Source organism: Trachurus trachurus (assembly GCF_905171665.1).
Source record: "Trachurus trachurus genome assembly, chromosome: 6".
In the NCBI taxonomy this organism is placed as follows: Eukaryota; Metazoa; Chordata; class Actinopteri; order Carangiformes; family Carangidae; genus Trachurus; species Trachurus trachurus.
This window is the reverse complement of record NC_139897.1, coordinates 35896850-35955806: the sequence shown is the minus strand read 5'-3', so window position 1 is coordinate 35955806 and position 58957 is coordinate 35896850. Positions and strand designations below refer to the sequence as shown.

The 58957-nt window shown below is 43.9% G+C and overlaps 1 protein-coding gene across 1 annotated transcript; it reads left to right on the top strand.

The window, feature by feature from the left end:
- Positions 1–28067: 28067 nt before the first annotated feature.
- dgkzb (diacylglycerol kinase, zeta b) lies at positions 28068–56208 on the top strand (the record flags this gene model as incomplete). Its single annotated transcript, XM_083974448.1, has 31 exons — positions 28068–29047; positions 31040–31133; positions 31295–31390; positions 32215–32292; positions 33146–33202; positions 34259–34327; positions 34430–34501; positions 34659–34775; positions 35177–35251; positions 35359–35460; positions 37750–37832; positions 38439–38499; positions 38747–38857; positions 41027–41164; positions 42565–42643; positions 42787–42842; positions 43580–43642; positions 44902–44975; positions 45109–45217; positions 45833–46032; positions 47749–47849; positions 48548–48639; positions 49137–49206; positions 49674–49714; positions 50403–50572; positions 50656–50742; positions 51599–51677; positions 51862–51982; positions 52131–52167; positions 53235–53334; positions 56092–56208. The coding sequence occupies 31 exons, from the start codon at positions 28068–28070 to the stop codon at positions 56206–56208; spliced, it is 3729 nt and encodes a 1242-aa protein (XP_083830574.1).
- Between the last annotated feature and the right edge of the window lie 2749 nt (positions 56209–58957).

Below are 58957 nucleotides of genomic sequence, written 5' to 3'. Positions count from 1 at the left end.
CAACAATGACTGAATTACATTTTTCGGTGAACTATTCCTTTAACCTGCTGCTCCATGTTTACTGGTTGCTTTGGTCAAAATGTCTCATTTCTAGTCAAAACTAATCTCTTTCCACTTAAAATAAGACTCATCACCTAAAAATGAACTTGTTTTTAGATCATTTTCACTTGTTTCAAACTAATTTTCACTTGAAATAAGTAGAAAAATCTGCCAGTGAAAGCAAGTTTTTTGTGTTTGTAATAAGAAAGAAAAACTTGCTCCACTATCAGATTTTTCTACTTATTTCAAGTGAAAATCTGCTTGAAAGAAGTAAAAAGTGTCTAAAAACAAGCTGCTTTTTAATGTGATTTTACGTTTAGTTTTGACTAGAAATAAGACAAATATTCTTGGAAAGATTTTGAGTTTTTGCAGTGTTGCGTTCACTGACCTGTGGTGAGTTTGTGTTAGCATGTAGCTTAGCATGTAGCAGCGGCTGTGGGTCAGCTGATCCCTGATCGCAGGTCTGATGCCAGCAGCAGCCGGGACCTGAAGAGTCCTACAGCTCCGCCCACAGAACCCTTCAGCGCTCTCTCTCGGCCCGATGACATAACCCAGCTCCTCTCTCAGCGCCGCTGACTCACGGCCAATCACAGCGCAGCGTTTCATAACACTACAGCTTTATGTAAGGGACGACGTACCTGCACGCCGCCCCCACGCTGCTGCTGCTGCTACTGCTGATCCTGATGCTGCTGCAGCATCCTAGACCTGGACCTGGTCTTCCTTCAGGTTACATTCAAGTCTTGTATGTCATGTATGAAAAGTGCCATATAAATAAAGTTGATTTGATTTGATTTAAATCTTTTTAAGACCTTTTATATAAAAATGTATATAAAAACACCTATTCCACTGCCCTACCAGCAAAGAAAAGTGAAATCCTCGAATTTCAGAGCGTTTACTGTAAATGAACTGTATCATCCCACTATTGTTCTGCTCTTTGTGCTCTATAGGGATGTAACAATATCACAATCTCACAATATTACAACACCTCAATAACAAGCCCATGATATTTATTTATTGCAGTATCATAAGGCGTCATGATATCAAAATCTCACTGTATGATAGATAATACCACAGTAGGGTCATTCTATAGAAATGGTCGCTTTCCTGTCCCTACATTATTCACCAGGAAAAGCACTCAAAAGTGTTCAACAATGACACAAAATATACATGTTTTTTTGTAATTAAAGTGTTTTCTTGTTATTAAACCATGCATAAGACAGTTATAATGCACATTTATTTTAAAATATATCTTGAAAATCTGGTTAGTGACATGAATTTGGCTTGTCCCTCGGGTAAGGAGTCATGGTTCAGTGACATATTTTGAATTTAAATAAATGTTTTTCTCCTGTTTTAAAGATTATAATACAAAGGAAAGTGTTATAGCTATTTAGTATAATACTTTAAAAAATGAAAATATCAATAAATAATTTAAATAATTTACAAAAAATAGCTGTCCCTTGATTTCATGTCACTGGTGTTACTATTTGTAAAACCCTTTATTTTGAAAAACTACTTCATCTCTGCAAACATCTTCTGGGGTCAAGAGTTAATTGGAGGCGTGTCCATTTTGAAGAGCACATGGTTAGTCAGCACCTTCTCTTCATATGTTGACAATGTTAAGATTTAACGAGTAATTTCATGTGAGGACTTAAGATGCGTCACTGGTGTTATAGAGTTTATAGTAAGGGGAAAGGAAATTTTATTAAAATAATTGATAAAATTGTATGATAAGCTGATATATTTACAAGTTAAGAAGTGTGGTTTTGCCTGCAATGTCCACCATCTTGAATAGGCCATCTTGAGTGTCCATTTGTCACTGGTGTTACTGTCACTGGTGTTACTGTTCTAGTTAGTAACACCAGTTTTCGTTAGTAACACCAGTGACCAGTGGGTAACACCAGTGACGATCATTAACACCAACCACCATTAGCATTTTTTTAAATATAATATAATAGAAATATTAAAATACATTAAGCTGTAATTTATGTTGATTTATAATGGCAAGTGGTTAACTGTTATGTGACCATGTTTAAGTTGTTAAAAAAATAATACAAATGAAACATGAAATTGCTGTTCAAAAAGATACCATTTTCATAGAATGACCCAGTAGCTCCACAGTACAATATTTATTTACTGTCCATAAGTCAACAAGAAGAACATCAATCAAAAATAATCGTGGTTGACAAATGAAACTTTTGACGAAAAATGCAACATGGAGAAGTTAAATACAGCACAACTTTTAAGACCTAGAAATCAAAATTCAAGACTTTTTCAAGTCTTTTTCAGGTTATTATTTCCAAATTCATAAATTCAATGCTTGTAAGACTTGTTAAGACCCTGCAGGACCCCTGCCAGGACCAGGACCAGGTCCAGGACCAGGACCAGGACCAGGACCAGGACCAGGACCAGGACCAGAACCAGGACCAGGACCTGGACCAGGACCAGGACCGGGACCGGGACCAGGACCAGGACCAGGACCAGAACCAGGACCAGGACCAGGACCAGGACCAGGACCAGGACCAGGACCAGGACCAGGACCACAGGCCTCCCTCAGGTCGACCTGTAACGAGTCACAGACACAAAACACAACTTCAAAGAGACCAAAGTGTGTGAAGCAGCAGCATCAGGCTGATGTGATTATGTGTGTGTGTGTGTGTGTGTGTGTGTGTGTGTGTGTGTGTGTGTGTGTGTGTGTCTGTGTGTGTGTGTGTGTGTGTGTGTGTGTGAGGGTGTGTTTTCTGTCATCTCTACAGACGATGCTCGGGGTTGTAGTATATTATCCACCTGATCGTTTTTTTTCTCATGTTCTTCGTGGTGTTTTCTCAGCCTAAAGGTTCATTAAGGTGGAAGGTCAGAGGTCAGAGGTCATTCACCATTTAGATAGGAACTTTATTTGTGATGAGTAACAGTTTATATTCAAATGGAATAAATATAAATAAATGCAGATCATACAAGAGAGAAAGACACACACATACATTTACAGCATAAAGATGGTTGGATGAGGTGTTGTGGAATGTACCCTGAGAAATGAGTTCCTTGTCCTTCACTTTTTTCTGGGGGTCATGGTTTTTGGGGGATACTTGATACCTTATCTATGTTTATATATATATATATATTTTTTTTTAGATTTAATTTATTTGCACAGTTTAACAAGCAAGAAAAAACAGCATAAAAACAGCAAACCAGATGTGCAGGTGAGATTAAAGAAACCCAGAGGGGTTTATAAGAGAAATCTCACCTCATAAAAACAAGAAATAAAAGACCACAACAATAGACAAAAAGTTAGTTAAGTTAGTCTGGTCAAGAGGTTAAATGTCAGAAGGTTAGATTCTGTTTTTAGATCCTGGTCCAGACTACAGTTCATCCTTCTGATGGAGAAGGTGGAGTTTTAGAATTAGAAGCGTAGGCTATATCAAGGTTGTCTTTGTTGATTAGTTGCATTCCTTAGTCTAGAGAAGGTGGAGTGTTTTGAGTTAGAAACAGATCTAAGGTCAGAGCTTTGGGCCGGTAGAGAGAGATCTCACATTGGCACCAGAGATGCTCCAGGATTCGGCATTCTTCGACACTGTTCTTTGTCTTGTAATAAACTCTTTTTGAATACAAGTGAAGCCGTGTCGGCGCTGGTGATCCCTTCTTTTCATCAACACATCAATATACCACAAGTTTACTTTTTTTTTCAAAATGTATTTTATTTTTAAAGGGACAGCGCACAATTAAAAGTAATTGTACCAGAGTTAGCTGACAGCTAATTTACATCTGTTGTCCCTGGACAGGCAGACAGAAGAAACAACGACCGTCAGAACACTAAATACAATACATAAAAAATGAAACAATACATAAAAATCCATCAGTGTGATCAGAGTACATGCCTGTTACACTTTTGTGTTTCTTTTAGCCAAAGCTTTAGGCTGGACTTAAATTCTACTAGGCTTCCTGAGTCTCTTATGTGTGTTGGTACAGAGTTCCACCTCCCTATGCACTGCAAAAACTCTACATCTTTCCAAGAATATTTGTCTTATTTCTTGTTAAAATGTCTCATTTCTAGTCCAAACTAATCTCTTTCCATTTAAAATAAGACTCATCACCTAAAAATGAACTTGTTTTTAGATCATTTTCACTTGTTTCAAACTAATTTTCACTTGAAATAAGTAGAAAAATCTGCCAGTGAAAGTAAGTTTTTTGTGTTTGTAATAAGAAAGAAAAACTTGCTCCACTATCAGATTTTTCTACTTATTTCAAATGAAAATCTGCTTGAAAGAAGTAAAAAGTGTCTAAAAACAAGCTGCTTTTAATGTGATGAGTCTTATTTTAAGTAGAATGAGATTTGTTTGGACTAGAAATGAGACAAATATTCTTGGTAAGATATTGAGTTTTTGCAGTGTGACTTTAATAGCAGATTGTCCAAAAGCTTCTTCTGAACTGACCAGACGGTTTCTGTCTGTGGTGCGTTCACTGACCTGATGCTCTGCAGCCGTGTGTGTGTGTGTGTGTTCAGAGTGTGTGTTCAGAGTGTGTGTGTGTGTGTGTGTTCAGAGTGTGTGTGTGTCAGAGTGTGTGTGTGTGTGTGTGTCCTCCTGCTCCTGTCTTCTAATTGGCTGTCTAAAATAACCGTCTCACCCTTCAGCTGGTCCTCAGGGGGCGGGGCCTCCTCGTCCTCGTGCACGTGGTGAACGAGTGTGAGTGTGCGTGGGTCTCAGAGCGGCCGAGCAGCCCGTCTCCCCCCCCCCCCCCCCCTCAGTGTGGGCTGCTCTGTCTTTATGTAAACGTCTGTGGGCGGCGGCCAACAGCTCATCCAGCTCCTCTTCCTCTTCCTCCTCTTCCTGCTCTCCTTCTTCTCTCTCTCTCTCCATCACAGTGAAGGTGAGAGCAGGTGAGTGTGTGAAGGGGGCGGAGCTTAGACCTCACACACACTCATCTTTACACAGTGACATCACAGCGACATCACATACTTGTCTGAACGCAGGAAGTGGAAACTAACTAAATAAAAACTTGCCGTGCCGATTCTGTGATGTCATAACGTCACGTTACTACACAGAGTTGTTTTAGAGGGAAATACAGAGACTGTTGATGAAAAACTGTCCCTGAAGGCAACGTGCACCAGAGGTTTTACATGAATTTCCCTCTAAAACAACTCTGTGTGGTAACGTTGTGTTATTATCTCATAGCGTGGTGAATGTGCAGCTCACAACTTGTCCACCAGAGCGTTGTGGAGTTGTTGGATTGTGTATTTGATGAGTTTGATGATGAGGGAAACCAAGAAATCCCATAATGAGCCTCCGTAGCGTAGCTCTGAGCAGCTCACGGCTCTGCTCCGCCGTTCTAAAAACAGCTTGCACTGACAATTAGTTAAAGGTAACGAACCTACTGCTATGACTATAGGGGTTATGGCAATGGGCCAGTTTGACAAAATGTTGAACTGTCCCTTTAAGAAGCTGAAGTTCGGTGGTGTTCCAACAAGGCCACGATCTCATGATTCGATTGGATTTCGATTATGGGAGCTTCGATTCTTCAATAATAACGATTGTTGATTTGATTCAATTATTGCTATTTTTAGCGCTTTTTTCCAAACAAGATTGATTTTGTTTTCATCTGTGGCAACGTTTGGAAATAAACTCAGCTCCTCTTAAACTACACTCATTAAGTAATAACAAGGTTAGTTTAGCTTAGCCACTGCTGTTAGTTTAGCTACTGCCGTTAGTTTAGCTACTACTGCCGTTAGTTTGGCTACTACTGCCGTTAGCTTAGCCACTGCCGTTAGTTTAGCTACTACTGTCGTTAGTTTAGCTTAGCCACTGCCGTTAGCTTAGCTACTACTGCTGTTAGTTTAGTTTAGCCACTGCCGTTAGTTTGGCTACTACTGCCGTTAGCTTAGCCACTGCCGTTAGTTTAGCTACTACTGTCGTTAGTTTAGCTTAGCCACTGCCGTTAGCTTAGCTACTACTGCTGTTAGTTTAGTTTAGCCACTGCCGTTAGTTTGGCTACTACTGCCGTTAGCTTAGCCACTGCCGTTAGTTTGGCTACTACTGCCGTTAGCTTAGCCACTGCCGTTTGTTTAGCTACTACTGCTGTTAGTTTAGTTTAGCCACTGCCGTTTGTTTAGCTACTACTGCCGTTAGTTTAGCTACTACTGCTGTTAGTTTAGTTTAGCCACTGCCGTTAACTGTCCCTGTAGCTGCAGCCACTGATGCTTTCTCCGGCGTAAACTTTGTCTAGGTGTGTTATGTAAGTTAGCGGTGCTAACCGCTACCTGTTTAACTCATACACTGTATAAACTCTAATAGCTCCGTGACCGCTCAGCTACGTTTGTTATGGTCCCACAACACGCTAACGTTCCGGTTACGTGTTTTTTGTTCCGGTCTTGCGGCAAAGCATCGATGTTAATTAATCGACGCTAAATCATCACGTGACGCATCGCAATGCGTCGCCACATGGATGAACTGCACCCAGCTCTAAGTGAAACTCTTTATTTCTTCATCTCCTCCTTCAGACATTTAAATCTTGTCGCTGCAATGAATTATGGGACATCCCATCAGTAGGCTACCTGCCTTAGCAACGATGGTCCAGAAGCTCCGCCCCCTCGTCCCTTAGTAACGACGGTCCAGAAGCTCCGCCTCCTCGTCTGCCTCTCACCTGGAACATCTGGTGGGACATCTGTCCAGATCTCTGGTCTCATGTCTCTAAACAGTGATTAAATATAAATATGTGCACACACACACACACACACACACACACACACACACACACACACACACACACACACACACACTGTACAGTGTGTGTGTGTGTGTGTGTGTGTGTGTGTCCTCGGCTGCTGCAGCTCTGGAGGAGAAATGAGTTCATTTCCTCCTCTTTTTTTAGCAGCTGCAGCAGCTCTGAGGCTCCAGCAGGCGGCAGCGCGCTCACCTCGGCTCTCAGCCAATCAGAGCGCGAGGGTCCGGGGGAGGGGGCGGGGCTCCCCTCGGCTCTCGGCCAATCAGAGCGCGAGGGTCCCGGGGGGGGCGGGGCTCAGGGAGAAAGAGAGGGAGTCACAGAGCTGAAGAGATAAAAGTAAAAGAGTGAGCGGAGCGGAGAGAGTCGAGTCTGAGGACGGAGGAGAGGAAGAAGAAGAGAAGAGGAAGGAAGAAGAGGAGAGAGGAGGAGAAGCAACAGGTAGAGGAGGAACAGAGAGGAGCAGGAGGAGCAGAGAGGAAGAGGAGGAACAGGAGGAGCAGAGAGGAGCAGGAGGAACAGAGAGGAGGAGAGAGGAACAGAGAGGAGAAGGAGGAGCAGAGAGGAACAAAGAGGAACAGGAGGAGCAGAGAGGAGCAGGAGGAGCAGAGAGGAAGAGGAGGAGCATAGAGGAAGAGGAGGAGCAGAGAGGAGAAGAGAGGAGCAGAGAGGAACAGGAGGAGCAGAGAAGAGCAGGGAGGAGCAGAGAGGAGGAGCAGAGAGGAAGAGGAGGAACAGAGAGGAGAAGGAGGAACAGAGAGGAGCAGAGAGGAAGAGGAGGAGCAGAGAGGAACAGGAGGAACAGAGAGGAGCAGGAGGAAAAGAGAGGAGCAAGGGCACAGAGGAGCAGAAGCAGAGAGGAACAGAGAGGAGCAGAGAAGAGGAGGAGCAGAGAGGAACAGAGAGGAGCAGAGAAGAGAGGAGCAGGAGGAGCAGAGAGGAACAGAGAGGAGTAGAAGGAGCAGGAGCAGAGAGGAAGAGGAGGAGCAGGAGGAGAAGAGAGGAGCAGAGAGGAACATAGAGGAGCAGCGAGGAGTAGAGAGGAGGAGCAGGAGGAGAAGAGAGGAGCAGGAGGAGCAGAGAGGAACAGGAGGAGCAGAAGGAGCAGAGAGGAACAGAAAGGAAGAGCAGGAGTAGGAGGAGCAGAGAGGGACAGAGAGGAACAGAGAGGAACAGGAGGAGCAGAAACAGCAGAGAGGAGCAGAGAGGAACAGAGAGGAGCAGAGAAGAGAAGAGAGGAGGTCTCACTCTGTCACCACTTCAAACTTCTGGACTGAGGAGCAGAGGCTTAGGGAGGAAGTGAGGAGGTCTCACTCCTCCTCCTCCTCCTCCTCCTCCTCCTCCTCCTCCTCCTCGGCTCTGTCAGAGGAGTTTTGTTGTTGTAGACACACACACACACACACACACACACTGCGCTGCACCTCCTGTGAGAGGATGAGAGCGTGAGGAGCTGATGGATTCGTCTGAGGAGCAGCACAGCACCTCCTCCCCTCCGGAGGGAGAGGGGGGAGTGGAGCCCCTCCCCTCCTCCTCCTCCTCTTCCTCCTCCTCTTCCTCCTCCAACCCCGAGCTGCCCCCGGCCGCTCCCCCCGCCCCCCGCTGCCCCCGCGCCTCCCGGACCTTCACCGGCCTCAGGATCTTCTGCAGGAGGTCAGTGTCTCCTCCTCCTCCTCTTCTTCCTCTTCTTTCTCCTCCTCCTCCTTCTCTCTTCTTCTTCCTCTACTTCCTCTACTTTCTCCTCCTCTACTTCCTCTACTTTCTGCTCCTCCTTCTCTCTTCTTCCTCCTCTCCTTCCTCTCCTTTCTGCTCCTTCACCTCCTCCTTCTTTCTTCCTCCTCTTCTTCCTCTACTTTCTGCTCCTTCTCCTCCTCCTTATCTCTTCTTCCTCCTCTACTTCTTCCTCTACTTTCTGCTCCTTCTCCTCCTCCTCTCTTCTTCCTTCTCCTTCTCTTTTCTTCCTCCTCTACTTCCTCCTTCTCTCTTCCTCCTCTTCCTCTCCTCCTCTTCTTCCTCTACTTTCGCCTCCTTCTCTCTTCTTCCACCTTCTTCCTCCTCCTCCTCCTCTTCCTCCTCCTTCTCTCTTCTTCCTCCTCTACTTCTTCTACTTTCTGCTCCTTCTCCTTCTCTCTTCTTCCTCCTCCTCTTCCTCTACTTTCTCCTCCTCTTCCTTCTCTCTTCTTCCTCCTCTACTTCGTCCACCTTCTTCCTCCTCCTCCTCCTCTTCTTCCTTCTCCTTCTCTCTTCTTCCTCCTCCTCCTCCTCTTCCTCCTCCTCCTCCTCCTCCTCTTCTCCTCTAGTTAAACTTCCTCTGTAACTCTGAGCAGCATCAGGTCGTTGAGCGCTGCTGTTGCTGCTGCTCCGTGTGGCTCCGCCTCCTCTGCTGCACAGGAAGTGATGTCACATAAATGAATGAATGAATGATAACGAGGTTAGTTCCACTCGGTGACATCGATCATGTTATTGATTAGTTAGTAGTCCGCCCGGTTGGTGCGTATGGATTTGTTGTTTTGTCGCCGACCACACTGACGACTCTGAACGTCTCGTTCTGAAACGTATCAATATGTCATTGATCATTGATCCGTGATTATTCATCAGCTGTCTTTGTTGAAAGCCGGTGCATATTCTCATTTGCCCAGGTCATAGTATTTCAAAGGAGGTTAAATCGAAAGCAACTGGAGTGTGTCATGGTTTCCTGACTGACAGTGCACATTGATCAGCCTATTGATCAATTTATCAATCCCAGTGTTTTATTTTATAGGATCAATAACTTTATAGATAAAGAAATAAACTTTTCTGCTGCTGAGACGTTTGATCAGTTTGAAGTTATTGATGAGACGACGCAGCTCTAGTTCCCATCTCTGCTGCTTCTGCCTCCACACATCCAGATAATTAGACTGATATTGATTATTAGTAATAACAGAGACTGATATTGACACTGATACACACACACACACTGACTGTCACAAACAGAGCTTCCCCGGAGCCAGGTGTTCCTATTAAAGTGATCCCTCTGTGAATTCAGTCGTATAGAGGCTGCAGAGGTTGAGTGAATATAGATATTATGTATTTAATATAGTGCTGTAAATATATTACATTTTAAATATCTAGTTACTGTAACATGAGTCAGTTGTTCACATGTTCCTGCTCTGATTTGGTTCCACCGTGTTAAAGTACATTAAATATTTAATCTCCATATAATATGAGAAACAGTGGAATCTGATTTTTAATCATAAAGTAAAGTAAAAAATAATTGAAGCCAGGAATAAAAAATAAAAAGATCAGATGTGATCAGAAGGTTTTCTGTTATCTATGCTGATTTGACTTCACTGAACTGGACTTCAGTGAACTTGACCAGACTGAGGGATCAGAGAGGACCGCCCCTTTATGCCGTTCTCTCTCCTCATTGGATAAAGGTTGTAGGATACAAGGAAAGTTTTCTCCTGGGCTCAGAGCAGAGCAGAGTGACTGACAGACCCGTGTTTCAGACCAAACACTCTATAGAAGTGATTGCTGTCGGAAGATACAACTATTTAAGACTTATATTAACACAAAAATATCACTCACTTCTGCTTTAAAGGAGAATTCCGGACATTTTTGACCCCTAAATCATTGTCCTGATGGTCACCCAGTGTTGGTTGGAGCAAAAAACACGACTTACACCATGGCTACCCGGTGCTAGGGATAGCAACAACACTAACCCATGGGGGCAATTCTTTCAACCACAACAAACAGTCAGAAAACAATCAGATATCTCTGGTACATGACTGGAATCCTTAGAGACACCACTGAACTCATGTAGTGTAGAGTAGAAACAGTAGAAACTTTGTGTTTTTAACTCTGAAACATCCCAGAAAGACATTACTATCCCATCACAGAGAGAAACTAACACTTGGTCCTTGTTGTGATGATTTCTTTACTAAAATAAACGGTCAGATATTTTGGACATTACCACTGCACTGCTCCACCGGTTATTTTAGTAAAGAAATCATCACAACAAGGACCAAGTGTTAGTTTCTCTCTGTGATGGGATAGTAATGTCTTTCTGGGATGTTTCAGAGTTAAAAACACAAAGTTTCTACTGTTTCTACTCTACACTATATGAGTTCAGTGGTGTCTCTAAGGATTCCAGTCATGTACCAGAGATATCTGATTGTTTTCTGACTGTTTGTTGTGGTTATAAAGAATTGCCCCCATGGGTTAGCGTTGTGGCTATCCCTAGCTCCGGGTAGCCATGGTAACTCCGGTTTGCCTGCAGCAATTTTAGTCGCGTTTTTTTGCGTGAGGATGTTCCTGAACCCTTCTACATCTGAGTAACACATTAGTGTGTGTGTGTGTGTGTGTGTGTGTGTTGTGTCCTCCACTAAGGTAACCAGTGCAGACCGTAGTTGCGTCAGTCAGGTGGTGGTTTAATCTCCCATGGACTCTAATTATAGCTGCTGTTAATGGATCGGAGCAGCAATTAATTAAAGGCCGTCATTTTTAGTGTCTGGAGGGAACGATTCACTCAGAGGAGAAGATTCAATCTGAGACCTCAGAGGACGGACATGAGGAGGAGGATGAGGAGGAGGAGGAGGAGCAGTCCGTCCTCCTCCTCCATGTTGTTGTTCTGTCACCAGTGAACCAGGTGAAGCTCTGACAGGAAGTCACAGTGTTTCAGACAAGAAGGTCGATCAGACCACGTGTCTACAGACGTAACTCACAGGCGGCCATCTTGTGTCAGTTTCCTCCCTCTGACGTTCATAACAAACCAAACCGCTTGAAAATCGGTCACAAACTGATCGAGTTCTGGTTGTTTTAGTAGGACAAGTTCCAAAGCTCGTCACTATATCACCGTTTAGACTAATCTGGTGTTTGTAAAGTTTATAAAACCAATGATTGGACAAACATTAGTATTTATGTGTGCACGTTTTTGTAATTAGTCATGGTTATCGTAAATTGGCAGGGCTAACGGTTAGCTACCTGTTTAACTTTAATAACTCAGAGACTGAATATAAAATAAAAAAAGTTTTCCAGCGGATATCCTAGTTCCAACATGACTGAGCTAACTGGAGTAGTTTCATATCGTGTCCCACAACGGGAGGGTTTTAACAGCTGACGTCCTGATGTTAGCTTAGCTACCGTTAGCTTAGCTACCGCCGTTAGCTTAGCTGCTGCCCTTAGCTGTCCTACTGCCGTTAGCTTTGCTACTGCCAGTCCTCCCATTAAAGCAGATATCAGTGGAATGTTTTTGTTAATATAAGTCCTAAATAGTCCTATTTTCCGTCAGCAATCACTTACATGAAGTATTTCAGCCTAAACACGAGTCTCTCCGTCACTCTGCTCTGCTGTAACCCGAGGAGAAAATTTTCCTTGTGGGATACAAGTGTTATCCAATGAGGAGAGAGAACGGCATGAAGGGCTGTGTGTGCAGCCAAGGGATGCGCGTGAATGTGGTGACGTAGCACGAGGACCAATTGATGCCTGACAAGGGCGGGGGCTGCTAACTCATGGTGCGTTCAAAGTAACTCGTACTTTGTGTTTTTCCTTCCTGTGAAGTCATACCAGTTCGATCTGGTACGAGTTCACGGGTCGGAAGTTACGAGTGGCCGTTATAGGGAACTTTCACAGACAACAGGATGGTAAAAACACGAGCTACGGGTTACCTGGAACGCTACCAAGTCGTAGTTGTGACTTGAAGCTGTAACTTACGGTTTCAAAAGCCTGCCTTGAACGCAGCATTAGCCGAAACGGCCGTGAAGCTGATATCTGCTTTAAGCTGGCCAGCCTCCCCCCTGGTTTTCCCTGTTAAAAGGGTTTTCCATGGAGTTTTTCCTCAGTGTGAGGGTCTAAGGACAGAGAATGTTGTTATGATGGGATGTAAAGCCCTTTGAGACAAATTGTTGGTACAAACGGGTTATACAAATAAAATTGCCTTGCCTTGCTGTTAGCTTTGCTACTGCTGTTAGCTTTGCTGCTGCCGTTAGCTGTCCTACTGCCGTTAGCCTTGCTACTGCCGTTAGCTTTGCTGCTGCCGTTAGCTGTCCTACTGCCGTTAGCCTTGCTACTGCCGTTAGCTTAGCTGCTGCCGTTAGCTGTTCTACTGGTGTTAGCTGTCCTACCGCTGTTAGCTTTGCTGCTGCCATTAGCTTTGCTGCTGCCGTTAGCTTCTACTGCCGTTAGCTGTTCTACTGCTGTTAGCTTTGCTACTGCCTTTAGCTTTACTACTGCCGTTAGCTGTTCTACCGCTGTTAGCTTTGCTGCTGCCATTAGCTTTGCTACTGCTGTTAGCTTAGCTGCTGCCGTTAGCTGTCCTACTGCTGTTAGCTTTGCTGCTGCCGTTAGCTTTGCTACTGCAGTTAGCGTAGCTGCTGCCGTAGGCTTTGCTACTGCTGTTAGCTTAGCTGCTGCGGTTAGCTGTCCTACTGCTGTTAGCTTAGCTGCTGCCGTTAGCTGTCCTACTGCTGTTAGCTTTGCTGCTGCCATTAGCTTTGCTACTGCAGTTAGCGTAGCTGCTGCCTTTAGCTTTGCTACTGCAGTTAGCTTAGCTGCTGCCGTTAGCTGTCCTACTGCTGTTAGCTTTGCTGCTGCCGTTAGCTTTGCTACTGCAGTTAGCGTAGCTGCTGCCGTTAGCTTTGCTACTGCAGTTAGCTTTGCTATTGCAGTTAGCGTAGCTGCTGCCATTAGCTTTGCTACTGCAGTTAGCGTAGCTGCTGCCGTTAGCTTTGCTACTGCAGTTAGCTTTGCTATTGCAGTTAGCTTAGCTGCTGCCGTTAGCTTTGCTACTGTCAGCTGCAGCCACTGATGCTTTCTAGACACTGAAACTGAACAACTAGGTCAATCAATCAATCAATCAATCAATCAATCAATCAATCAATCAATCAATCAATCAATCAATCAATCAATCAATCAATCAATCATGTCCAGAGTTCAGTCCCTGGTTGAACCATCACAACTGTTGTTTTTGTCAGTGTGAACTTCACCGTCACCATAGCAACTGCACCACATCCCAGCTGAACAACGTGAACGTTGAGCTCTAAGTGTTGTTGCTAGGAGACGGGGTCTTTGCAGTTTCCTCAGAGGATGAACCTGTTTTATTCAAACCTCCTCCTCTTCTCCTCCTCTTCTCCTCTTCCTCCTTCTCCTTCTCCTCCTCCTCCTCCTCTTCCTCCTCCTCCTTCTCCTCCTACTCCTCCTCCTCTTCCTCCTCCTTCTCCTCCTACTCCTCCTCCTCTTCCCCCCCTCCTCTTCTCCTCCTACTCCTCCTCCTCTTCTTCCTCCTCTCCTCTTCCTCCCCCTCCTCTTCTCCTCTTCCTCCTCCTCCTCTTCTCCTCCTCCTCATGTTTTCTCTGCTCCTCAGATGTTTCCTGCCTCTGAGCTGCCTGTGTCTCTGAGTGAAGGATGAAGTGTGTGTGTGTTAATGGGAAAATGAGGAATTTCATTTCTTGGTGAACTACTCCTTTAACTTGCTGCTCCATGTGTACTGGTTGTTTCTATGGGTCAGGAGGGGGGAACAACAACAACATTTATCTCTCACTGACTTGTTTGACCAGTTGATCTGAGTTTTACACCAGAACACGAAAATAACTCTTTTTTGAACAATTTTTTTGAACTATTAAAGTCCAGTGTGTGTGTGTGTGTGTGTGTGTGTGTGTGTGTGTGTGTGTGTGTGTGTGTGTGTGTGTAAACTGATCTGATCGATCGGTCTGATCGGTGATTGATGATGATGATGGAGCTGAAGCTTCCTCCTCTAATGAGATCAGAGTCTCTGGAGTCTGTCAGTCACATCTGGACTAACACATCTGGACCTGTCGACACCAACACATCTGGACCGACACTAACACATCTGGACTAACACATCTGGACCAACACTAACACATCTGGACTAACACATCTGGACCAACACTAACACATCTGGACCAACGCTAACACATCTGGACTAACACATCTGGACCAACACTAACACATCTGGACTACCACATCTGGACCAACACTAACACATCTGGACCAACGCTAACACATCTGGACTAACACATCTGGACCAACACTAACACATCTGGACTAACACATCTGGACCAACACTAACACATCTGGACCAACGCTAACACATCTGGACTAACACATCTGGACCAACGCTAACACATCTGGACCAACGCTAACACATCTGGACTAACACATCTGGACCAACACTAACACATCTGGACCAACGCTAACACATCTGGACTAACACATCTGGACCAACGCTAACACATCTGAACCGACACTAACACATTTGGACCAACGCATCTGGACCAACGCTAACACATCTGGACCAGCGCTAACACATCTGGACTAACACATCAGGAAAGCCAATTACACATCTGGACTAACACATCTGGACTAACACATCTGGACCGGCACTAACACATCTGGACTAACACATCTGGACCGACACTAACACATCTGGACTAACACATCTGGACCTGTCGACACTAACACATCTGGACCTGTCGACACTAACACATCTGGACTAACACATCAGGAAAGCCAATTACACATCTGGACTAACACATCTGGACTAACACATCTGGACCGGCACTAACACATCTGGACTAACACATCAGGAAAGCCAATTACACATCTGGACTAACACATCTGGACTAACACATCTGGACCGGCACTAACACATCTGGACTAACACATCTGGACCGACACTAACACATCTGGACTAACACATCTGGACCGACACTAACACATCTGGACTAACACATCTGGACCTGTCGACACTAACACATCTGGACCTGTCGACACTAACACATCTGGACCGACACTAACACATCTGGACCTGTCGACTCTAACACACCTGGCAGACACTAACACATCTGTCAGACACTAACACATCTGGACTGACACTTAAACTTCTGGACAGACACTAACACATCTGGACTGACACTTAAACATCTGGACAGACACTAACACATCTGGACAGACACTTAAACATCTGGACAGACACTAACACATCTGGACCGACACTTAAAGGAGCATTATCGCAAATCCAAATTCTTAATTCGGCCACTAGATGGAGCCAGGCGGAGCTTATCAGATATAAACAAGTGGGCAGCTGTCAGAGAGAGAGAGCAGCCTCGTTTAGTCCCCCCCCCCTCCTCCTCCTCTCCCCTCCTCCTCCCCCCTCCCCCCTCCTCCCTCCTCCCTCCTCCTCCCTCACCAGGCTGAATGAACGTGCAATCGCAGGAAAGGAAAAAGAAAACTCGCCAGTGGAAGCAGCCAGTGGCGCAAAAAGTGGGTATGCACTATATGCGGCGCATAGGGGCGCGGCGCTAGAGGGGGCGCCAAAGCGATGGGGGGGAAATGATTTTGAGTCGGCATTTTCTGTATTTAACAGCTGTTTGTGCGTGTGTAAATGATATGATCAATAACAGAGAGGCATGTCACTAGTTAGTAGGCGCCCCTCCGCTCCCTCACCCCCCCTCCTCTCAGGGCCGGTTTTAGCTATGGGCAATATGGGCCCAGGGCGCAATGTTTGTGAGGGCGCACGAGCGCTCTCCAAAAAAAAAAAAAAAAAAAAAAAAAACCCAAAAACTCGCCAGTTTTCTTAACTACCGCTCATTTCCACGTCAAGTTAGTGGAGTGGGCGCCCTATGTCACCTTGCTGCTGAGAGTCATGTTGTGTGTGTGTGTGTGTGTGTGTGTGAGAAGAGGCAAGGGGTTGGGGGGGGTGGCGGGGGATCAACTTGCGACTGCTGAGGTTGTATCAGAGTCTCACGTCGGATGCTCCGCCGGCCCAGAGCGCTCTCATGTGGGGAAAGAAAGGAGGGTTAAGCGCTAAACTCCTCGCCCGTCTCCGCTGAAGTTGGCTTCATTTTGGTAATGTTGCTATGGGATGCCCAGCAGCAATATTCCTCTTCTTCCTCTTCAGTGTCCGGTCTCTGGTAAACAACATGAATAAACTGCAACAGGATCACGTTGTTAAATGGATCCTGGACTGTCGTGATGTTTATAATGAGCGTAGTTTAACCGCAACGTCACGCTGTTTCCAAAACCACACCGACTTCAGCAGAGAAGTGAGTTTAGGTAGGTTTTTAGAGTTAGCCTACAGGTTTAACAGTGGCTCCTGTCATTGCTTTATTTTCAAAATACCATGTTGCTGGCCCTACACTCACAAACAAAACCTATTTTAAATTGTGTATTTTTTTGAGGGTATTCTTGTATTAGAGGTTCAGAGGCTGTAGTCTGGACTGTGAGCAGAGAAAGCTGCCCAGCTTTAATATAACCTAAGCCTGATTGGCTATTTTAAAAATCATTTAAATATTATTTAATTTAAAGGAGCCACTGTAGCCTATAAGATCATGTGTAAGATTAAATTCAGTGTTAAAGGCGCCCAGCAGGGCCGGCTCTACGCAGGGGCAAGAGGGGGCAGCGCCCCCTCAAATAAATGTTTTGCCCACTCAAATCAAAATTTTAGAAGTTGAGAAAGCACATTTTTATATAGGCCTACTCAAAAAATGTGTACATTACAAGTTGACAAAATTATCTGCAGTAGCACAAAAATCCGCCGAAAAAGGGACACTGTCCTGTTCTAAAATGTTCTGTTCTTTTTTTTTTTTTTAGTATTCGTAAGACTAGCTTTCCGTTTTGTAAATCTTGACCATAGTAGAACCCCCCCCATCTCAGAGTACACCAGAATGCTTCACTCACATGTTAAAATCACAAAAATTTTCGGGGGGGGGGGATGCCCCCAGACCCCCCCCAGGCAGGCGATTTTGAAGTAAGAAGTAATCCAATAAGTAGCCTATTCAGAATACATTACTTTGAGTCATCCAAATATTACCGATAACAGATTTTGTAATCAGTAATCTGTAGGGGAATACATTTTACAAGTAATCCTCCCAACACTGATTGTAGGCTATATAATAAAATAACACAAATAATATAATATATTCTTGTGTTTGTTTGTTGGTGGGGCGCCAAGAGATTGTTCGCCCACAGGGGGGGGGCGCCTGTGATATGTCTGCATAGTTACCCCCCAGAAAGTAGGTAGTTGCGCCCCTGGAAGCAGCAGCTCTACGTCGCGCACAACCACAACAACGGCAACAACGGCAACTGCAACTTCCTCCTACAAATGTATGATAGTTGGTGTGACGTGCAGACCGCAGTGGGACGATTCAGTGACTGTGAGCACCCTAACACTGCTACATTACTATTTACTGTTGCTTTTTTCCGGTTCGGAGGTCGGATTTGCGAGTTCCGAGTGCAATTGAACGCAGCAAGCGCCGGGCCGGCTTGGATCATAACAAAGACAAATGCTGCATTTGCCCCACGGACACTACACTGTTGGCGATTTTTTTTGTAAATTTAGTTATGGCTCCCCCCGACCCATCTTTTGCATATTTCAGCTTGTTTTATGCTATTACTGCTGTATTTGCGATAATGCTCCTTTAAACATCTGGACAGACACTTAAACACATCTGGACTGACACTAACACATCTGGACCTGTCGACACAAGGAGCTCAGCCACTGCACAGGATGCTAACAGAGTGGTCAGGAGTCAGAGTCCAGATGTTGATCTGTAGTCCAGATGTTGATCTGTAGTCCAGATGTTGATCTCTTCAGTTGTTTCAGCTCCGTCATCAAACACCTGAGTGTAGAAAACACAGTGATCATGTTTCCACGGTGATGAAGGCGACGGCTCCCATGATGCTTCAGGGGAGAAACCCCCGGTTCTCTCAGTGTGTGTGTGTGAGTGTGTGTCTGTGCGTGCGTGTGTGTGTGTGTGTGTGTGTGTGTGTGCGTGCGTGCGTGTGTGTGTGGATGTAGGTTGGAGCCTCAGAGAGTCGACCGTGTGAACGGGTCACAGCAGGTGAAACAGATCCTGGTCTGTCAGACCCTGTGATCCTGATCAGGTGTGTGTGTGTGTGTGTGTGTGTGTGTGTGTGTGTGTGTGTGTGTGTGTGTGTGTGTGTGTGTGTGTGTGTGTGTGAGATGCAGTCAGGACCCAGAGATTACTCAGACCCATTTCCATGGCTATCTTTGTCACTCGCTTGCCCTGTTTCTATAAATAGTCTGGTCCAGGAGGAGGGACACTGACACCGAGGAGGAGGAGGAGGAGGAGGAGGAGGAGGAGGAGGAGGAGGAGGAGGAGGAGGAGGAGGAGGAGTGATGTGGATTTGGTTATTAAGACTATGAGGAGGACAAGGAAGAAAAAGAGAGGAGGAGAAAGAGGAGGTAGAGAAGGAAGAAGATGAAGACACAAGGATTGTCAATGAGTGAGGTACAGAAGGATGTTGACCAGGAGGTGGAGACAGAGGACAAGAAGAGAGGAGGAGGAGGAGGAGGAGGAGGACGGACAGATGAGACAGAGGAGATGTGACGATGAAGCCGCTAGGTGGCAGCACAGTGATGTGACCATGGCAACAAGAGCAGGATGCCAAGGAGTGTGATGATGGTTTCAACCCTGTAACAACCACTGGCTGAAAGTAGCTGTTAGTCCATAATGAGCCACCACGTGACTTTAGGAAATCATGAAATTATATTATTTTTCTTCACTATTGTTAGTTTTTTCCTAAACAGTTATTAACTATCATTTATTTAAATAATGGAGTTGAAAAGTTGAGCTTGATGACATGAATCGCACAATAAAAACAATAAAATATATATGTAAGAAAAGATGCTAACTAGTGCTGGGCACAGATTCATTTTTTTAATCTAGATTCACTGCATTCCTGTGGTTAATCTAGATGAATATAGATTAAAATGCTAGATTTGAATTTTGCCGAAGACATTAAAAAAATAATGAAAATGCATCACAAACTGTTTGAGAAAGCTGTTCTACTATAATATTTGGTAATGAAAAATAACGACCAATAAGATTTACTTTGGTGTTTCATTTTTTATTTTGTTAAACACGAATAAAGTTAGGTAATCTTACACAGTTTGCATGTGGAAAGCTCTTTCCTAAACTACCTTGGCGACTTTTTTTTGTCAAAAGCGACTAGCGACAAATCTAGCGACTTTTTCCGGTGTCGTTACAAACGTTTCTGGTCTGGAGATTCGGACCTGAAAGCGCGTTATCACAGCTGTTTACAACGTGTCACGGAGCCGTCTCCGCTGCGTTCAGAGGATAGACCGAATCTCCTTGTTGTTTACATTCTACTTCCGGGTAGAAAACCAGCTGTAATTTGAATGAGATCAATAGTAACGAAGGAGAGTTTAGCTATATATCATATTTTTCACGCCCTATCACCGTTTAGACAAATCTGAAATGATTGAAGAAACATTACTATTTCTGTGTGTGTGTTTTGTGTTGCTATGTGTTGTATTTATTCAGTTTGGGGGAATCACGGTGTCTAGAAAGCATCAGTGGCTCAGCTGACAGGGACAGCTAACGGTAGCTAAGCTAACGGTAGCTAAGCTAACAGCAGCTAAGCTAACGGTAGCTAAGCTAACGGCGGTAGCTAAGCTAACAGCAGCAGCTAAGCTAACGGCGGTAGCTAAGCTAACGGTAGCTAAGCTAATGGCGGTAGCTAAGCTAACAGCGGTAGCTAAGCTAACAGCAGGACGTCGAAAATATTTTTTCATGGAGCGTTTATTGAGTCACTGAGTTATTAAAGTTAAACAGTTAGCTAACCGTTAAGGCCCTTTCACACCGGAGACGTATTTTTCGTGCGAATAATTAGCGCATCAATATTTTTTTTCGAAGCCCGGTTTTCATCACGGATCCTTTCACACCGACCGCGAATGTGTCGCGGCGAAAATGCGACATATTTTTTTTTCGTCGTGAGGTCGATTTTTCCGAGCTTTCGCCCGGCGAATAAACGCATCAACCAATCATGTGGCGTGAAAAGGAGGTACGTCACATCCCCCACGTCAGAACACAGCTGTTTCCCATAACAAACGAGAGTCTCTCACAGGAAAAAAGTTTCACCGTCTTTGCTCTCATCTCTGCCAGTCAGCCCCTCCACCTGCCGTCTCTCTGGGCGCAGTCTATGGCACGGACTCACACACAGACGCGCACACACGCACACACACCCACACACACACACACACGCACGCACGCGCACGGGCGCATGGACACGTGCTTGGCCGCTAATGTAAACAATGTAAATAACCTGTGTCTCGGAGGAGAGGAGAGGAGGAGAAGAGAGGAGGAGAAGAGAGGAGGAGGGGGGGGGGGGGTAAGTGGAAAGAGGAGAGGAGGAGGAGAAACAGCAATAGAGTGTGTTCATACTGTCAGGGCAGTGATCAGATATTAATCAGTGATCAGATATTGATCAGTGAGCTGCTGTGTTGAGTAAAGTTGGTAACAACAGTGGCATAACGTAGTGAATACATGAGGGATAATTAACAGATTAAAGACATGACGTGGAGACGAGGAACCAGCCGTCGCAAAGCCAAACTTTGGAATCTAATTGTCGCATCTGTCGCATATTCGCGTCGCCGCCGGTGTGAATGGTTTTGATGCGAAATATTTGGCCGCGAATATTTCGCAATTTCGTGTCGTTTATTCGTTACGTCCGTGGTGTGAAAGGGCCGTTAGCCCGGCTAATCTATGATAACCATGACTAAAAAATGTGCACACGTAAATAGTAATGTTTGTCCAATCATTGGTTTTATAGACTTTACAAACATCAGATTAGTCTAAACGGTGATATAGTGACGTGAAAAATTAGATAAATATAGAGAAACTCTCGTCCGTCACTATTGTTCTCATGCTGGTTTTCTACCAGGAAGTAGTTGTAAACAACAAGGAGATTCGTCCTATAGACTGTAGTCAGAATGGACGTAGCACCGTGACGTCACCCATTGGTTTGGGGGAGTCTGTTTTGTGCTCCTACTACGGCATTTGAACTGCGCCATCTTGGATTTTAGGTGGAGTCTACTTTCCATATTTGGAGAGGTGCGGCGGTTTGCCGGCCGAGAACCCGCCCACTGAACTCGAAGCAACCAATTAACGGCCGGTAAACTGTCTGCGAACCTGTCACTCAACGTAACCACACCCCCATTTATGAAGCCTAAACACTAAAACGGTTGTGGTAAATTCACACACCCCCCCTCCCCCCACAGTGTTGACAGAGGTGGAAACTATCGGTTGAGACCAAAATAATAAAAGGCACCAGGCTGTAAATATGTTTTTTTAAGCTGTAAAGTCTAAAGTCTATTTAAACATGGCAGTCAATGGAGAGTTGCTCACTTCCGGTCCCAGCCCCCAGAGGCCGACAGCCAATAGCGACTTTCCTTACTGAGGAGTTGGCAACATTGTCATGTACAGTCTCTGATAACATGATGTTGTTGAATATATTGGAATATATTCTGATACCCAATGGCAAAAAGAAATTATTAGCACTATAGCAAGAGTACAAAGGAGTATTAGGGCCAGTCAAAAAAAAAAAAGTCAGGCGAAGGAAAAAAAGAAAAATCCGGCAAAGAAAAAAAAAAAGAAAATCCGGCAAAAAAAGAAAAAAGGGCCAGCTATCCACCACTTTCCGGGGAACAACGCTGGGTGTCGCCATGACACTCCATTCATTACATTTTAGATTGACTGTTAGCTGTTAGCCGTTAGCAGTGTCTTAAATAACTCAATAAACGGCCCATGAAAAAAATATTTCTTCCAGTGGATATCCTAGTTACAACATGACTGAGCTTAATGGAGTAGTTTAGTTAAACATAAATAAATTGAAAAAGTACTATAGCCATGGCTGCCTCTACAGCCTTGATTAAGCTGCAGGCTACTTCAGAATCGGCCTCAGTAATAAGGAGTTTCTCTCTCGGGCTCATAAACACGGTGTGGTCATAAGTAACAGGACGTTGAAGAGACTGTGTCGGAAACGTGGTTTGTTCAGGAGGAGAAACCACCTAAAACTTGGAGGAGGCTGCAATCGTACAAAATGAAAGCTTTTATTTTACCTGACTTTTCTTTTTTGCCTGACTTCTTTTTTTTTGCCCAACCTTTTTTTTAATTTTTTTTTGCCTAACCTTCTTTTTTTTTACCTGACTTTTCTTTTTTACCTGACTTATTTTTTTGCCCAACCATTTTTTTTTATTGCCCAACCTTTTTTTTTTTTTTGCCTAACCTTCTTTTCTTTTTTTTAATTTATTGCCTAACCTTTTTTAACAGTGTTAGTGTGTTAGCAGCCGTGTTAGTGAGGTAGCAGCAGTGTTAGTGTGTTAGCAGCCGTGTGTGTGTTAGCAGCAGTGCTAGTGTGTTAGCCACAGCCGTTAGCAGAGAGCTAAACCTCAGGGTCCGTGGTGCCGTGTGGCCCCCGAGGGCCCCTCACGAACTCATCTCATTGTTTAATATTTAGCTCCAGGAACAACATTGTCCCCTGAACTGAACCACAGGTGACATAACACACCTGTAGGCTGGTGTGTGTGTGTGTGTGGGGTGGGGGTTGGGGGGGTGATCCTTTAAGCCTCTAAAGGTGTAATCTGTCCTGTGTGGGCGGAGCTTAACCTCTCACTGTCAGGAGCTGAAGGAGACAGAGAGCAGAGCAAGACGCCGTCCTGGTGCATCATGGGAAGTGTAGTATAGGCCCTGGTGTTTCTTTACTTTACTTTACTTTACTTAACTTTATTAGTTTATTTGGGTGGGACAGTGAACATTAATGAACATATTAAAACATGTAGCTACCTAAATGCGCCGGATTAGAGCAGCAGTGCTAATTTCCATCTGTCAGACTCAGTGTGTTAGAGACCGACACACACACACACACACACACACACACACACACACACACACACACACACACATCTATAAAACTATTGCTGTCATTGATCAGAATAATCAGACGACCAATCAGGTAATTGTTGATCAGTGACACCTGTAAACAGTTGTTTGTTGTTGATGGGACGAAGCTTTGACACAGATCAATAAGACACAGCTGGGATGGCGTCTGTCTGTCGTCCGTCCGTCTCCATGGCAACGACCAGAGCAACCGGAGAATCTGATGCTCCTCAACACAACTCTAATTAGTCTCATTATGACACACGTTTATTTAGTGTGTGACGGGAGGAACAATGACACACACACACACACACACACCCTGTGTTTCTACTTGTGTTTGATGCTGCAGCAGCCTTGAAGTGTTAATGAGGAGTATTCTGGGATGTCGAGCGGCTCCATTCATCTGATTGAAGTGAGCTGGTCCTGGGTCAGAACCCGGAGCAGACGGAGTTAATGTAAACAGCAGCTTAGTGTCTTAGTCTCTTGCCCGCTCTCTCTCTCTCTCTCTCTCTCTCTCTCTCTCTCCCTCTCTCTCTCTCCCCCCCACCCCCTCTCTCTCGCTCTCTCTCTCTCTCCCTCTCTCTCTCTCTCTCCCCCCCCCCCCCCCCCCTCCCTCTCTCTCGCCCGGCCTCAGTCAGTGTCTCCTCTCTCTCTCTGACGGACGGTCGAGCTCCTCTCAGGTTGTATCAGCTCCTCTCTCTCTGTGTGTGTGTGTGTGTGTGTGTGTGTGTGTGTGTCGGTGCTGTTGGTTTATCTGCTGGACCTGGACCGCCTCAGTCTAATTCTGGTTCTGGACCACCTGAGTCTAGTTCACCATGCTGCCAACCACTTGTTGGACTGTTCACATGTTAAACTGTTGATAAGTAGGGTTTATTAGGGTTAAGTTTCCTTTGACTGAAGCAGAAGGAGAAACTGACCCGAAGCATCTTTTTATCCCGTTGCTAATAACAGGGTTCCTACATAAGTATGGAAAGTATGGAGTTTGATTTTATACATTTCCAGGTCTGGAAAAGTATGGACAACGGAAATTATTGTATGGAAATATATTTATCTTAATACTTATCTGGTTTGGTCTTATCTGAACTGAAGTTATCTGGGTTAATTATTTTTGTATGTGCTATTGTACCTATATGCAGTGTAAAGGCTATAGCTACAATCTCCTGGAAATTATTTGGTTAGATAATGGCATACACATTCAGAATAATGAAAACAAATGATTAATTGCATGATCTTTTTATATAATGCACAACTATTTACTCAAATATCACAAATTATTTGATTTTCTTTTACCAAGAAGTCTGGAAATTAGGGTCTGGAAAAAGTATGGAATTTGGAAATTTCTAATGTGTAGGAACCCTGTAATAATAATAATAATAATAATAATAATAATTCATTTAATTTATATAGCGCTTTTCAGTAACCCAAAGACGCTTACAAAGAAACAAAAGAAACAGGGTAGAGACATACAGGGGGAGACGAGGGAGAGACAGTAACACAGTAATGAGCGAGGTGATGGAGAGACCGGTTATGGGTAGCTAGGGGAGGTCGTAGGCTTGGGAGAAGAGGTACTATGTTTTTAAACGGGACTTGAACAACTTGCTACAAACTGTAAACTGTTTTCTTGTCTGTAACAACATCTCTGTCCTGGGTGAGGGATCCCTCCTCTGTTGCTCACCCTGAGCTTTCTCCTGGTTTTCCCTGTCAAAAGGGTTTCCATGGAGTTTTTCCTCAGTGGATGTGAGGGTCTAAGGACAGAGGATGTTGTTATGATGGGATGTAAAGCCCTTTGAGACAAACTGGTGGTAAAAACGGGCTATACAGATAAAATTGCCTTGCCTACGGGCAACAGAACCAGGAAGTGAAGCCACAGAAACTGTTATGTCAGGACTTCCTGGTGAAGGGGAGGGGGCGGGAACCTTAGACCGGGCTGTTACGGTGTCGTGACACAGTTTAACATCATCACGCTGTCGTTGTGCAACGTTTATTTTTTATTTTTTTTTTTGCTCTTGTAAAAACAAAAACAAAAAATTGAGTTTTTATTTTCCGTCTTGATCGTCACGTAATCCCGCCATCACGTATTTATTGCACTTTTTTTTTAGCTACCAGGCCTAGGCTACTGCTGAGAGTTCTTCTGTCTTTTTTCCGGCCGTCTCGGGTTTTTAGTAACGTTGTGTTTTTAAAAATGCCGCTTATCTCGGGGCTTTCTCTCTCTCAGCGTCACATCCTGCTCTGAGTCTGACCAATCAACACAGAGTAAACCTCCCTGAGTCTGACCAATCAGCACAGAGTAAACCTCCCTGAGTCGGACCAATCAGCACAGAGTAAACCTCCCTGAGTCGGACCAATCAGCACAGAGTAAAACCTGCAGCTGCACCGGGACTTCTGAGCCGAGCTATGAATAGAGAGAGTTCGCTCTCTAATCTGCTGCTGCTCTGTCACCACGGCGATAATCAGAGCAGCGCAGTCACACGCGTCCTCAGCTCAACCGTCGTCATGGTGATGCTGATCGTACGGCAGCGAACGCATCAGTTTTATATAACATAATTATATAATTATATAATTGTAGAGCAGGTTATGACTTTTGCAGACTTGGATTTAGGTTATATGGGAGATTATCTCTGGACTATTTTATTTTATTAAGTGTATTTATAAGTGATGTTATGTAGCCTATGGATTACTGACGTTTTAACGGTAGCCTATGTTTGTGTTGGTTTTTTGTATGTTGTTATTATTGTGAGTCTGATGTAGATGGTTTATATCCTGGATCAAATAGTTTAGTGCAGTTTAGTTTTTTTAATTGCACATTATATAACCTGCATAAACAATGAAAATAGTAAAATTAAACATTGTGCAGGAGAGGTAGAAGCCCAAAAAGGCTCATAAAAATAAATACCTAGAAAAGAAAGAAAGACAAATTCACATAGAAAAATGAAAGATACTGAATTAATAATAAAAAAATAAATTGTTTACATAATGAAAAATGAAAAAATGTATTAATGAAATTAAAGGTACAAATTGACAGATCCAGAAATGTTACAAATCTTAACTAAAAAATGTTTTTTTCAGTTGTTTTTTGAACAAAGCCAGAGTGGATATTGATTTCAGTGATGTAGGTAGATTGTTCCATAAGGACGGTCCTCTGCATTTTAAAGTGCGTTGATTGTATCAAGTCCCACAAAAGGGAAGGTGGAAGTCCTTTGAGTGTCGTGTCTGATATAAATGAATATCTGAGGAAAACTTTAAAAAAATTCTGGAAACTGAATGGCAAATCATGAGATAAATGTTGCCTACATAGGCTACTTACACATAAACACACATGTTTGGTAGATGTTCACATTGAAAACTGATAACAAATAAAGGGTCAGAGGTCTAAGTGGTGAAACAGACTAATTACTGGTGTGTGTGTGTGTTTGTGTGTGTTTGTGTGTAGGCAGTGATGTTGTGGGTCTTCCTGTTGTCATGCTGCGACTATTTAATGATTCATGTTGGTGGCAGGTTGATGCTGTGACCTGTCACCACGGCAACCAAGACCCAGCTCAGTGGGTTTTACTTGCTGAGTTAGTGGTGTGTGTGTCCAGGTGTGTAACAGATGTGTAACAGATGTGTAACAGATGTGTAACAGGTGTGTCCTACCCGTATGCAGGGACGAGGGCGCCGCCATAGCTCCCGGGACTCGGGTTGCTATTTTTCGTGTAGCCTATGTAGATACTGTAGAAAATAACTCAGTAACTCAAACAGTCCATGAAAACAATATGTTTTTCCAGTGGATATCTTAGTTACAACATGACTGAGCTAACTGGAGTAGATTATGGTTATCGTAGATTAGCTAGCCGTTAGCCGTGTTTTCCCAACTCAATAAACTGTCCAGGCCAAAAAATATATTTTTCCAGCGGACATCTTAGTTACAAAGCAAAGCAGTTTTGTTTTTTTATGTGTGCTATTTATTCAGTTTTGGGGAACCATGGTGTCTAAAAGCATCTGTGGCTCAGCTGACAGATACTGCTAACGGCGGTAGCTAAGCTAACGGCGGCAGCTAAGCTAACAGCGGTAGCTAAGCTAACGGCGGTAGCTAAGCTAACATCGGGACCAGTCCCAGCCTGGTCAGATGTGAACATGAACTGATGAAGCCTCTTGGATGAGAAGTGAAACGTCTTCCTAGACAAATAACCAAGTCCTGTTGCGTTCAATTTAAATTTCCTTGAGATAACATCAGGACGTCATCTGTTTAAACCCTCGGACACGTCATGAAACTACTCCAGTTAGCTTGTAGCTAAGATCCGCTGGAAAAAAATAAAACATTTTCATGGACTATTTGAATTACTGAGTTATTTTGTCTCTACATCGAAATAATATAGAAGAGTAACTTACGGTTGGGAGTTCCGGGAGCTATGGCAGCGCCTCTCAGTGTGTCCAGGTGTGTAACAGGTGTGTAACAGGTGTAGTCCAGATGTGTAACAGGTGTAGTCCAGATGTGTAACAGGTGTAGTCCAGGTGTGTAACAGGTGTAGTCCAGATGTGCCGGCTGCAGGTTTTGGTCCAGCAGGTCACGTGTCGTCTGTGGTCTAACTGGTGTTTGTCCAACAGAGCTCCGTTGTCCTGAGGTCCGTCCCCGTCCTTGCGTCCGACATGGACACGTTTTTCCGCCGTCACTTTAAGAGGAAGGAGGCGGGGCTTCAGCTGGACGAGGCCACGCCCCTTCGGCAGCGGCGGCCCAGCGTGGCCGTCCCCACCAGTAAGGTCCGCCGCCGCTCCAGCGTCGGCCTTCCCTCCTCCACGCTGACGCAGCGCCGGCGGCCCAGCGTGCAGCTGCCGGGGGGGCCGCCGTGCCCGGGGGGGGGCCGCCTGGCGAAGGCGGCGCGACGCGGCCGGTTGTCGGCGCACGGGCGGCGGCGCTCCAGCACCACGACGCCCGGCGCCAACCCGCGCTTCGCCGTGAGCCGCAGGAAGGTGGGGAAGCTGCGCGCCATCGACACCCACCTGCTGGGCCCGTCCATGCTGCTGGCCAGCCTCATCCAGATGGCGGAGGAGGAGGAGGAGGGGGCGGGGTGGGCGGGGGGGGAGGGGCTTCCCGCCGGAGAGCAGCAGGTGGAGGTGAGGGGGGGCGGAGCCAACAACCGCCGCATGTTCTCCCGCTCCAGCAGCCTCCACTCCGACGGAGACGACGACAGCGACGACTTCTCCGGCAGCGACAGCCAATCAGAGGCCAGCCAGCAGTCAGAGGCCGAGGTCGACGACGCCTCCCGTTCCCCTGACGACCGCCCCTCCCCCTCCCCCTCCCCCGGCCCGTCCCGCTGCTCCTCCGCCCTCCGCCCCCGCCGGCCGCCGCCCTCGCGGCCGCTGATCCGGGCGCCGCGCTGCCTCCGCAGGAACTCGTCCGCGGTGTGGGAGCCGCCGGCCCTCGGTCGCCACGGCGCCGTGCAGCGGCGGCGGAGGAAGATCTCCACCGTCGCTAAGGCCGGGAGCCCCTGGCCGGGCCGCGGCCCCCCCCTGCCCCCCCGCCGCGCCTCCGTCTACTACCTCACACAACCCGCCTTCTACCGCGGCGCCGGCGCCTTCAGCCCGCTGGGATACGACTCTGGTCTGGAGACCTGGAGCGCCGTCCTGCTGTATGTAGCCGCCGCAGTGGGGGAGGGGGGGGGGTCAGGTCACTTTATTCGTACCCGTAGGTAGATTTGTCCCCATGTGAGTCGGCAGTTGAAGGAGGAGGAGGAATTGTAGTCTTCTCACTAGAGCTGCAACACTTAAAGCAGAAGTAAGGTGAATGTTTGTGTTAATCTAAGTCTTAAATAGTTGTATCTTCCGACAGCAATCACTTCTATAGAGTGTTTGGTCTGAAACACGGGTCTGTCAGTCACTCTGCTCTGCTCTGAGCCCAGGAGAAAACTTTCCTTGTATCCTACAACCTTTATCCAATGAGGAGAGAGAACGGCATAAAGGGGCGGTCCTCTCTGTGTGTGAATGTGGTGACGTAGGGACGAGGACCAATAGATCCATGACGAGGGCGGGGACTGCTAACTCCATCTGCTGACAGGAAGTTAGACAAAACCACCGGATTGCTCACTTCTGCTTTAATCGATGTATCCAACAATAATCGACTATTAAATTAATCGTCAACTATTCTGATAATCTAATAATCAGTTTTAGTCGTTTTTTAATTTAAAAAAAGTCCAAATTCTTCTCTCCAGCAGCCTGGAATAGACTTTCCCCGGGAGGCTGAGGAGTGTGATCCCCCGGTAGTTGGAACTCACCCTCCGGTCCCCCTTTTTGAAGAGAGGGACCACCACCCCGGTCTGCCAGTCCAGAGGCACTGTCCCCGAACCGCCACGCGATGCTGCAGAGGCGTGTCAAACTCCCTGAAACGGCCAGTTCGCGTCTGCCATTGGTTCACAGCAATTTGAAGGCAGAAAAACTCAGAAATGCAAACTTTAAGCCCCCGACAACATGACTCCTAGGATCATTCGGGTGCTCAAACCCTTCCACCATGATAAGGTGGCGGTTCAAGGAGGGGCATTTGAGTCTTTCCAAATAAAATTTGGTATCTGATTTGCATACACTGCCAACATTGGGCTGAGAAAAAGAGTCGTCAGAGGATGTTTGTGTGTGTGTGTGTGTGTGTGTGTGTGTGTGTGTGTGTGTGTGTGTGTGTGTGTGTGTGTGTGTGTGATTTCACTCTTCTTGGTTCCCTTTGACCTCCAAGGACCTAAATTAAAGTCGGACCGACGTAGTCCGATATTTCTTGTTGGGAGCTGTTTTGTTCATTCTCAGTTATTAAAGTGTCACCTCGAGCGTGGGCATGGACGTGAGCTCCAACATGATGCACGGCACGCCATATCACTATGAAATCCTGAGATATTATGAATTGGGAGTGGGGCAGGAGAAAGGGTTAGAAATCGAGACCGGTATGGATTTGTCCAGCCGGTCCCGTTGGTGTTTAGCTGTAGTGGTTGATCCTCGCCGTCTGGCCTCGCGCCTCCTCAGGAGAAACCACAGCGCCATGAGAGAAAGGAAAGCCGTATCGAGACATGATGTCATGGAGATCAATCTGAGAATCAATTTGTTTATTTCGGGCATGTCCATTAAATCATCATCATCACACTTCATCAAATAATACAATACACATGGCCAAAGGGAAAGCGGGAGAAGCTAAAGCTGATCTAGTCCCGCCCCCATTACCCACAGAATAAAATCTTTATCGTGATCTTTTCTTTTCTTTTACTTTTTACATTTTGATATAACATTTTCTTTACTTATGACATTTTGACATAACATGTTACAGCAGTAGGTAGTATACAGAGCTGCAGTCTAGCTCTAGACAGTACATACAGATTACGTGTGTGTTTGCACATGTGTCCATATTTGTCCGTCATGAGTGAACAACAGTCTCATCTTGTAGCCTGACATGTCACAAAGTCATAAAGTCACAAAGTGGTCCAATCCACAGAGAGCAAAAGTCCAGCCGATGCTGAGATGATGTCAGCATCGGCCCGATCAATAGATCTATAGGTGATAGATCAGATCAATAGATCTATAGGTGATAGATCAGATCAATAGATCTATAGGTGATTGATCTACCTGTGTCTGTGTCCTGTTTGTTTCAGAAAAGCTCTCGCCAAGTCCGGCCCCCAGACCAGCATCTGCAGCTCGGCGCCCAGCGACCCGCTGCAGCAGCCCAGCAGCTCCGTGGACTGGACCGTGAGTTCACTGTCCACATGTTCACAGTCCAGATGTTCACAGTCCAGGTGTTCACTCTCTGTGTGTGTGTGTGTGTGTGTGTGTGTGTGTGTGTGTGTGTGTGTGTGTGTGTGTGTGTGTGTGTGTGTGTGTGTGTGTGTGTGTGTGTGTGTGTGTGTCAGGACGGCGCTCTGTTTGGGGACCACATCTGGTTTGAGACCAGTGGGTCTGGAGACTTCTGTTATGTTGGGGAACAGTACTGCATCGCCAAGTCCCTGGTGAGTAGACACACACACACACACACACACACACACCGGACACACACCGGACACACACCAGAGTCCTGCATCGGGTCGGATCCCCGCGGGTATCCGACGGGTACCCCGCAAAAACGGTGTTCAACGGGTGGATAAGCTGTCTTGTGAAAATTCACGGGTCGGGCACGGGTGGAACTCAAATGAACGCAGGTGGGTAGTGGGTGTATGTGTGTCGGCCTACAGAGGAAAACTCACGTGCAGCTGCATGAACCAGCGTAGCAAATCTTTTTTTTTTTATCACTCACGGCAACAACAGAGCAGCATCTTGATGTAAATAAACGATCTTTGGCCGTTCGTGTGACCGCTCACAGCTTTCCCTGGAGTTTAGCCTGTCATGGCTTGACTGCTCAGCTTCTGGGTGAGCTACAAACACACCGATGGGATCAATGTAAAGGCTGAAGTGTCCTGCTTTCATTAAAAAAAGAATTACGTCGCTATCATTCTCCGTTCCGGAAATAGCTGCGAAAGAGTACGCCCCCCCTCTCTCTCTTTCCTTTTCTTTTTTCTTTTTTCTAAAGAGTACAGCTGTACCCCCGTTATCGCCGGTGATGACGGCGATCTAACGGGCAGCGGGTCGGGCAACGGGTCTTAATATTGACGGGCGGGTCGGATCCGGGTTGTAATCAGAAATAATCACGGGTGACGGGTCGGGACACGGGCTTAAAAACCAACGGGTCGGGCGGGCGCGGGTTTCCAAAATTGGACCCGTGCAGGACTCTGACACACACCTACAAACACACACATAAACACACACACACTCTACAGTAACTCTGTTCATGTTTCAGCAAAAGTCGGTGGCGAGGTGGAAGTGTGCCGGCTGCAAGATCTCAGTCCACCACATGTGTATGGAGCAGCTGGAGAAGGTAAAGTCTGGACCAGGTCTGGGTCTGATCCGGACCGGGTCTGGTTCTGATCTGGACCAGGTCTGAGGACCAGGGGCCTCATGTACGAAGGTTGCGCATGCACAAAAACGTGGCGTAGCTACGTCCTTTTCCACGCCAACGTTCAGACGTATCAACAGTGAAACGACGGTGTTAACGTGCTGAGCTCGACTTCGCCGACTTCATGTAGACGCACGTTTCTACAGCTGTTGTTGCCTTGGCGACACCTAGAGGTGAAGCTGGGAAACTGTTAATGATGTGAAGACAGTTAGTCCTCGGCGTGATGTGCACATCAGAGACACTGATGAACAATCAACACATCCACGTGTTGCAGTTAGATCAATCAATCAATCAATCAATTTGTTTATTTCGGGCATGTCAATTTAAATCATCATCATCACACTTCATCTTAGTTCAAATAAGACTATACACATGGCCAAAAGTGGGAAAAGCAAAAGCTGATCTAGTCCCGCCCCCATTACCCACAGAATAAAGATCTTTATCATGATCTTTTCTTTTCTTTAGCTTTTTTTACATTTTGACATAACATTCTTTTACTTATGACGAGTGGATATAAAAGCGCAAAGCGGTGCAGGAAGTAGAAACGACCGTGTGGACAGGGACGAGTCTGGCTCGATTCCACGTCGATGTTAGAACAGAATGAACGAGCTTGGATCCACGCGTACATCTGGATTTTAGCGTACGCCATGTTTCAGTAGGAACTCCACACTTTGTACATGAGACCACTGGTTCTGGTTCTGGACTGGTTCTGTTCTGATCTGGTTCTGGTTCTGGTTCTGGTTCTGGTTCTTCCCTGACTCTGTCCTGTGCTCAGATTAATTTCAGGTGTAAGCCGTCCTTCAGAGAGCCGGGGTCTCGTTCAGTCAGGGAGGTGAGTCTACCTGTGTGATGTCATCACCTCTGTCACATGGTCACTCACCTGTCACTCACCTGTAACCAGCGGCGTCTCTAGGATTAGTCCAGAAGAGTTTGCAGATCTGCGCGCGCCGAAATTTTTAGACATTAGAGACATTCTCCATCACCGGTGAAAAAGGTGAAAACAATGCAATCCCATAACCACAGATCATCAAATGAATGACCCATTTTGAATTTAGTTTGCACCCATGTAGGCCTACTGACATTAGCTAGCTAGGTAACAACACGTTGTTTTTCCATTTAACACATTAGCAGCTACAGTGAAAGAGGCAGGTCTGCTAGCTAGCTGCTATCATGCATGAAAAATAAAATAAACAGGATGGTTCGACGTTATAACCTAACATTAACTTTAGCTACTTTCCTCTCTAGAAGAAGCCCAAGCTTAATTTATTTTTGGCACAATTCTCACACACTACAATAGCATTTACAGACAGATGCTAATAATAACATATAATTTTTTCCCATGTAATATCAACTAGCTGCTAGCTAGCTAACGTTAGCTACTTCCCTCTAGTAGTTCTAGCTGCAACACTCTTTTAGAAATGATACATTTTTACATAATCTCTATTCCCATTACCTCTTTGGTTGCTGACCACCTTTGGGGGGAAAAACATGGAAATCTTTTTTTGCGACATCTTGTTACACTTCAGCTGCTACTACCCAAAGACAGCTGCAGCTAGCTGTTGTCAAGCCTGTTGTCATGTGCGACCTGGAGGTGTTAACCACTTGTGTGCCAAAGCCAAAGTAGTGGCTTTAAAAAAAATAAAAAATAATAATTGTTACTCAAACCTGTCCAAAAACACTGTTTTATCGAAGCATCAACATAAGATAACCGTAGTTTGAGGATGTGATCTTAAAAAAAAGAAAGAAAGAAAGAAAAAAATTATTATTATTATTATTTTTTTTTTGGAAAATTAATATTCGGGGCTAATTAAAAAACATCCGGGCCTTTAGCGTTTTATCCTAGGGACGCCACTGCCTGTAACTCACCTGTAACTCACCTGTGTTTCAGCCCAACATGGTCAGACATCACTGGGTCCACAGGAGGCGTCAGACAGGGAAGTGTCGACAATGTGGGAAGGTGAGTGTCACCTGTCCGTTACCTGAACATTCACCTGAACATTCACCTGAACATTCACCTGAGGACAGGTGCAGTGACCCCCCCCCCCTCCTCCCCCCACAGGGTTTCCAGCAGAAGTTCTCGTTCCACAGTAAAGAGATCGTCGCCATCAGCTGCTCGTGGTGTAAACAGGCGGTAAGGTGACGCACCTGAAGCTAACTGGGCTAACTGGGCTAACTGAGCTAACTGAGCTAACTTTGCTAACTGGGCTAACTGAGCTAACTGAGCTAACTAAACTAACTGAGCTAACTGGACTAACTCACCTGTCTGTGACTTCCTGTCTGTGTTTCAGTATCACAACAAGGTGACGTGCTTCATGCTGCAGCAGATCGAGGAGTGCTGCTCTCTCGGAGCTCACGCCGCTGTCATCATCCCCCCCACCTGGATCATCAGGGTCCGCCGACCACAGGTACACACACACACACACACACACACACACACACACACACACACACACACACACACACACTGGATTTTCCATTCCATACAAACATGGCGGCGCAAGATGGCGACACTCTCTAAGCAAGGCCCTTGTTATAAAAGAATAATTACAAGGCTACGAAAACCAAACAGATTTTATTTTATAGTGATTATACACTTATACAAATATATTAATGGGTAGTATATTCAGATTTTAACAATAAACCTGGACAATTATTACACACTGGACCTTTAAGAAAAGGTTTATTCCACCTGTTTATTCTGATAGAGCTGTTCATGGAGCCTTTTTATTCAGTTTGGACTCTGAACTGAATCTGATCAGAACATTTGGCTCAGACACTCTGATGTTTCTTTATCTTCGTCCCTCAGTCGTCTCTGAAGTCCAGCAAGAAGAAGAAGAAGACGTCTTTGAAGGGCAACAAGTCCAGTAAAAAGGGAACTGAGGTGAGGAGGTCAAAGGTCACACATCCCAGAGGATATTACAGTAACACAGCATTTTAGTTCAGGTCAAAGGTCAACATCATCTGCTGCTTTCACTGTTGTCGCCTCAGATCCAAGATGGCCGCTGGAAGCCCTTCCTGGTGAAGCCCCTCCCCTCTCAGCTCATGAAGCCTCTGTTGGTGTTCGTCAACCCGAAGAGCGGCGGGAACCAGGTGGTTCACTGAGCTAGCGTTAGCATTAGCGTTAGCATTAGCAGCGTTTCTGTCAGCACAGGTGCAAACTGGAGCTAGCATGCTAACTGGCTAGCCCAGTTTTAGCATCGTCAGAGCGTCGGGTGTCGACCACTTGCACAGTGTAGTGTGACGTACTTCTGCTTTACGAAGTTATGGTCCGTTTATTTCAGGCTGTCGACTTTAGATTAGGCTACATAACAGCACTTTAAAGGGACAACCAGGAGTTTTGTTAAAGCAAAGTGTTTTCATACTACATTTCCCATGAGCCTCCGCGCGCACGGTGAAATTCTTTGACCGGTGCAAGACAGACTCATGTTTTCATTCATCAAGAATTAAAGTCAGAGGTTGGAAGACGATCACATACCGTCGTAGTTCCGACCATAAACAGCGATTCAGCTGCGTTATTCTCATGATTCATTGCGAAACCAAAAGTAAAAAACGCTGGTCGGCTCGACCAGCATCTCCGCCACCACTAATAATAACAAAATAACCATAGAGACAGAACGATGTATTTATCGAAAATGGGCCCATTAACAAGTGTGGGTAGCGGAGATTCATCCACATTAACGTGAGACTTTTTTATAACCGAATAGAAACTCCTCGTTGTCCCTTTAACGTGAGACTCCTACTAGTAACTAGTAACTCCTCGTTTTCCCTTTAATTCTTCATGGTTATTTTTGTACATATTTGACAAGTTCCCTTTATAACTAGGCTATGTGATGTCATTCAGAAAGTTTGGTGTGGAAACAGGTGATAAATGCAACAGTGTTATAACTGTCAGCTCCCCAATCGAACCGAGGCCTCTTGGTCCGGTGTGAAAACGACCTAAGTCCTCCTCCGTGAGAGCTAAGTGGCAGGTTAATTTCAGGCGGGACAGTTTACACAGTAATTGAACTTCTAGCTGGACATGTGGAGTCTAAATCCCTTAGGCAGCAGTGAGGTTGGGGATTTCCTCGTGGCTTTAACAAGCTTATCAACATCCGTCACTTTCAGCTTCAGCAGGGTGGAAAATAGAGCCAAGGCCACCTCAAGCTGACACTAGAATTACTACTAACTACTACAACTAACCTCTCCTACTACTACTACGACTAACTACTACTAACCCCCCTACTACTACTAACTGTATTAACTACTGTAATGGAGGTCCGCGGGTATAGTCACAGTCACGAGGTACCAGTGAGGTGAAGTGACGGCGTGTGGCGGTTAGCGGTACTGAAGTTAACCCTCTATGGTACCATGTTGTGTCTTTTTTTACAGACTTTTTCAAAGGAAACAGGTTTGCCATTTTGCTCCACTAAAACAGTCTGAAAACATACAGTAACTTCCTGGCCCTTTTTCATCTGGAAAAAAATATATTTACACTAATAGATTAGTAAAGTTTAATTTTTAATAGTTCCATGCAATTTATTTACTTATTAAATAATGGAAACTTGTTAAAATGCACCTGTTGCCCCAAAGCAACAACGTACCATTATAGAAAATTGCAGTGTTGCCTTGAGGCGACAGTGGACCATTATGGAATCAATATTGCATTATGAGACTATGGTAGTGTGTGTTTAGGTGTAAATATAATGTTCAAAAACATATAATTCATCATAATTTTGTTTTTTATCCTTAATAAATGTGATTTTGGATGCAGTAAAGTAAACATCAGGCTATTATGATGATGATGAGGAAGATGAGGATGAGGATGAGGCCAGTGAAGGTGAAAGTCTACAGAGACTGCTGTTTCTAATACAGTAGATGATGAACCGTAATGGTACAATGTTGCTACAGGCAACAAATCCCCAAAACTTCCCAAAAAATATATATATTTTAAATGTCTTTAGATTATGTTTATTTAGTCTATTTTGAGACATAAAAACACTCCAAACATTTTTTCCCCCACTGGCATCATAATGCAGCGTACCATAGAGGGTTAAACTCACTCTCCCATAAAGACGTGCTAATCCACTTGCCAAGGTAACTGTTTCGCCAAGTGGCCATTGACCTCTTGGCGAAACGGTTACCATCGTCGCCTGCGGTGCGGGAGACCCGGGTTCGAAAGCCACTCAGGTCAGATAACATCGGTCACTCTACTATTAACCTCTCCTACTACTACTACGACTATTTAACTACTATTAACCTCTCCTAATACTACGACTATTTAACTACTACTAACCTCTCCTACTACTACTAACTTCTCCTAGTACTACTACTACTAACTACTACAACTACTAACCTCTCCTACTACTACTGACATCTCTTCCTCTTCTTCTTCTTCTCCAGGGAGCGAAGATCATCCAGTCCTTCATGTGGTACCTGAACCCCCGGCAGGTGTTCGACCTGACGAAGGGCGGTCCCAGAGAGGGGTAAGCCCCGCCCCCTAGCCCTGATTGGTCATTAATCTGATCAATAGAGGAGATTCTGGTCCTCTTTATGTTCACCGGTGATGTCACATCTGATATGAACATAGATATATATACATAGGCTCTCTATTGGAACGATACGTCAACGCGGCGGCCATCTTGGTGAGGGGGAAGCCGTGTCTACTTCCTGCATTAGAGGTCTATCAACCATTAACATCACCACAACTCACTGAATATTCAACCGGTTTTCAAGCCGTTTGGTTTATTATAAATGTCAGACAGATATTTATGATACAACAACAACAACAACAACAACATTTTTATAATTGTCTTTTTTTTATGTATTAAACATACACTTCCATACTCAGACACACACCCACATGCATCAATACACTGAAACATGTTCTACAGGGTCTGACTGGTCTGATGCTGGTCAGACATTTATATGTCTATGGTCAGAAACCCCTCACCAAGATGGCCGCCGTGTTGACGTACCTGACAAGCCCGAATGCGGCATGATTATTATCATAACTGTGACATCACTGTGACATAACTGTGACATCACTGTGACATCACTGTGACATCACACCCCTCCTGCTGTGTCCTCAGACTGGAGCTCTATGGCAAGGTGCCCAACCTGAGGATCCTGGCCTGTGGAGGGGACGGGACGGTCAGTTCTTCATCTTATACTTCTACATCTTCATCTTCTTCCTCTTTTCTTCTTCATCTTCATCTTCATCATCTTCCTCTTCTTTTTCTTTTTCTTCATCTCTCTGGTTCAGACTGTTTTCACTGTGAAACCACCATTTTGGCTCTGACTCCCCCCAGTGGAGGAATCACAGCACTGCACACAGCTCAGCACGGTGTGTGTGTGTGTGTGTGTGTGTGTGTGTGTGTGTGTGTGTGTGTGTGTGTAGGTTGGGTGGATCCTCTCGGTTCTGGACCAGCTGAATCTTCATCAGCCTCCTGTTGGGATTCTTCCTCTGGGAACTGGGAACGATCTGGCTCGGACGCTCAACTGGGGCGGAGTGAGTTCTACTGGTTTATATTGGTTTATAACTGGTTTATACTGGTTTATAACTGGTTCATACTGGTTTATAACGGTTTATACTAGTTTATAACTGGTTTTTACTGGTTTATAACTGGTTTATCATTGGTTTATACTGGTTTATACTGGTTTATAACTGGTTTATACTGGTTTATACTAGTTTATAACTGGTTTATACTGGTTTATACTGGTTTATAACTGGTTTATAATTGGTTTATACTGGTTTATACTGGTTTATACTGGATTATAACTGGTTTATACTGGTTTATACTGGTTTATAACTGGTTTATACTAGTTTATAACTGGTTTATACTGGTTTATAACTGGTTTATACTGGCTTATAACTGGTTTATCATTGGTTTATACTGGTTTATACTGGTTTATACTAGTTTATAACTGGTTTATACTGGTTTATACTGGTTTATAACTGGTTTATAATTGGTTTATACTGGTTTTTACTGGTTTATAACTGGTTTATACTGGTTTATACTGGTTTATAACTGGTTTATAACTGGTTTATACTAGTTTATAACTGGTTTATACTGGTTTATAACTGGTTTATAACTGGTTTATACTGGTTTATAACTGGTTTATACTGGTTTATACTAGTTTATAACTGGTTTATACTGGTTTATACTGGTTTATAACTGGTTTATAACTGGTTTATAACTGGTTTATAACTGGTTTATACTAGTTTATAACTGGTTTATACCGGTAACTGGTTTAGACCGGTTTATACTGGTTTATAACTGGTTTATAACTGGTTACTGGTTTATAACTGGTTTATAACTGGTTTATACTAGTTTATAACTGGTTTATAACTGGTTTATAACTGGTTTATACTGGTTTATAACTGGTTTATACTGGTTTATACTAGTTTATAACTGGTTTATACTGGTTTATAACTGGTTTATACTAGTTTATAACTGGTTTATACTGGTTTATACCGGTAACTGGTTTATACCGGTTTATACTGGTTTATAACTGGTTTATAGTGGTTTATTCTGGTTTATAACTGGTTTATAACTGGTTTATACTGGTTTATAACTGGTTTATAACTGGTTTATACTGGTTTATACTTATTTATACTGGTTTATAACTGGTTTATACTAGTTTATAACTGGCTTATAGCTGGTTTATAACTGGTTTATACTGGTTTATACTGGTTTATACTGGTTTATAACTGGTTTATACTGGTTTGTAACTGGTTTATACTGGTTTATAACTGGTTTACTTATTTATACTGGTTTATAACTGGTTTATACTGGTTTATAACTGGTTTATACTGGTTTATAATTGGTCTAACTGGTTTATACTGGTTTATTACTGGTTTATACTGGTTTATAACTGGTTTATACTGGTTTATACTGGTTTATAACTGGTTTATACCGGTTTATAACTGGTTTATACTGGTTTATACCGGTTAATACTGGTTTATAACTGGATTATACTGGTTTATACTGGTTTATAACTGGTTTATACTGGTTTATACATTTAATACTGGTTTATAACTGGATTAACTGGTTTCTACTGGTTTATAACTGGTTTCTACTGGTTTCTACTGGTTAACAACTGGTTTATAACTGGTTTATACTGGTTCTACTGGTTTATACTGGTTTATAACTGGTTTATAACTGGTTTATACTGGTTTATAACTGGTTTATACTGGTTTATACTGGTTTACAACTGGTTTATACTGGTTTATAACTGGTTTATACCGGTTTATACCGGTTTATAACTGGTTTATACTGGTTAATACCGGTTTATAACTGGTTTATACTGGTTTATAACTGGTTTATACCGGTTTATACTGGTTTATACCGGTTTATACTGGTTTATAACTGGTTTATACCGGTTTATAACTGGTTTATACTGGTTTATACCGGTTTATACTGGTTTATAACTGGTTTATACTGGTCTATACAGGTTTATACTGGTTTATACCGGTTTATAACTGGTTTATACTGGTTTATAACTGGTTTATAACTGGATTAACTGGTTTATACTGGTTCTGCTTCTTAAACTGACAGTTACTCTCAATGATTCTCCTCCTCCTCTCCTCCTCCTCCTCCTCCTCTCCTCCCCTCCCCCTACCCCCCCCCCCCCCCCCCCCCCCCCCCCCCCCCCCCTCCTCCTCCTCCTCCTTTAGGGCTACACCGATGAGCCCATCACTAAGATTTTGTCCCATGTTGAGGACGGGAACGTCGTCCAGTTGGACCGGTGGAACCTGAACGTGGAATCGAACCCTGAGGCTTCGGACGACGGAGACGAGCACCAGACAGACAAGGTCAGAGGTCAGAGGTCAGGGGTCAGGGGTCAGGGGTCAGAGGTCACGTCCCTCCCTCCTTCACTCCTCCTACTCACTATATAGTGAATTCTATATAGTGAATTCTACATACTGAATTCTACATACTGAATTCTACATAGTGAATTCTATATAGTCAATAATGTATAGTGAATTCTATATAGTCAATAATGTATAGTGAATTCTATATAGTGAAATCTATATAGTGAATTTTTTATGGTGAGTTCTATATAGTGAATTATGTATATTGAATTCTACATAGTGAATTCTACATAGTGAATTCTGTATAGTGAATTTTACATAGTGAATTCTATATAGTGAATTCTATACAGTGAATTTTTACATAGTGAATTTTATATAGTGAATTCTATACAGTGAATTTTACATAGCGAATTCTATATAGTGAATTCTTTATAGTGAGTTCTATACAGTGAATTTTACATAGTGAATTCTATATAGTGAATTCTTTATAGTGAGTTCTATACAGTGAATTTTACATAGTGAATTCTATATAGTGAATTCTTTATAGTGAGTTCTATACAGTGAATTTTACATAGTGAATTCTATATAGTGAGTTCTATACATTGAACTCTACACAGTGAATTCTTTATAGTGAGTTCTATACAGTGAACTCTATACAGTGAATTTTACATAGTGAATTCTTTATCATGAGTTCCATATAGTGAATTTTACATAGTGAAATCTACATAGTGAATTCTATATAGTGAATTCTTTACAGTGAGTTCTATACAGTGAATTTTACATAGTGAATTCTTTATCATGACTTCCATATAGTGAATTCTATATATTGAATTATACATAGTGAATTATACATAGTGGATTCTGTATAGTGAATTTTATGTAGTGAGTTCTATACAGTGAATTTTACATAGTGAATTATGTATAGTGAATTCATTATATTGAATTCTATATCGTGAATTCTATATAGTGATTTCTATACAGTGAATTTTACATAGTGAATTCTTTATCATGAGTTCCATATAGTGAATTCTACATAGTGAAATCTATATAGTGAATTCTTTATAGTGAGTTCTATATAGTGAATTCTACATAGTGAATTCTACAAAGTGAATTCTATACAGTGAATGATGCTGAATCCATTTCTGACATTTTCAAAATTCAAATTGGCTGTCTAAACCGGAAGTGACCAGATTTTAACCGCCAGTGGGCCGATTTTGATGGATTTCAAGTAGTTGGCAAGTAGACTAATATAGAGAATATTAATATATTAGTAGTGAGTAACCATCATGGAGGAGTCTCTGCAGAGTCTCTGACCCCTGGGTCATAGCTACAGCCTGGAGGGGTTAGGGTTAGTTACTCTCTGCAGAGTCTCTGACCCGTGAGTCTGTTCGTCCCTTCAGCTTCCTATCGACGTCTTCAACAACTACTTCAGTCTGGGCTTCGACGCCCACGTCACGCTGGGCTTCCACGAGTCCAGAGGTCAGTCACTCACACACACACACACACACACACACACACACACACACACACACACACACACACACACACACACACACACACACACACACACACACACACACACACACACACACACACACACTAATCACTGTGTTGTTTTCCAGAGGCGAATCCAGAGAAGTTCAACAGCCGCTTCAGGAACAAGATGTTCTACGCTGGGGTGAGAGTCCAGACGGAGACTACTGGTTTATACTGGTTTATACTGGTTTATACTGGTTAATACTGGTTTATAACTGGTTTATACTGGTTTATAGCTGGTTTATACTGATTTATAACTGGTTTATACTGGTTTACAGCTGGTTTATACTGGTTTATAACTGGTTTATACTGGTTTATAGCTGGTTTATAACTGGTTTATACTGGTTTATAGCTGGTTTATACTGGTTTATAACTGGTTTATACTGGTTTATAGCTGGTTTATACTGGTTTATAACTGGTTTATACTGGTTTATAGCTGGTTTATACTGATTTATAACTGGTTTATACTGGTTTACAGCTGGTTTATACTGGTTTATAACTGGTTTATACTGGTTTATAGCTGGTTTATAACTGGTTTATACTGGTTTATAGCTGGTTTATACTGGTTTATAACTGGTTTATACTGGTTTATAGCTGGTTTATAGCTGGTTTATACTGGTTTATAACTGGTTTATACTGGTTCTACTGGTTTATACTGGTTTATAACTGGATTAACTGGTCTAGCTGGTTCTGCTTCTTAAACTGACAGTTATTCTGAATGATTCTCCTCCTCCTCTCCTCCTCCTCCTCCCCCCCCCCGCCCCCCACCCCCTTGTGTGTGTGTGTGTGTGTGTGTGTGTGTGTGTGTGTGTGTGTGTGTGTGTGTGTGTGTGTGTGTGTGTGTGTGTGTGTGTGTGTGTGTGTGTGTGTGTGTTGCAGACGGCCTTCTCTGACTTCCTGAGTGGCAGCTCCAAGGATCTGGCCAAGCACATCAAGGTGGTGGTGAGTGTTGTGCTCTGCTCTGCTCTGATTGGCTGTTTTCTGACACGGTGGGCGGGGCTTGGTGACTGCTCTGTTGTGACGTCACAAAGACACAAGATGATTGACGGATGATTTAACACTAGAGCCGCCAGCGACTCCCCGACCGTCACATGGAATCATGAGAATGAATTATCAACAGTGGTGGACAGTAATGGAGTAAATTTACTTGAGTAGCTACTGTACTTAAGTAGATATCCAGAGTATTAGATTTCTTTGGTACTTATTACTCTTACTTGAATACATTTCCAAGACAAATATTAGTACTTTTACTGGAGTTAATTAGTAGGAAGGCTGAAAAGTACTGGTTACTTTCAGGTCTTTGTCTAAAATCCTATTGGACACAAGCTGTGTTTGTCAGAGAAGGAAACCCTAACCCCTAAAAGCAGCACATCAGTGCAGCTGCTTTCAAAGAGTTCATTCTCACTAACAAGAGTTAAAAGCTCCTTACATTCATTTACAAACTATTAGAGTCATTCACTGATGTGGAGAATAAGACATTTACTCTGACTCGAGTAACATGTTGACTGAGTAGTAGTTGTATGCCGCCCATTGATAGGATGCGAGACTCCGGTCCTTGTTACTGATGTTTATTGACGCCACACCGACATCTCCTTTACACCGTAGAACTGAATGTTCACATAAACAAAATAAAGACAACATTACTTATTGTAATCATTACAGAAATAGCATTGCTTAGCATTGTAGCTAGTAACGATAAATAATACTCAGAGTAATACTGACCACTTTGGCCTGCTCCTCAATCAACGGCAGAATCATTCCCAGTGGCAGTCTTTTCCGGTCAAAAAATACGATTCTTCAGCTTACACTTCTCATAACATCACATTCACACAGTTGCAGCAAACACCACGAAGCATGGAGTGATAAAAAAGGAAAACAAACTAACAGGTAACATCACCGCTACAGGTGCTCCTCTGTCTCTGAGTGAAGCTCTCGGAGCTAACTGGCGCTACTTCCTGTTCTTTACTCGTTTCAAAATAAAAGCACGCATTTCAAAATAAACTCGAAAAACTGCTGCATTTACAAGTTGACTGAGATGTTGTACTCTTACTCAAGTAGCTACTGGGGTCGAGTACTCTGTCCAACTCTGCTTGTCAGTGTCGGTCCTTCTTCATAACGTGTGTGTGTGTGTGTGTGTGTGTGTGTGTGTGTGTGTGTGTGTGTGTGTGTGTGTGTGTGTGTGTGTGTGTGTGTGTCCTCAGTGCGATGGCACAGACCTGACAGCTAAAGTCCAGGACCTGAAGCTCCAGTGTCTCCTGTTCCTCAACATCCCCAGGTTCGTCTGTCACCGGTCCACGAGTCGGCCAATCACAGCTCACTTCCTGTCTGCTCCTCACTGACCCGTGTGTGTGTGTGTGTGTGTGTGTGTGTGTGTGTGTGTGTGTGTGTGTGTGTGTGTGTGTGTGTAGGTACTGTGCGGGCACCGTGCCCTGGGGTCACCCCAGTGAGCATGACTTTGAACCTCAGCGCCATGACGACGGCTTCATCGAGGTCATCGGCTTCACCATGACGTCGCTGGTCAGACACACACACACACACACACATTGTTATTTCCGTATTAGGTTATTGTACTGCGTTTTATTGTATTAACTATTGTATGATGTTAACTTCTACACTGCAAAAACTCAACATCTCTCCAAGAATATTTGTCTTATTTCTTGTCAAAATGTCTCATTTCTAGTCAAAACTAATCTCTTTCCACTTAAAATAAGACTCATCACCTAAAAATGAACTTGTTTTTAGATCATTTTCACTTGTTTCAAACTAATTTTCACTTGAAATAAGTAGAAAAATCTGCCAGTGAAAGCAAGTTTTTTGTTGCTTGTAATAAGAAAGAAAAACTTGCTCCACTATCAGATTTTTCTACTTATTTCAAGTGAAAATCAGCTTGAAAGAAGTAAAAAGTGTCTAAAAACAAGCTGCTTTTAATGTATAACTATGTATGCCTATATAATATACTTATTTTAGGTATAAAGAGATTTGTTTTGACTAGAAATGAGACAAATATTCTTGGTAAGATGTAGAGGTTTTGCAGTGTGTGAGGTCAGAGGGTGTGACCAGCAGTGTGTGTGTGTGTGTGTGTGTGTGTGTGTGTGTGTGTGTGTGTGTGTGTGTGTGTGTGTGTGTGTGTAGGCCACGCTGCAGGTGGGGGGTCACGGCGAGCGGCTGCTGCAGTGTAAACAGGTGACTCTCACCACGTCCAAGTCCATCCCCATGCAGGTGGACGGAGAGCCGTGCCGCCTGGCGCCGTCCGTCATCAGCATCTCGCTGCGTAACCAGGCCAACATGGTGCAGAAGACCAAGAGGAGGGTGTCCATGCCGCACCTCAACGAGTACGACACACACACACACACACACACACACACACACACACACACACACACACACACACACACACACACACCGCCACATCACTAGGGAGGGTTACTGACTAGTCGTGTACAGCCAGTTCACTATTTGTGACCCGTTCTATCAAAATGAGTCGGATGTCGCTACGTTCTATTTTTAGATAATCAGCTGATAATGTGGAAAAACCCATAGAAAATAAAAAAAACATTTTTTACCCTAATTTCAAAGCAATGACATTCAAAAACAACCTCCCAAAGTTTCACAGTCCAGATAATTGAGAAAAGGCACGAAAATGATGATTAAAGTTGACTTGCAACTTAAACCCTCTGAAAATGAGTGTTGCATCGGTGCAAAACATGAAATATCTTCTGAACCGTTCATGATAGAGACGAGCTGTAAACTGCATCTGAACCGCGGGATTCTCCGCTTTCCCACGGTCATTGAATGGTGCCTCTATGACGAGAAGGGACGGGTACAGAAACAGATGCTAAACCCAGTAGCATCGACGCTAACAGAGCGTAGCATCGACGCTAACAGAGCGTAGCATCGACGCTAACAGAGCGTAGCATCGATGCTAAACCGAACGTAGCAACGATGCTAAACCGAACATAGCATCAATGCTAAACCGAACGTAGCATCGATGCTAAACCGAACGTAGCAACGATGTTAAACCGAACGTAGCATTGATGCTAAACCGAACGTAGCAACGATGCTAAACCGAACATAGCATCGATGCTAAACCGAACGTAGCATTGATGCTAAACCGAACGTAGCAACGATGCTAAACCGAACGTAGCATCGATGCTAAACCGAACGTAGCATCGATGCTAAACCGAACGTAGCAACGATGCTAAACCGAACATAGCATCGATGCTAAACCGAACGTAGCAACAATGCTAAACCGAACGCAGCATAGATGCTAAACCGAACGTAGCATCGACACAACGCTTGCACATGTTTTACAAAACATCAACAAAACATGACAACTTCTGAACCGTTTATGATAGAGACGAGCTGTAAAAAGCATCTGAATTGTGAGATTCTCTGCTTTCCGAGGGTCATTGAATGCTGCATCTATGACAACAAGGGACCGTATAGGGAGCGTGTAATCACGTGGTACAGGAACAGATGCCAGAGTCACTGGCAAAAACTTTAACTGCTATTTTCTCAGGTTTTAGAACAGAATGAGAGAGTAGGAGATCGTAATTCAAATGGCCACATCTAGAAAACCATCAAATGTATGACTCTGACTAGGGAATCATTTTAAAGCTTATTTTCTCCTCTTTACATTGATAATAAAATCTCAACTTTGAAATTTGGGTCACTGTGACTCATTTTGATGGATCGGGTCACATTTGTATTCGAGTTTGGATTCGAGCTTTTAAAAATAACCTTGGTATCGTTATTCATATTCATAAAACCGGGAGTCGGCGCACACTGCAAAAATTCAAAATCTTTCCAAGAATATTTGTCTTATTCCTTGTCAAAAGTTTCAGTATTCATATTACTTAAATTAATATTCAGTTCAACTTGCACGTCAGAAAATGCCGTAAAAATAAAAAGTTTGTATGTTTTCATTCTTCAAGTTCTGGTTTGTTACCAGATAAAACCTAAACGATCCATCCATACACATCACATGACTGGACCTCTGTGTGTGTGTGTGTGTGTGTGTGTGTGTGCGTGTGTGTGTGTGTGTGCAGCGAGCAGCCGCTCCCAGAGAAGCTCCAGATCAGGGTGAACCGGATCAACATGGCCGCCTACGAGGCTCTGCACTACGACAAGGACCAGCTGAAGGAGGCCTGTGAGTGACATCATCACACTGGTGACGTCACATCGATGACGTCATCCACACAGTCGTTACGTCATGCTCGATCGAGAGGACTCTGAACTCTGAATCTCCCCGTTGAAACCTCAGAGTTCAGAGAGTCGCACCAGGACCAGAAGAACTAGAACCTGTCGGACCGAGATGAACTCACGTAGCTGAGACGTTAAAACATTAGAAAGACACAAAACTATTTAAAGGGACAACCAGGAGTTTCTCCGTCGGCAGAACGAAAAATTCCGCGACAATAAAAAAGTCTGATATTAATGTGGATGAATCTCCGTCACCACTTGTTAATGGTCCATTTTAGATAAATCTATGGTTTTGTCTCTATGGTTATTTTGTTATTATTAGTGGTGGTGGAAATGCTGGGCGAGCCGACCAGCGTTTCTTTACTTTCGGTTTCGTGGCGAGTCATGAGAATAACGCCGCCGAATCTCCGTTTATGGTGGGAACTACGACTGTATGTGATCGTCTTCCAACCTCTGACTTTAATTCTTGATGAATGAAAACATGAGTCTGTCTTGCACCGGTCAAAGAATTTCATCGTGCACGCAAAGGCTCATGGGAAATGTAGTGTGAAAACAATTTGCTTTTACAAAACTCCTGGTTGTCCCTTTAAAAAGAACGTTACAATCTAGTCGAGCATCAGAATCACATCTGTTGCCCCCCCACAGCGACGCCTCTCGGTGTCATCACGGTTCCTGGAGACAGCGACTTGGAGACCTGTCGTCTGCTCATCGAGCGTCTGCAGGAAAACCTGGACCAGGTAGAGCTGAGTGTGTGTGTGTGTGTGTGTGTGTGTCTGTGTGTATGTGTAGGTGTGTGTGTGTGTGTGTGTAGTTAAAATCCAACAAAAGCTTCATCCCATCTGCCATAGCTGAACTAAATAAGACAATGAAAAGAACATAACCAGGGGGAATGTTCATGTAAATGTGGGGTCTTATGTCTTATGTTTTATGTTCTTATGTCTCTATGTATCTGTGGTGTATGAAATGTGGGAATGAATGTAAATGAATGTAAGTTGCGCTTCTCGAGGCCGTTGGACGCAATGGTGAAAACCATTTTCCTTGTAAAGGACAAATAAATTCATCTAATCTAATCTAATCTAGGTGTATGTGTGTGTGTGTGTGTGTGTCCAGGTCCATCAAGTGGACCGACACACACACACACACACACACACACACACACACACACACACACACACACACACACACACACACACACACACACACACACACACTGAGTCACTGTCTTCTCTTCCAGGACTGTGACGTGATGAGGGGCGAGTGTCCGTCCTCACAGAAACTCTCCATGAAGTGGTGTTTCCTCGACTGTGAGTCCACACACACACACACACACACACACACACACACACACACACACACACACACACACACACACACACACACACACACACACACACAGTTAAGACCAAGGCACAAACACACTTGTGTTTTCAAATGTAGCCTCTTTTTTATTTTTTACAGTATGTCCATTCTACATGACTTGTTAGGGCCAGGGGCCATCGCACCGGGCACTCTTATAACCTCTTATAACCTCAAATATACAAAATCAGAATAAATCTAACAAATCTAAATTATTTATCACCTTATGTGTAATATACAAAATGGCTCTAACAGTAAGAGACCAGTGAGAGCTTTAAAATAAATCAAACCCAGTGTCTCTCAGGTCCGTTAGACAGCAACGGCCGTTCAGCTTTAGAGTCCAGATCAGAACTGTAGCGCGTTAACGGTCAGAGGTTAGAGGTCTAACCTCTGACCTGTGCTTCTCTGTGTCCAGGTACGACTGCAGACCGCTTCTACCGGATCGACCGGGCTCAGGTAGGAAACTTGACCCTGACCCAGGTCTCAGCTGGTCTCAGCTGGTCTCACCTAGAGCGCTGTAACAGAGAGTAATGACAGCATTGGTCCAATGGCAGCGCCTCCTGGTGGAGGAATATGGGTTTTGCAAAAGAACTGGTGTTTTCAATAATTTAAGGACATTTATAGATCACCCATGTATGTTAAATGTATAACTGATGTCTGTTGCCACACAGTACTATGTGCTGGCACTATGCTGTGCCGAAAGCAAATTCTGCCGACTTGTTGTGCAGTCCTTAATGAATGAATTGAATTGAATTGAATTGAATAGCATCATTGAGGATCCTTTACAGATAAACATTAACACATAGGCCAGTAAAAAAAAAAAAAAAAAAAAAAAAAAAAAAAAACAGTTGTCTACATTAATGTTTCAATCTACATTTTGTAATAAACAAATTATAAGTATAATCTGATATGACCAAGACGCCTAAAAACAAAAACACGGCCGTTTTCATCAATTTACCAGCAAGTGGGCAACACACATACATTGGAGTGAATGGGTTTTCTGGGCGCTTTTGCAATACCCATATCCTGCCACTAGGGGCACATGAGGCTTTAACCACTGGAGTCAATGGAGGTGTCCTTACTCTCTAGTCTCACCTGGTCTCACCTGGTCTCAGCTAGTCCTGACCTTGTCCTGGTTCTGCAGGAACACCTGAACTACGTGACGGAGATCTCCCAGGAGGAACTCTACATCCTGGACCCGGAGCTGGTCTCCAAGGAGACGGTGGGCACCTCCCCCGGGATGCCGGACCTGGTGGACTCGGAGCGCCAGGACCAGCAGCGGCAGTTCTCCTTCCCGTCCTCGGACACGCCCAGGTGAGTGGGCGGGGCCGGCTCGCGCTCCGGGCCAATCAGAGAGCGGCGGCCGGAGCGCGAGCCGACAGCTGTGTGTGTTTCAGGACCGTGGCGTTCCAGAGGAGGCGTGTCTCCAGCGACAGCTCGGTGGCCGACGGCCAATCACAGAGCTCCAAGACCACGCCCCCCAGGTGAGTGTGGGAGAGTAGTAGTTACAGTAGTTACCTGTGTGATTTGATGTGTGTGTGTGTAACTGTAATCACATGAAGCTACCCGTGTGTGTGTGTGTGTGTGTGTGGCTACAGGTGGAGTGTTTATAAACATGTTAACGAGCTCTGGCCTGAGAATCAGACGTTACCACGTTAACTTGAGGCGGTTGCCGTTGACGATAGGGGCCCCCCAGGCTGAGACAGACAGAAACGTGGAGAAAAAGAGCGATTTTCTGCCTCTGCACCGGTCTCACATTTAGGCTTACTGTGACAAAACGGTAACTCCTATCAGAACAAAACACAGACTGTGAGCATCACAAGGACTTCCTGAACGATTTGGTGTGATTCTGGTGTTTCTACAGTAAATATTTTGGAGACACTTGCGAGTTTAAAACAGAGGTCCGTTCTGCTTCTCTCAGAAAATCTTTGTATTGGAGTCAATGAGGAGCAGAGAGAGCAGCCTTTTGCTCCGACATTGTTTATCAGTGAAGACATGTGAACGGGCGTCAGGCGATAACGACGTGATGACGTCATCAGTACAGGAGCTCCAGGTGATCAATGCTAATGAGCTGCGTTTCACAACTTCAACAGGCTGAAAAAAGCCACGAATCTGGATTGAAAACTATGTTTTCAGACAAACACATTTACCAAAAATAATGTTTATTACAGGTTTGAATGTTTAGAGCTGCCCTAATATTCGTTCGAATATCACTTTTTAAAAAAATATTTGAATAACAAAGTTCGATGTCAAAGCCCTGGTTCTTTCCTGTAGTGGTTCTGTGGTGGTTCTGGTGTAGTTCTGCAGGTCTCATGGTCTCTGGTCTCCTTCTCTCTCCAGTCCGTCTGGATCCACCTCGCCTCATCCTGACAAAGCAGCAGAACTCATCAGCTGCATCGAGGCCGAAGACCTGGACCGGGTCAGTAGTCTACCTTTATTCTGAAGGAGCTTTAACACAAACGTCTACCTTTATTCTGAAGGAGCTTTAATATGTATATACCTGTGTGTGTGTGTGTGTTAACTTTATGTGTGTGTGTGTGTGTGTGTGTGTGTGTGTGTGTGTGTGTGTGTGTGTGTGTGTGTGTGTGTGTGTGTGTGTGTAGTTGGTGCAGCTCCACCAGCAGGGGGCGGAGCTCCAGCTGCAGGACGCCGCCGGCTGCACGCTGCTGCATCACGCTGTTCGAGTCGGGAGCAAAGAAATCACCAAGTACCTCATCGACCACGGTGAGAGGCGTCCAGGGGACACCACAGCTGCACTTTTCAAAATAAAAGTCTTGGAGGAAGAAACTGTCAATCACTCACTAGTCACCTTTAACCTGGACTGTAGCTCCGCCCCCTCTGACTCTCACCTGTTTGTTTCTGTCACCTGTAGTTCCCACGTCGCACCTGGACGCCACCGAGAGAGACACGTGAGTCACCTCCAGCTGTTTCATACCATGTTTTTATTTTATTATTTCTTATTCCTGTCTATGTGCTGAAGGTTTTTACAGAGGGGATTGTTGATATATCATTTATACAACATTTTATTCCAAAAAATAAAATGCGAAATTAGACTTTTTTAGGGCTGGTGACAGTATTTTCTCATCTACAGAGTGATAAAAAGAGATATCCACAATCCTCCTCTGTAAAAACTAAAGACTCTTAATATGTCAACAAGATAAAACAAAGTAGCTTTATCCACTGTTCAGATTTCTGTTCTAGAAATATATGCAAATTAGCGCATATTTAATTAGATATTGCCTCATTTACATATTTAAACATAACATTTGACAAAAACTTGTAATACAATAAATATTTGTCTTAAAGCAGAAGTAAGTGGTCCGGTGGTTTTGGCTAATGCTGCGTTCCAGGCAGGCTTTTGAAACCGTAAATTACAGCTTCAAGTCACAACTTACGACTTTGTAGCGTTCCAGGCAACCCACTCGTGTTTCTCCGACCTGTTTTACCGGTGAAAGTCACTATAACGGCCACTCGTAACTTCTGACCCGTGAACTCGTACCAGATCGAACTGGTACGACTTCACAGGTCGGAAAAAAAAACGAGTTTCCTTGAACGCACCATAACAGTCCTCGTCCCTACGTCGCCACATTCACGGCGTTCCTTGGCTGCACACACAGCCCTGCATGCCGTTCTCTCTCCTCATTGGATAAAAACTGTAGGATACGATAAATGTTTTCTCCTGGGCTCAGAGCAGAGCAGAGGGACTGACAGACCCGTGTTTCAGTCCAAACACTCTCTATAAGTGATTGCTGTCGGAAGATACAACTATTTAAGACTTAGATTAACACAAATATATCACTCACTTCTGCTTTAATGTGAGTGATAAACTTGGGAAGTTTCATGGTGATATCTGTTAGTTATAATTTTTACCCTATTCACCTGTAGTGTCCCCCCTTAAGTGACGTGTGTATCTGTGTGTGTCTGTCTGTCTCTCTCTGTGTGTGTGTGTGTGTGTGTGTGTGTGTGTGTGTGTCAGCGGGGACACGGCGCTCCACAAAGCAGCTACTTCCTGTCAGAGGAGCATCTGCCACTACCTGGTTGAGGGCGGAGCCTCGCTCATCACGACAGACCTGCAGGTGAACGTGTGACTGTCATCATGTGTTCATGTGTTCATGTTGGTGGGAAACAGCCTCAGTCTGAGGGGGGGGGGGGGGGGGGGGGGGACTCAGCGGGGCAGCTTCCTGCTGTATAACCCCCCCCCCCCCCCCCCCCCCCCTCACACACTTTAAATGGATGTGACCCACTTGTGTAAAGTGATTAATGTGTGTGTGTCAGTGAAAGACGCGGCGCCGCAGGAACCGTCCACACACACAAAGACTGCAGCTCCTGTTGCCATGGTGAAGCCTGAGGAAACAGGAAACAGCCCATAATCTCAGTTCTTCTGCTGCTGCTGCTGCCATGAGAAGAGTTTGTGTGTGTATATGTGTGTGTGTGTGTTTTATTTTGAAGGGTCGATCCCTGAGAAGATCTAAAAACCGTCTCAGTGTAGTTTTTCCATCTGCAGCTCTGGTAACAACAGGTCGGTGTCGGCCAATCAGAGCACAGGAAGCTCTGAGGCCTCTCTTCTGATTGGCTGACTGTTTTCTGACTGATCCAATAAAAAACTGAGCAGATTTCAGAATAAAACGCTCAGAGAAACTAAATCCTGCAGGTTGTTGTTGGATGGTGGGTCCAGGTGGTGAGGGGGTGGGGCTTGGTGGTTGTGACATCACAAAGTGACAGGAAGTCCAGACGACTGGTTTTAAATCTCCTCTGATTTCAGTTTCTTGTTTGCTAACCTGAATTGGCGGCCATCTTAAATTTTGGGGTAAAACTTTAGCTGCGTTTGAAATCGCCTGGATTTATCCCTTCACGGCCGACGTCACTGTGATGTCACAACGTTGGCTGGAGGCAAAACAGCTGATCCAGCGTCTGTTTAGAGACTACGTCTACTGTGTACCGGACAGGTTTTAAATTCATTTAGAACAAATGTTCTGCTCAGCAAAGATGGAAAATATATAATAGGTTCTGTTTAAAAGAGTCGGATCCAGAGCAGCGTTCATTTCAAGTTTAATCTACACCAATAGGACGAATCTCCTTGTTGTTTACAACTACTTCCTGGTAGAAAACCAGCATGAGAACAATAGTGACGGACGAGAGTTTCGCTATATTTATCTACTTTTTCATGTCACTATATCACCGTTTAGACTAATCTGATGTTTGTAAAGTTTATAAAACCAATGATTGGACAAACATTACTATTTATGTGTGCACATTTTAGTAATTAGTCATGGTTATCATAGATTAGCCGGGCTAACGGTTAGCTACCTGTTTAACTTTAATAACTCAGTGACTCAATAAACGCTCCATGAAAAAATATTTTCTCCAGCGGATATCTGAGTTCCAACATGACTGAGCTAACAGGAGTAGTTTCATGTTGTGTCCCACAACGGGAGGGTTTTAACAGCTGACGTCCTGCTGGTAGCTTAGCTACCGTTAGCTTAGCTACCGTTAGCTTAGCTACCGTTAGCTGTCCCTGTCAGCTGAGCCCCTGATGCTTTCTAGACACTGTGATTCCCCCAAACTGAATAAATACAACACATAGCAACACAAAACACACACACAGAAATAGTAATGTTTCTTCAATCATTTCAGATTTGTCTAAACGGTGATAGGGCGTGAAAAATATGATATATAGCTAAACTCTCGTTCGTTACTATTGATCTCATTCAAATTACAGCTGGTTTTCTACCCGGAAATAGAATGTAAATGTAGCCGATGTCATATCTGGCCCTCTGCGTTGTGTTTCTCACGGCCTGCCCTAGGTGGGGTTTCGATCCCACGACCTCCCGCACCGGAGGCGACGATGCTAACCTCTTCGCCAAGAGGTTGACAACCACTTGGCGGGTTGGTTAGCACGTCTTTTATGGGTGGAGTGAGTGCACATCCGTTACATAAACAACAAGGAGATTCGGTCTACTAAACTTCTTGTAGATAAATGTGTACTCCGCCCACAGACTGTAACGTTATAGCCCCCGGCTCTCTCCTTGTGTCAGTCCGAGTTCTCAACGGACCGAACAACACGACCGGACGTGGCGGGTGGACCACGGGCTTCTTTTTTCTTTTTTCTTTTTTTTTTTTGCTGCAGTCCGGCAGAGAATGAATGCTCGTGACGTGAGTCCGTGGCCGCATCGGGTCCAGGCTTCAACACCTGCGGATTGGACCGGGTCGGGTCTTAGAGAACTGTAGCAGGACTGAAGCAGCTTAGAAACCGCTCAAAAAAAACAGTGTTCAAAAAATGCTGAATCCTGGAGCATCTCTGGTGCCAATGTGAGATCTCTCTCTCCTGGCCCAAAGCTCTGACCTTAGATCTGTGTCTAACTCCAAACACTCCTCCTTCTCCAAACTAAGGAATGCAACTAAACAACCTTGAATCTGAATCATTGACTTTGGGCTACCATAAACATATAGATCAACGGAAGAGGGTCACCCTTATTAACCTAAGGGTTCAGCCTTTAGGCCAGACAAAACAATCATCAACTTTCCAACAGACCAGATTCAGCTTCTAGGCAGCAGGATATGGAACCAAAAAAAGCACACACAAAGAAGAAGAACATTAGATAATTCAAGATATTAAAGTAAAAGAGTTCAGGTGGATACTACACTACAAACTGTATCATGTAACGATCTAGAGAACAGGAAGTGAGTGAAGTGAGTGGATGAGTGGGTGACTCAGCTAGTTTGTGCTGATTCACCTCCACTCAGAACTAAAACAAAGATCTTTTTTTAACCAGTGAAGAGGCGTCGCTCTGTGTAAATGAAGTTTATATCTCGTTTATATCTCGTGTCCTCAGGGTGAAACCCCGCAGCAGCGAGCCGACCGGGCCAGAGACCAGGACCTGGCCGAGTATCTGGAGAACCGCCGACACCACCAGATGATCCAGAGAGACGACCACGAGACGGCCGTGTGACCTCTGACCTCTGTGACCTCTGTGACCTCTGACCCCTCTGACCTCCTCAGCTTCTATCCACCTTTTTCCCAACGTCAACAACGTAGCCCGTTTTGCCGTTTTTTTGCTTTTCCGGTGGAATTTTTATGTTTACGTTTCCATGGTTTCGGTAGTCGCGGTAAATGCATGGATTTTTATTTTAAATTTTTTTCAATGTAAATGTGTAAAACGCATGGATCATCACAGCAGCTTTTAACAGTGGATATCACACAGACTGACATCCGTGTTAACAGCCAGCGTTAATAGATCCATGATGCGTTTACCGTAACTATGACGACAACTGAAAACCATGGAAACAGAAACGTACAATTCCACCAAACCGGCAAAACTGACTTCTTCTGGTTTTGACCATAGATGAGGTTGGGAAACTTGTGGATACCGGGGTCAAAGGTCGCGTTTACCTCCTCAGACTGATGACATCATGATTATCAGTTATTGGTTTGTAGAGTGATGACATCATGATTTGTATTGATTTTGTTCAAACTGCTTTAACGAACTGACCAGAGATCAGTGTTTTTTTTTCTTCTGTTTCGTTTTGTTTTCTCCAAACTGAAGGAAACACAAAGTGTTAGCGCTGAATGTTAGCGCTCGTAATGTTATAATGCTCTGAATATTAGTAGTCTGGAAATTAGCACTCTGAATGTTAGCGCTGAACGCTCGCCTTCTGAATGTTGGCACTCTTAATGTTAGCCTTCAGAGGGTTAACACTAAACATTATCACTCTGAATGTTAGCGAAGGACACTGAATGTTAACACTCTGAATGTTACTCTTCTCCCGGCTGAAAGCTGCAGTCGTATCTTAAGTGACTGAAGGAGATAGCAGTTGGTTGTATTTACTAATAGACTAGTTAGCGATCTGAATGTTAACACTGAACATTAACACTCTGAATGTTAGCGAAGGACACTGAATGTTAACACTGAATGCTAGCCTTCTGAAAGTTAACACTGAGTGTTAGTCTTAATGTTAGCCTTCTGAATGTTAACACTGAATGTTACTCTTAATGTTAGCGATCTGAATGTTAACACTGAATATTAACACTCTGACTGTTAGCACTCTGAATTTCAACACTTTGATTATTAGCCTTGAATGTTAACACTCTGAATGTTAGCGATCTGAAGGACACTGAATGTTAGCCTTCTGAATGTTAGCACTCTTAATATTAGCCTACTGAATGTTAGCAATAAACATTAGCACTCTGAGTGTTAAGTTCGAATGTCAGTCCTCTGAATGTTAGCACCGAACGCTAGCACTCTGAATGTTAGCCTTCTGAATGTTAGCACTCTTACTGTTAGTGCTCTGAACATTAATGCTCTGCATGTTAGCGCTCTGAACTTTAGCGCTCTGAGTGTTAGCGCTCTGTGTAAATGATGTGCTTGTGCAGACGTGAACGTTCACCCGTCTGCAGCTGGACGCGATGAAACGCGACGCTTTTGCAGCATCAGTTAGCGCGGCCGCTAAATTAAAACGTCTTCTCAGCTTCTAGCGAAGAAACAAGTGTTTGGATATTTAACGTAACACAGACGAGTTTAAATATTTAAGACTTTAGGTGTTTGTGTGTGTTACATGAAGCAGCAGCGTGACGTGTATCTGCTGAAGCAGTCCGTCTGTACCGAGCTACAGAACCAGAAACTGGACCACAACCGGTTGTAACTGTTGGTTTCATCATCTCTGAACAACCTGCAATAAAAGCAGCTTGACAGCAACTGAGACTGAGGCTGAATTATTTTATATTACAACAACAACAATAAACTTCACACATAAGTTTCAGATTTAAGTTGAAGTTTTTATTCAAATCAATAAAACTGGTTCAAGAAATACAGGTTGAGGTGTGTGTGTGTGTTCTTGTGCTTACTACGTTGTAAGGACCGGAAAGAGTTGAGGACATTTTTGGGAAGTGAGGACATTTTGGCCTTCGGTCCTCACTGTTTCAAAGGGCTGTTTGAGGGTTAAGACGTTAGGTTATTTAGGTTTAAATTAGGTTTAGAGTAATGGTTAAGTTTAGGTTATAATTAGGTTTAAATTAGGTTTAGAGTAATGGTTATGTTTAGGTTATAATTAGGTTTAAATTAGGTTTAGAGTAATGGTTATGTTTAGGTTATAATTAGGTTTAAATGAGGTTTAGAGTAATGGTTAAGTTTAGGTTATAATTAGGTTTAAATTAGGTTTAGAGTAATGTTTAAGTTTAGGTTATAATTAGGTTTAAATTAGGTTTAGAGTAATGGTTATGTTTAGGTTATAATTAGGTTTAAATGAGGTTTAGAGTAATGGTTAAGTTTAGGTTATAATTAGGTTTAAATTAGGCTTAGAGTCATGGTTAAGTTTTAGGTTATAATTAGGTTTAAATTGGGTTTAGAGTAATGGTTAAGTTTAGGTTATAATTAGGTTTAAATGAGGTTTAGAGTAATGGTTAAGTTTAGGTTTATATTAGGTTTAGAGTAATGGTTACGTTTAGGTTATAATTAGGTTTAAATTAGGTTTAGAGTAATGGTTAAGTTTAGGTTATAATTAGGTTTAAATGAGGTTTAGAGTAATGGTTAAGTTTAGGTTATAATTAGGTTTAAATGAGGTTTAGAGTAATGGTTATGTTTAGGTTATAATTAGGTTTAAATGAGGTTTAGAGTAATGGTTAAGTTTAGGTTATAATTAGGTTTAAATTAGGTTTAGAGTAATGTTTAAGTTTAGGTTATAATTAGGTTTAAATTAGGTTTA